At 45.5% G+C, this 72,089-nt stretch overlaps 1 long non-coding RNA gene across 1 annotated transcript; it reads right to left on the bottom strand.

Moving 5' to 3' along the window:
* Positions 1–50,202: 50,202 nt before the first annotated feature.
* LOC127462282 (uncharacterized) lies at positions 50,203–58,576 on the bottom strand. The gene is made up of 3 exons (XR_007900393.1): positions 58,459–58,576; positions 57,702–57,831; positions 50,203–50,420 (listed from the first exon to the last, which is right to left on the bottom strand). It is a non-coding gene; the product is annotated as an uncharacterized LOC127462282 (long non-coding RNA).
* Positions 58,577–72,089: the final 13,513 nt, after the last annotated feature.

Raw genomic sequence — 72,089 nt, 5'->3', positions numbered from 1 at the left:
GTAGTGCAATACGGTTATTGTTTTCTTTACCCTTGTAAGAGTGGCATCCTAAGTTATCCCAGCCTTCCCACAAATTGTCTTACTCGTAGTATACCAAAATAACTTTGAGAAAAACAGAGTTGACTATCTCACATTAAGACCTGCATAGACAAAATATTTTAGTGCTGACAATTAAAGGTTTTTCTTTGATAAACTAAAAGCTATAGTGGGTTAAATTCATCCTCAGCTGAAATTGATGTTACACCCACCTGTGGGACCTCTGGGGCAGAAGTGTCACAGGAAGAGGAAGGTGAGAGCTCAAAACAACCACATCTGTTGGACCTCAGAGCAAGGAGCAGAGGGAACAGGGGGTGCCCACAGCGCTGTTACAACACCAGTGGGAATTTGTGGCTAATTTTTGAGCCCAGGGAAAAGAGTGAACACCTACATCATTTGTCCTTCCAGTAATCTTGGATGTAAACTAAGGGGCAGTTGATACTTGCACTGCCCTGGATCCCACTTAGCTCATCTGACCCAGTGTCAGCATCCAATACTCTCTAATTAGGTGTTCTTAGGTATTTCACACTTGGAGAGGTTAACATTTAATACCAGGTTTATGTACTTCTTTTCATATCCATGTCTTCCTTGGATTTTTGATTTTTTTTTTACTCATTGATATATGATACTATTGACTGGCTGCAGAGCCAGAGAGCTCTGTGAAGCAGATCCTTACCTTCTTGGAGGTAAGACAGAACAGAATAGGGCAGTTGGAAATGTGTTTCTCTTAACTGTGTGTGTATCATCATCATCATGGCTGGGCTTCGTGAACCCACATTTGCTACAAGCACACTGGTGGCTAAAAAGGCCAATGCAAGATAGACAGGTCCAGTTGCAAAAGGCACAGCAGAAAGACTCCTTGGATGGTATCAGTAAGACACGGTTCTTTCTGTGTTGTCTTTTCTCCTCGAGAGTGACCCTGCGTGTGTTCTCAAAAGAAGCAGCAGCGTTATAGATGGTGTGTCTCCAGATCTCCTGATTGGAGGCCAGAGTAGACCAGTGATGAAGATCAATGTGGCCAAGGCTGAGATGTTGTTTCAGGGAGCCCTTGTATCTCCTCTTCGGGGCTCCTCTCATGCGGCAGCCGGTGGCAAGTTCACCATGAAGCAGGATCTTAGAGAGGCAGTGGTTGGTCCTTCATCCTTGAGACATGCCCTGCCCATCGCAGCTGTGTTCTCAGCAACATGGCCTCAATACTTGTGACTGCTGCTTGCTCTAGAACAGATGTATTGATCACATAATCTGCCCAGTGGATGTTTAGGATTGTGTGGAGACAGCGTTGATGGAAGGGTTCTGGGAGACGCAGGTGGTGGCGGTAGATGACCCATGATTTGGATCCATATAAGAGAGTAGACAGCACAATGGCTCTGTAAACACTGATCTTGGTACTTTTCTTCAGGTCTTTATTTTGCTAGACTCTTTCATGAAGTTTTCCAAAAGCACTATATGCCTTTGCTAACCTGTTGTCTATCTCTCTGTCAATCTTACCATCCCAGGAGATGAGGCTCCCTAGGTAATTAAACTGCTGGACTGATTTGAGCTCTGATTGGCCAATGGTGATATGGGGATGATGAAAGACTTCCTGAGGTGCAGGTTGATAGAAGACTTCTGTGTTCTTTAGGCTGACTTCCAGCCCAAAGAGCTCAGCAGTGTCTGCAAAGCAGGATGTTAAACACTGCAGAGCAGCTTCTGTGTGGGCAATGAGGGCGTCATTGTCAGTGTAAAGCAGCTTCCGGACAAGATGGTTTAAGGTCTTGGTGTGGGCCTTCAGTCACCTTAGCTTGAACAGACTTCCATCAGTACAGTATCGAATGTAGATACCGTCCTGATCCTCGAGGTCTGCTGTGGCCCTTTGGAGCATCCTGCTGGAAAAGATTGTGAATAGGGTTGGTGCAAGAACGCAGCTTTGTTTCACACCACTGGATATTAGAAAGGGCTCAGAAAGTGTGTTGCCATATCTGACTTGGCTGTGCTGACTCTCATGAAGTGAGATGATCATTTTAAGGAACTTGGGGGGACATCCTAGACGTTCCCAAAATCCCAATTCTCTCAGTCTTTCCTCACAGCAGAGCTGCTCCATCCCTCTGATCATCTTGATGAGGCCCTGGCACAGGTTGCCCAGAGAAGCTGTGGCTGCCCCATCCCTGGAAGGGTTCCAGGCCAGGTTGGATGGGGCTCTGAGCAACCTGGGCTAGTGGAAGGTGTCCCTGCCCACAGTAGGGAGTTGGAACTGGATGGTCTTTAAGGTTCCTTCCAAACTAAACCATTCCATGATTCTATGACCCTATTGAGTTCGGTAAACAACTGACCGTCTGTACCCTAAAGGGCTCCTGAGACAGACCTGAGATGACAGTGGGGATGCAGCAGGAGTCTTGAGTGGCCTGGGCTGAGCTCCCTGCATGGGCAGATTTTGCCAATCCAGTATTTTTCAGCAGGAGCAGGAGGCTGGCATGGCTTTTGCCAGAGGTCATGCTGTATTTTCCCCCACCGAAGGCCCTCGGAGAGGATCGTGCACAATGAATTCAATAAATGGTTTTGTCCAACACAGCTTCTCTGTTCTTCATCTGGTGAAGCCCAACATCAAACTCTTTCAATGTTTTCTTAAGATACAGGAATAGAAAGAAAAAAATATCACATAACAAAATTCCTCTCACAGTGAACAGAAGTTTCATGGAGAAAAGCGCTCTGCACAGCTGGAGGACCACACAGATCACCCTCATTTGCCAGAGTATAGCAATGATCTCATTTCAGTGCATGATGTAGTTAGAACAGGGAGGTCTAATTAAAGCTTGCTTTGGATGGAGGAACAGTATCAAGAGCAGGGAGAAGGGGAAGGATTGTTTTACTCCATGGCTGTCATGTTAACAGAGCTAGGAGGCAGACTTCTCAGATTGTAGGTTAGTTCCTTTGGAAGCATTACTTTCTGTTTCCTCCCAAATGGAAAGGTAAGAGCTGGGAGCACCCACTTGAAGTGGTTAGAAAAGGGCACAACAAGCACAAAGTGAGTGTTGGAGGCAGAGGGAACCAAGCTTATTTTTATATCTGGTGACAGGACATCTGACTCTTGCATGCAAGCACAAGCAGGTTCCCTGTGGGAGTCCATGGATCCCACATGGAGCAAACATAGACTTTCCCATCGCTGCCACCGGCTGACGTAAGGTCTTTCATGAGGGTTGGACCTGTGCTTATGGCAGGAGCTGCTGAGTGTGCCACTGACAGAATGGAAAACTATGTTAAAGAAAACATCTGAAACAAAATTGCTGCTGCTGGACTTGGTGGTAATAGGTCCCTGAAATGAGTGTGTTGTTTTTCTCTGTAACAAGGTAAAAAGGTGCTGCCACCCATATACCAGGTGGGGTGTAGTATTTCTGTCATCTCTGTCTAGCCACATTTTAAGGCTCCTTGCAAGGGTCTGGACTTGGAATTGATTGCTCTTGTCGAGTGGAGATGGAATTTTCCTCAATGGCTTTGGATTTCCTTGCGAACAGAAAGGTAGGGAGCAGAGTTAGTAGCCAAGGCAGGTAAAAGAGATTATGTCTAATAACTTGTGAGAACTGAAAAACTAAGAGATTGTCATAATCTGTGTTTGTGGGTTTTTTAGCAGTTCTTGGTGCTGCTTTCCATGATTTATCTGATCGCCTGAATTCTTCCCCACCTACTTGCCTAGTTTTTTTTCTTCCAACAAATCTCAAAAATTTTTAGAATCCAGTATGGGTACAATTCTGTGTCCACAGAAGCCAGCAAGAGGAATTTTAATGTTTACTAATGTCAGTGATTCAAGACTGACTTACTACACATAAACTGGGGAGGGGTGGAAGGGTGGCTGTTCCCCATGTTCAGCCAGACTGTCTTCAGGACATATCTCCAGAGACAGATGATGGTCTCCAGGTGAAGCTTCAGGGACTCAAATTTTCAATCAAGGTATAAATCAGCTGGTAGACTGTTACCATGAGTGCTGGGAGATTTATCTGTGTGCCTCAGATTGCAGCAGCAAATGTGAATTTGGAGGTCCCAGCTGAGCTCCAGCCCTCACAGTGGTGCTTTAAACACATCTATCTGATCCACTGTCCTCAATCAGTCAGAAGACTCCTTTGTAAAATAAATGATTTCCAGGTTTCACTTTCCCACTGAGGATATTATTTCGGATTATATTTCCCCAAGTCTGTTAGCATGTATTTTCCAGGCTGAATCCTGTTTTATTTTCGGCCCACATTTCAGATGCCTGTGTGTTATTTCTCTGTCATCTTTCATTTGCAGTTCTTCGTCTCTTATGTATATTTTCTTAAACTTTAGCTTGTATATAAATGAATTTAAAACATTACTGCACACCTTTCCAAGTTTAGTATGTTCTTGGCTAACACTCCTGTTTGTAGGCACAAAATCAAAGATAAATTTACAGGAGACCCAAAGAGGTCTCCTGGTCTATTCCCCTGTTATAGCATCAGCACTAACTAAATTGTTCCTACCAAACAAGTCTTTGCTTAAAAGTCTCCAAAATTAAAAATTCCATTATTTCTCTAGACAATGTATTCTGAAAAAGTGGTGCAGTGTTTAGTTTAGCTTTCCCCTGATAGAGTTGCAATGGCTGAATAATCACTCTGATCCTTCCTCTTAACCAGTTTTCATTCCAGTATCTTCCTTGAGGTTGCCCTGAAATCTCTGTTCCCTTAAAGACATGTCTAGTTATCAGTTAGGGTCAAAGCAAGGAATATTACCCATTCCTTAACAGTTTCATTACTACTTTTTTGTTGTTTTGTTTTCCAGGTTTACCTTGAGAGTTGTCCATAACAGAAGAGTTCCCAAGGGCACACTTTGACTTGCCATTTAAAATGTTTAACAGCACAGCCACTGCAATAGCCCCACAAACACATCTTGGGAAACATTTTACACAAGACTCCCAGTGAGAGCAGATTCTAAGAAATCCCAGTTATATTTGGCAGTGTAGTGATTGTAGGTCAATTCTTGGATTTTTTTATTTTAAAGCAGCAGTTCAGTGCTGGTAAAGGGAGTCATCCTGACCAGCACAGTGACTCCAGCCTGCAGCTCCCTGGACTTTTTGGGAAACAGAGTGGGATTTACATCCATCTCACTGTTCCTCCAGATCCCTCAGGGATGTGGACTGATAAATTCATTATTATTGCCTTCATGCCCTTTCCTTCCCAGTCTTCTGACTCCAGACCACTATGAAGAATGAAAAATATTTTGTGTCTACAGCCACTGGTCACCGAGCACGTTACTGCAACCATCTCTTTGCTTAATGTGACTCTCTGAATAGTCATTGGTTGGTAGCAACTTCTGGTAACTATGGGCCTCAATTGGATCTCATCCAGTCCCTCACAGACCAATTCAACACTCAGAGAGAGACACAGAAATCTTTCCATAGACTTGAAAACGCATTACCTTGGGCCATCTCCCCAGACTTCACCTTCTATCACAATTATTCTGAGACACTCAGCTGTTACTTGTAACCTTTTGGGGTCTCACTTAGCCACAAGTAAAGCTAAAGGCTTCCTCCCCCAAATGCCTGAAAATTGTATTTTGATTCTATTTTAATCCACGAATATTTCACACTGGTGTGTTGTTGAGGACAGCCAGGCCCCAGACAGGCCAGAAGGTTTTAGCAGGATCACATTGGCACAGGTCAAAGATGACCCCTGGAGGACTAATAACTGCTGGCAGAAGGGTGTGCTGGGGATATGGTTGTGCTGGGTCTTTAAGGAGAGATTCCACTGCCTTTAACCAATTGTCTGACAGGTTCAGATCACTGAGTGCTTTTTAGTTCACCAGCTGGGAACCAGAACTGGCAGAGAGCCGGTGAAGGGCGGGATGATGTTAGCAAGGGTTCTCTTGCTGGGATCAGGGGAAAGCTTTGCTCAACCTGTTCACCTCTTCCTCTGACCCACTTCCAAATCTCTCTCTGGACAGTGGAAAACTGCAGGCATCAGCTCATCTTGGAATGACCATGATCTGCCTGTGCTCCATATCTCTTCTGTCATTTTTTTTTTTACTCCCTTTTCCTCACTTTTTTTTTTCATTTCAGGCCATTCTTTCCCCGTCTTTTCTGCTCCTTCACATTCTTTCACTCATATCTCTCCTCACACCCATCTGTGCTTGATTGGTTGGTTTTTGTGCAGTTTAAATGTATAGCAAGAGACAGTCATCACCCTGAAGAGTTTATACTATGAGCAGCAAGAAAATAGAAGCAAAATGAGTTTCCCAAGGTCCTACAGCAGGTCAGTGGCAGAGCAGGAATTAGTGCTGAAGCATCTCAGCTTGGTCTCAGCCTAGTCTCTGTCTATGTGTTACCTTTCTTCCTCTTTCTGTATGTTAAAGTACATATTTTGTTCCTGGCAGATCATCTGTCCCTGCAGGACCAACCTGGAGAGTGTCAGACAGTTTTTGTGCCATTATTTTCTGGTGGTGTCTTCCCACACCTTTTCCCAGAGCTTTGCCCCCAGAGTTGAGGCACCTCCTGGGATCTGCAAATAAAAATTCTATGCTGTGTCTGCTCCAAAGCTTTATAAGCTTTTAACACTCTTTCTGCTCCTCAAGGTGTGTCATAGCTCCTTGGTACAAGGCATGGGACACAGGGATAAGCAGAAACAACACAACCAATGCTATTTGCACCCCCTGGGTTTAGCTTGCTTAACCACAGAGTGGACCCAGCTCTTGTTACAACTAGTTTTGTGGATAGAAACCCACTGAGCCTGCCCTGCTGAATCCCACTTCTCACCTACGATACAGCTTTAACACCAGCCACTCCTTTACTTTTTACAGCAACTGGGAAAACTTGGGAATTAACACATTTCTAGAACAAATTTTCTAGATGAAATTATCTTGTTAACCTCTTTCACCTTGCCTTTGCCACATTTGCCACCTCTGCCACCTCAGCTTTTGGTGGAAACTCTGCAGACGTACTTCTAAGAGCTCATATGTGGAATAGCCAGGGAAGTCCATGCAAAAAAGTACCTCTAGAAGGCTAATCCTGAGAGATTTTCCCCTCTCCCCCTTCTTTCTTCCTTAATATCCTCCCCACTTGCTCCAAACATGGGGTATTATCACTTCAACAGTCACCAGGTAAAAAAAAGCCTGTACTTTCAGTCACTTGAACCAGTGCTTGTTTAAGTGTTTTGGGTTTTTTTTCCCCAGTCCTGTGGAAAGAAAGCTGAATTTCTAATCACTAACTTTGTCAAAGTCAGTCTGGGCCATATTAGCATCTAAGAAAGCAAAACAAAGACAGACTTGAACCCAGTACACGAGCTTAGTTGAGAGGCAAACAGGAGGCATAAAATTAAGAACCTCTGTGGACGGTTTCCTCTCCACAGAAAATCCTGAGCCTGGAGACATTTTGACAAGCCAAATGCTGGAGCTGTATGATTAGAGGTGCTGCTGTCAGTAGATTTATTTTGTGGGTCTCTCCCGAGATTATCCCCAGTTCTGTGGTTTTGCATCCCGGTGCAGGGCGTTTTGTGCTTTGACTGCGTATGTGTCGGAGATATTCATTAGGCTTCCAGGAGGATATTCCATAGCTGTAAGCCTTTTAAATGGCATACAATGTGTTTCTTATTTCCCTATGGCATTCTGCTTGCATCTGCTTGGTATGTGGGACGCCCAGGCCAGCCGCGTTTCAGTGGAGCGTTTGTCTCCCAGTGATGGAGCACGTGGCTGATAATGCAGGGACATGTAAAGCATTCATGGTGCTTTTCTTCTGAAAGCACGTGCCTGGTGTTTAATACAGTCAATACTTTTGGGGGCAAAAACAAGACAGGATTGTTCCCTGCACCCGAGAACGGCGGCAAAAAGTAGCAGAGCGTTTGCACTCGTGGAAACTTTGCATTTCAGGTTCGTAGAAAATAGTCTTGAAATTCCTCCTCCTCCTAAGGCAAAGATTCATACAGAATGTTGATTATGTTTGCTGGTTTATTTGCTAGCAAAAGCCCTGGATCTGTCTAAGAGGCTACAGAATCAGTGCATTCCTGCTTCACAATGAAATAGTTTACTGAGGGCTGCAGCAGACAAGTAGGGTGAAGCCTGAGGAATGCTGCAAGAATATCTTAGAGACAAATCCTCCTGTTCCTCCTTTTTTTTTTTTTCCGTTCTTTTCTGCACTCATCAAAGAGGAGAAAGGAGAAAAGCCTAAGACAGAGGCTGGGATTCCTTAAATTCCTCAAACACCATGCAGCTGCCTAAGTGCCCTTGCCTCTCCCAAGTGTTTTCCCACAGGTCACTAAGCATCTGAACATCTGCTGCTGGATAGATGTACTTCACTCCTCTCCCTGACCAGGGGGAGTGCACTGAACCCTGGTTAAGCTCCATTAGTCTCCACAGGAGCTCTCCGTGTAGTTCAGCTGCACAGTTGAGTCTAATCAATGTTTTCAGAGCACACTTCCTAGGTGAGGCTCCACACACAGGAGGAGTTTCTTTCCTTGCCTCATGCTGGGCACTTGGATAAAGCAGTAAACATCCAGAGTCAAATCTCTCCTCAGCCCAAGCGCGTGTGTATTTGTATCGCCAAAGTAGATGGTGAATACTTAGAACAACAACTTCAGAAGAAAAGACTTCCTGGGTGCCTTCCTCAATAAAGGACTTTGAATTCCATTGAATGATTTGGGTGCCTAAAAGCTAAGAAGCCTGTCATGGATCCAGCAAGGAAAGCTTCCTCACAGGGATTGGGTAGACGTGCTAGAAGAAATCCATAGTTATTGGGACAGCTGTTTTCCCTGCCTTCCCTTTTCAGCCGTTCCAAGTTTTATGTAAAAGGGACACTGGGTGTATATTCTGCTGGTTCCAACATGAAGACATTTAGGGCAGCAGAGACTTAGCTCCATTAGACCATAATACTTCATAAAAAATTGCGAATATCATTTCATATTCACTAAGGAACTGCCATGGGTTTTAGTCCTTTAACTCACTCAGAGGTCTGAAAATCTCCATATCACGCTTTTTAAGGGGGAGAACTGCAGCATTTCAGTAACTCGGAATCTTAACAAGACATAACTGTACACATTTTGTTTCCCCACTTAAAATTTTGCATGGCATGACAGAGCAGAAGGCGCCATCAAATGGGCTCAGTATCCCCTTTCACAAATAAAGCGTGTACAAAGTGTGTCAGCATTTCAACTGGGGCCCTTCTCCTGAAGGCCTCTAATTAGTGCAGAACGCAGACTTCAGTTCTTTTGCCAGGGTAGATGAAAATGATTTTGGAAGACAGCCCAGACAGAGGAATTTGTCATAGGTTAGAACTGTTCCAGCTCTAAGAACCAAGTGTATAGCTTATGCAAATCACTTTGCTAAACACAGATTCTGTGTTAATTTTTTTAAGGCTTTTTCTTTGACTGGCAACAAGAGCTCACTTGCCAGATCTTGTCTGAAATCAAAAAGAAGGGATTCCTTCTCTACGCCCAGAAAAGAAAAATGTTTCTAGTCTAAAACATGTCGAGAAAGAGCCGGCATGTAAGAATAAGGCAAATGTTCCTAGGAAGTAGAAATGGAAAAGTCCGATGACATCACTGCTCCATCTGCCCAGGGCCGTGGATTCCTCAGGACAATGTGCTCCACAGTGATTGAGGATGAGGCTGGAAGAAGCCCTGAGCAGTGTCTCGGGCTGCACTGAAGAAATGGCCCCACAAAGTGAATGTCAGACAGTTTTCCTGATAACTGGCAGGTGCTGCAGCTTTTCTTTCCCTGCAAAAGCCCTGCTCATGGTGCACAGTGCAGGTGGGTCTGGCACCTGTTTCAAATTATTAATGCTGGGTTTTGCCAACCGCTATCAAGTTCTTTGGTGCTTTAAATTTTGCCAGGCCAACATTTGAAAGATTGACAAAATCTGCAAGCAAGCAAAGCTTGAGTGAGAACTGCCCAGTCTCCCATTTTAAGTTTTCCAAATGTAGGTGCATACTTATATCGGAGATGAAATCCAGCTCAAAAACAACACTTCATATACCTTGTTCTGCCACACCACCGTTATGTCTCCATTTAGAAGTTCCTGAAAATGCCTCAAAATGGCAATACTCTGCAGGGACTGGCCACCACCAGTGTTCAGGTTAGTACAGGGCATCAGAAAGACTTGAAACATGATCATCTGCTGTAGAAAGTCTCTGCTCATTTTGTTTATGTGATGTGTTGAATCAGAGCTGAATGACTTTGTCATCCCAAAGTACAAAACCTCATTAGATTAATTTTGGTTTGCTGTTTTCATTGTATCACCTTAAAAATTCTTTTTGAACTGTACAGGAGTGTAATTTCATTTTGAGGCTATTAAAAAAAAAAAATTCCCCTGTCCTTGATAAATCTGGAGATTCAAATGAGAAATTCTTAAAATATAACAGGTGTTTCTATTTAAGGTTTAGGGTCTGAGCCACCCATCATAAGGATTTATGTATCTCTTAATTTATTACAAGGCATAAAATACAGAAAAAACATTGCTAGTAAAATACTTTAAAATTATTAAAGTATCTATATTATGATCTTTGGGAGTCAAAGCTTTGACAATTTCATATGATTATATTATGCACATATATATCCCCATATTATACATTACACATATTATTGTATGCATTCTTTTAAAATAAATAGTATATGCATGGATATATAATACATCCATACTATACATATACTTGTATTCATTTTATTTAAATAAATATTTAAAAATTATGACACAAACATAGATGGTGATTAACAGATACTTCTAGTTTTATGTTCTCTACAACCTTGTGAATCTAATTTCTATAATAATTCCCAGATCTAATGACTACAGTAATTTCCAGTTACAAAGTCATATTTAAGATTGAAAATCTTTTAAAAAAGACCTTTAATTGTCACTTTGATTCCCTGTTCCTGTGGTTCTCAGCTTATTGTAATCTTGCTCTGAGACCTACAGGGAAAGAGTTTGATTATATTGTCACAGACTGATACTCGCTTCCTGCTCTGAATCTCACACAAACTTAAGGAATTGCTTCCATCTTTCATTGCTACAATTTTTCATCCCAGTCTTCTCTGGGCAGGACCCAGGACTGTGGGCAATTGCTAAGGCCTGGCAAATGCAGTTTAAAGTCAACCCAGGCATATCTGGGAAAACAAACAAACAAACAAACAAACAAACAAACAAACAAAAAACCAAGTAGCCTTATGGGTCAAAATGGGAATATTTGGTACATTTATAGGTGCAAGAACTGAAATCCTAACATAGGAGGAAAGGTTGAGAGAGTTGGGATTGTTCAGCCTGGAGAAGAGAAGGCTTTGGGGTGACCTAATTGTGGCCTTCCAGGACCTGAAGGGAGCCCACAAAACAGATGGAGAGAGATCATTTCCAAGGGCCTGGAGTGACAGGACAAGGGGCAATGGCTTCAAACTGACAGAGAGAAGTTTAGATTGGATATTAGGAAGGAATTCTTCCCTGGGAGGGTGGGGAGGCCCCGGCACAGGTTGGCCAGAGAAGCTGTGGCTGCCCCATCACTGGAAGTGTTCCAGATCAGGTTGGATGGGGCTCTGAGCAACCTGGGCTAGTGGAAGGTGTCCCTGCCCATGGCAGGGGGTTAAAACAAGATGATCTTTAAAGCTCTTTCTGACCCAGGCCATTCTATGATTCTGCATTTAGTGGTTGCAGTGACAAAAGTCCCAGCAGATGGTGCCAGCACTTCCCTCAATGAAAAAAACTAAACAAAATTCCAAACCGAGGCACTGAGTGCTCATCAAAGAGAAACTGGATAAAGGCTTTAGGCTTTGCATCCTGTCTGGTTCAGTAGAGGCCATGCAGTGATGACACTGGTGTATATAATGGCAGGGTAAGTGCAAGAAAGATCCATTCTTTTTAAGAATTCAGATAGTTTCAGAAATGTGTTTGGTTTTAGTTGGTTTTAAAGCAGCTTTTTTATTTTATTTTTTTTAATACACAGAATTTTTTTCACGGGACTGCAGAGTTCAGTGAAAGGAGATGACAGACCTGGCTTGGAAGCAGAGGTACTGCTACTGAAAGTAGGATTGTCACCACAAGCAGTGTGCCATAAACTTCAAGGCTTAGGCAAAAAAAAAAAAAATCACTGGTTGAGGTTAAACCCTAGACTTCACCATGGCCAGTACCCCCACAGTTTTAAAGTGGATACTTTCACATTAGAGGTTTGTCAGCATTTAAAGCTCCATTAAGTACCAGTGCTTAACTGTTTTGTTCGTTTGTTTGTTTTTATCAAGTCCAAAACAGCAAAACTTCAGAAATACCACTTTTGTACTCCAGTGGGAGGATAAGAACTTTATTCAGATTTAACCACAACTCTACAGTGGGCCTTTAGAGGTGTGCTGCATTAGTTTCTCTGCTTCCCATGGTGTTTTCTACCAGAAGGTTTAACTATTTCCCTTTTTCCCGCTTCATCCTTCACAGAGCAGCAGAGATCTGAAACAGAACCTCCAGTCACAACAGTGAGACCTCAGTTTGTCTCAAGGTCCTCTTGGAGTGACATGTGAACTCGCCTCGTCCTACATTTAATCCACTTCAGCTGATTGAACTTACAGGCATGTCAGTGGAAGAAAACATAGGTACTGCCTGCTGCTGGAGACTGAAAAACATCCCAAAATACGTCAGTCTCTGCCTTTTGCAAAGGAAACATGTTGGTCAGAGAATAAGCTGCATTCCCAGTAGGATCTTTGAAGCTGACACAAAGCATTTCTAGGAATTATGCATGTTTCTTTCGATGGCAATTCAATGCATTTCTCCCTCTCTCTCCCCCACCTGCCCAAATCTTTAGCTCCAGTCCAACAGAGTGGCTGAGAACGGCCACTGACATCCTTCCCCAGACATATAAACGTAAAAAAAAAACCCTGGGGCCCGATTGTATCTGTCATTTGTACCCACACTCGTGGGCTGCGAAGGCTGGAAACAATCCTCCCCCCTCCTGTGCCAGGACTGCACAGTTATTGTTGTTCCCGCTGTTTTGTCCCGCGGCGGTGACCCCGGGATCCCCTGCATGGAGCACAGACACACAGGGAGCAAAACCCAGCGCTCAAAAACCGCTCCCAAAGTGCCTGAGGAGATAAACAAGAGGGGGGGGTGACATTTGCTGTCTCCATTTTGCAGCCAGGGGCAGTGAGACCAATGGCACACAGAAAGCCTCTGGCAGAGGCAGGGACTGAGCCTTTGGAGCTTGTAGGATCTGTTGGTCGAAGTTATTGTCGGTCTGTCCCAAAACAGCTCCTGCCTCTCCAGTGTGTGGCTGTTACTCTCTGTTGGCACTTCCCAGGGCCCCAGGCCTGGTGGATAGGCAGGTCTGAGGGAGCTCAGCTGTGGTACAAGGCTCTCCTGGCAACCACCAGCTCCCTGAGGTTCCCTCTGTGATCTCAGTTCCCAACCAGGTCAAGTCAGCTGCGTTTGCCGCCAGTGTGCAAAGTGTGAGCAGGTGGCTCCACTCCCACCTCTCCAGCCCCAGCTTGGCAGAGGTCTCTGCAAACTGCTGTTCACAGCAAACACTCCTCCTTTTCCCCTTCCCAGCTCCAGCACCTTCCTCAACATTATCCCACCTCTCTGCATCCCCAGTCCTCCTGTTCTCTTGCCCTTTCATGTAGCACACCCTGGCATTTCGGGCACTGTGGTGGTTCCTTTGCATGTACTGTGGAGAAAGTGCAGAATCATAGAGTCATGGAATCATAGAGTCATGGAATCATAGAGTCATGGAATCAGAGTCATGGAATCACAGAATGGTTTGGGTTGGAAGGACTGTAAAGATCATTTCATTCTAATCCCCCTGTGGTGGGCAGGGACACCTTCCACTAGCCCAGGTTGCTCAGAGCCACATCCAGCCTGGCCTTCAGCACTTCCAGGGATGAGGCAGCCACAGCTTCTCTAGGAAACCTGTGCCAGGGCCTCACCAGCCTCACAGGAAAGAATTTCTTCCTAATATCCAATCTAACCCTACTCTCTGTCAGTTTGAAGCCATTACCCCTTGTCCTGTCACTCCAGGCCCTTGGAAATAGTCTCTCCCCATCTTTCTTGTGGTCTCCCTTCAGATCCTGGAAGGCCACAATTAGGTCCCCCCAAAGCCTTCTCTTCTCCAGGCTGAACAATCCCAATTCTCTCAGCATTCCCTCATAAGGAGAGGTGCTCCATCCCTCTGATCACCTCTGGGCTTGCTCCCAAATCCCTCCCTTGCACTCCTTGCCTTGTCCATGACTGCAGCTCACCATGGCTGGGGTGGGAGCATTTCTGCACTGCACCACTACAACTCACATCTGTGCCTCCATCTCTACTCGGGTCTCACTTTTCAACATATAAGCTATACGTTCCCCCTTTATTTCATTTTCTTCTCTGCTCTTTTCAACTTTCTGCCTCGTGCATATCTGATACTTGAATTAGTCTCTTGTATTTTCTGTTTATGATCTTTGTGCAGTTTAATTCCTATTATGTCTATTTGGTTCCTATGTTAAGCAAAGTTTATTGCTGGGGCTGATCCAAATCTGGAAGGCAAGTGTCATCGCTTTTTTTCCTTCCCATCAAAACTTGAGGTTTCACGTTCAGCTCTCTGTGTGGGTGCGAGTTTTGCTATTTTTGGAAACATTTTAGTCAAAATCTCCAACTCTGTTGTCCAACAAAATCTGAAATTCTGCTGAAAGTTTTCACTGCAGCTCTGAGTTCCAGCCAGCTCTGCACTACTGCTGCAGTTCTAAAATAATGTCATTTTGTGGCCATTTCTTAATAAATAGCTGCCAGCTTGGGGGGGGAGGGAACAGTCCTTTCTCTTTAAAAGGATTGGTTGCCATTCAGAGTCCATCTCACACAATAAAAATAAGATGCCTAAAAGAAACCAGAAAGATGTCCCATCTTCAAGAGAACTAAATTTTGAAGGGAATTTCAAGATTGTTAAATTTTGTCAACAGACAGAGCAAGGCTCTTTGCAAGCAATGTGTATTCTGTTTCCTGCCATGGCCAGCTATGCACATTTAGCACAGGAAAAACACTCTGAAATGTCAACTCAAAAGATGAAGCAGAACTCAGAAGATGCCAACAGAAAAGCATCACAAGTTTGGAGGGGGTTTACAGCTTACATCATGGGTAAAACCTGTATTTTCTGCTGTATTTGTAACCTTGGATTCATTACAGGGTGGTTGAGGTGCCCAGAAAGTGGGCTGGGAAGACAGCTCCCTGCACATGGTAGGATCACTTGATGGTGTTCCACAGCAGGCTCAGGAGGGTTTTGTTACGTCATGGCTTTGAACTTCACCCCCACACCTCCTTGGACAGTGTCACAGCTCCTCACTTCCATTGTTCAGAACTGGACATCCCACAGGATTTTATTACAGGTAGACACAAACACAGAGACATTGCACAGCTGACTATTTTAAGAAGTGTGTATTGCTCTGCACCCTGTTTCCAAGAGGTACAGAAAACTTGAGGACCATAACTCTTCCAGGTACTAAGGTAACGAACAACAGGCCTGTAAAGATGCTTTCACTACTTTTTCTGATTGTGGAAAAAAATACGTGGGTGACACTGCTCACCTGCATAATGCTGAGAAGATCTGGCCATGACAGCAATGAAAGACACAACCTGACACTTAAGCACACACCGAATTTCATGGAGGTGCTTAATGACCAGTTTTCTGTGGGCTGGATTATTTTTTTAAACCTCTAGAGTGCTCTGCCAAACTGAGGGACTCAAACCACACCACTGAGGTGTCCAAAAGATAGAGAGCAATGTAACCTAGCAGGAGTCCTAGTGAACCCACTATTCCTGCATATAGGAAAATGACTGGAAGGGATATAAACCCAGTCTCAAGCTCTCGCTGGGCACAGCGACGTCTCAGCTCTGCATTCTCCATGCAGCTCTTGTGGCAGCTGCTCACAACAATGGGGGCTCTATTCCTCCTTGTCCAGGCAGGAAAACACGAGCATGGTGAAAACACAAGCTACTCAGACAAGATTAAATGCAACTCATGTAGTGAGGTTTCCATTCTCAGGGCTGTGCCCCACTACCTAGAGTAGGTGCCACTCTGGGACTCCTGAGCTCACCTTTACCAGTATGTCCATTTGTGTGTTCCTTGTTCCCAGCATGGACATGAAAGTGTGCAGGAGTCCTATGTGAGCTCAGCTAGGAGTTTCTGAGTAAATCTGTGAGCAGACCTGCAGCTGAATGCAAGGACAACAGCAATTCTACCACTGCTATCATAAAAGAAGTGCCTAGGACAGACCCCAGTGTGGATCACAGAGCTCTACCAGTTCATGCTAGCCCTTGATCCAACTGACTGTGCCTTCCTCTAAATTAGAAAACAAAGACATTTGCACTAAAAAGCAGAAGGGTCAGGAGGAAAAGCTTCCATTAGTAGAAATTTTCAGACTATTCCAGATGACAGCTTTTATGCAGAAAAAATTAACAAGAAAATACACGTTATACTGTTATACTTTGGAAAATTCTGTCCCAAATCAGCACAGCACTGTGATTAACTGAATGAATGGGTTGCACTGCATAGTCTGTCTTGTAACAGTTGGGAGAACAGTCTTTTCCCTTGATAACCCCTGAGTGTCAGGTTCAGGGAGCCTGTGCAGATTTGGTGGCCGTGCCTTCTCCCCTGACTGAGATTAGCAACCATCTGGTAATGCTCCAGAGAAGAACCTTTCCCCATTGTCACTTCCTTTGTCTGATGGTCTGTAACATCTGACCTCTGCTTGGCAGGTCGTGGCCTTCACCTCCTTTCTTTCCAACAGGAATAATGACAGCAGGGTTAAGTTTATGTGATACCTCTGGTAAGTGCTACTTGTGAGCTCTGGGCTCTCCCAGCACTGCTCCTCTCTTTGATGCTAAAGTTTCTGTTTTGACCTCCGTGCAGTATTAAATCAGTCTGCCCTTTCTGCCACCAATCTGGCTCCTTGGTTTGCAGGGATCTGCACTCCTATTTCTCTCCCCTGGCTCATGGTCCGTGAAAAACCTGAGCTTAAGGTGTGCACCAGTCGTTGTTGCACAACAATCTTTTCCCATAATCAGAGCCTTAAATTCTCTCTCTCATTCAATTATATAGCTCTTATTCCTTGTTCCATGTGTAACTGATGGACTAAAGGTCTACCAACCATCAAAGCAAGAGGCAGTCCTGGCCCCAAAGCACTTCCTCTCTGATGTCAAACAGGGGACATTTTACATTTTTGTTTATTAAAAGGCTGAATTCCATGGCAAGACTCCCATGAACTACTGTGAGAACAAGATTTCATGTTAAGTGACTTCCTTAAATTCATGGCAGAATGTTCTGGCAAGACAAGTGTGGAGCTCTAAATTCCTGGATGTCTATCCTGCCTTGGAACAGCATGAGTGCATCCCTCTTTATGTGGATCCTTTGTCAGCACCACTGACAAGAAGAACATTTTCACTGGAGAGCTTCAGTGGTCGAAGAGCACACCGTGGTCTTCCAGTGTCACTCTTCCTACTGTGTGCAGTGTCTTCCCATTCTCATTCCCTGGACTGAGAGGTTCAAGTTGACAAAGAAGTCTTTTGCAGCGAATTTAGATTCTATATAAATGACAACCTTGACAGCCTTGGAAAAAAACACTTAAGCCACATATAAGAGGTTTAGATATGGAAACAGAAATACATATGTTATTTCTTGGGGTGGAAGTTTCCCTGGATATCCAGGCACGTGTTTTTGGAGATTTCAGACAAACGCTGGTTCTCTGCTCCCCTGGAAATCAGTTCAGGTCAGACATTTAATCACTTTTAGGTCCCTTAACTGCCCTGAGAGTGTCAAGAAGAGATGCTGAGTGCACGGGCAAGTTAGTGATGTACCTGCTAGAATCCTGGGAACCAGGACCTGCCTCAGTCCATGATGGAGCAGAAAGCCTCAGATATCCCTTCTGTACCTCTGTGTCTGATTTCATCCCTGGCTCTCCAAGGTGTGGTTTGCTGTCACGCTGCTTTCAGTCACACGCAGATTTTGGTGCACAGTTCCTGGCTGGGGAAGGTTTGAAACTCCTGAGGTACAGTTCACCACAAAGATGCATTTCAGAAGCACTCCCAGACAGTGCCATCACTGTCATCAGGGGCTGCTTTGGGTGTAATTTCATTTCCAGGTGCTTTTCAGCCTGGATTCTCTGACACAGCCACACAGGCCATTTGGAAAGGTGTTCTCACCACTCCTATTCCCAAGGGCCTGGAGTGACAGGACAAGGGGCAATGGCTTCAAACTGACAGAGAGGAGGTTTAGATTGGATATTAGGAAGAACTTCTTCCTTGGGAGGGTGGGGAGACCCTGCACAGGTTGCCCAGAGAAGCTGTGGCCGTCCCATCCCTGGAAGTGTTCCAGGCCAGGTTGGATGGGGCTCTGAGCAACCTGGGCTAGTGGAAGGTGTCCCTGCCCATGGCAGGGGTTGTAACGGGGTGATCATTAAGGTCCCTTCCAACCCAGGCCATGCCGTGATTCCATGACTTTCCCGGGGTGCCGCCGGTGCCGGCAGGGGACGCGCGCGGCCCGCGGGAGCTGGATCCCATTCCCGGCATCCCAGAGCACCGGCACCGCTGCGGCAACGAAAAGTAACAGCCCGTGGCTGAGGCTTTTTAAATGGCAAGGTTTGTTTTTTTTTCTTTCCCATCTGGTTTTTCTCTTTCTCTGCTTTCGCTTACCTGCAGAAACCCGAGCTTGCCAGGATGGATTCTCCTCTGCAACCAGCCTCCCTGCAGCAGATGCCAGGATAAAATGCCTGTCTTTCCTGAAGGGCTCCTCTCTGCTGCCAGCGGGACCAGCGGCATCCCAGCTGAGAATGAAAGCCACTGTTTTATGGCTGCTCTAGCCTGATATCTCGGAGTATTGGCCAACACAGACACACAGAACTGCTGGAATTGCATACGAGCAACACAAGGAATGCAAAGATTTTCTTGGCATCACTGCTAGGGAATGCCCACTTAAGAATACTTATGTACTTTGTACACAAGATCCCTTTTTCTTTGACAGAATGGATAATGAGACATTTTCTCTGCACACCCAAGAAGGCACATGGTGTGATTCCTGCACGGGGCCAGGAGTTGGACTCGATTATCCTGATGGGTCCCTTACAACTCAGTACATTCTATGATTTTATCATTCTAAGAACCTAGAAAACCTGGGAAGATATCCCAGGGCATCTCTCTTGGGATTTAGCATTTACTGTAGCATTCAGAAGTCTAAACACACAGCCAATAAAAGAATGTGCAGTAATTAATTTTTAATGATCCTTTCCTGGGTGTGGCCAGTGGTTTTGTCACTTTAAATTCTTATGCAAATAAAATCAGGCTAATCTTCTTAAATAGGTAGCTGTAGCTGTGTCAGCCTATTCCAAGCTGTCAGGAGAGCTGCATAATACTTGGAATTCTCTAAATTGTTCATGTCAGTGGGATATCAACTATCAGCACAATAATAATGATAATAGGCATGTGTTCGCTTGCAAAGAAGTTATTGCATAATTAAAGGCCTCATTAAGGGTTTTCAGTACCTCACAAGAATGCCCCTAACTTTCTCATTGTTTTCATCCTATTAATACTAACATCACACAAGCCACTCCCCAAGTGACTTCTTGTTTTAATCACTTAGTTGAGAAAGTCAGATGCAACAACATATCTGAAATGAATTAACAGCTCGATTATGCCTGAGGTACTTTCATTAACAGGGAAGAGTGCCTGCTTATGAGACTGCCCTCTCTCCAAAGTAATGCTCTCTCATTTGGGCTTTCCTAGATCACGCAGCACTGCACCTAATGTGATTCCAGTCATCCCACATAAGTGGTAGGGGAACAGAAAGGGTTAAATTTAAACCTTCTAGTATGTTGTACCAGATTCCACTAAAAAAAAGCTAACAGTACCAACACAGCCCCTCCCCAGCAACTCAGGAAACCAAGTGACAGCGCTGGTGCACTCAGGCAAGATCACCCACATCCACAAGTCCAGGGCATCACAGGCCACAAAGCCTCCTGCAGTCTATCAGGTTCCAGGGAATATCCATGCCCTGTCCTCATCACAAGATGCTCCATCATCCAAAACAATCTGAAAACCTTCTCCACTATAGGGAAAGAACCAGAGAGAGGAGCAGATTTCCGAATCACACACACTTAGAGGGATTTTATCAGGTGCACAGATGACAGGGCAATCTGAATGATGCTGACAGCCCTGAGGAGCCTTGTGCTGGAGTCTCTGCACAGGGACACAAAGAGGCTTCGGGCATATGGGGCAGGCCTGAGACCTGCAGAGTTGGATCTACTATTCCACCTGTGGACCTAAAGCCTGGGTCATTAGCATTTCTTAAGATGGCAGTAGATAATCTAGGAAGGCAACCACAACCCACACTGTAAAGCAAGGGAAACAAAAACAACACAATAGTCCCTGCCAATGTGACCTAGGGCAAAATTCCTTCCTGACCCTAGATCTGGAGATTGGTTTAACCCAAGTATGCGAGCCACACCTGCCCACAGGTACTTGAGAAATTTTCCAATACCACTGCAAGCATAAGCATGCTTGTCCAACCTCCTTTTTTTCAGCCAGGGCAAAGCTGGTACTTCAAAAGTGAAATTAAACTTTGCAGTGTAGGTAATAAATCGTAGGAGTTGTGAAGACTCTTTCTTCCTAGTCCTCAGGCAGCCAGCATGAAGTCTGTGACTGGCACAAGATAAATACAGTAGAAAAAGTGGCATCCGAGTCACCTTCAAACTCCTTTTCCCCCATCCTCATTACAGCTTTGAGAACAACAACACATCAGCCCCCTCACCCCCCAGCCATGCCCTGATGTGCTTCCTACACACACAGGCAAAGCAAAGGGATGAAACAGAACTCCCTGACAGGGAAAGTAAAGCAGCAGCCTGGGAAGAGTTGAATGAAGTAGAGTCACCATCCCTGGAGGATTTTAAGGAAAGAGAGCATGGGTCACTCAATGCCATGGTCTGGTTGACAAGCTGGTGTTTGGTCACAGGCTGGACTTAATGATCTCAGAGGTCTTTTCCAACCTGATTGATTCTGTGATTAGGCACACCTTTTCTGTCCATTGATATGCAGTCTGAATAGCAGCACTGTGCTCACTCCAGCTTCATATCCCAGCACAAGTGTGTGAAAAAGTGGCATAACCACATGCAGATGAAGTTTGTCCCACCCAGTCAGTTCCTCACTCGTGTAAGCAGGAGCCAACAGGCAGCTCCCACCACAGAGGGCACAGAGCTGTGCTTTCTCTTCTTCCAAGTCCTTCTGCTCCACCACCATCTTTGAACTGATTGCAGACAGGGCCAGAATCTCTTCCCTTTGAAGTGAAGACCAAAACTGCTTTTGTCCTTTGGTTCTGAACAGGCTCAATCCCTGTGAAGTCTCTGGGATGTAGGCTCCTAAAAGCCAAGTCACATGTGAAATTGGTACTTCAGCTCCAAGGTCAGGTGGCTGAATTTGAAAATTTCTGTCCTCTGCTCCTCACTTAAGGCTCTGTGACTGCAGGCAGCTCACGGGGCAGACAAGGTGTATCTCATTTACACCTTTGTTCCTTGTCCTTCTCCTCACCCTGAACTTGTCAGGGACTCATGTAACACCTGTCACAACCATCACCATGTAGTAATTATTACAGGTGTTGTACCACCAGCTGTGAACTTGCAATTCAGCCATTACTATCAATGATAACAACAAGAAGCATGTTAATGTTCTATCATTCTCTCAGCTCTGGTTGCCTCTGTCTGAAATCTACACATAAATATCAGCCTACTTGTGCTGTCACCACTCCTGCTCTAGAATGAAAGGCAACCCCTTTTTCCCTCTGAAATTGAAATGGATGGATGGATTTTAGCATAAAACAAGGCAAAGTAGGTAGACAATCACAGCAGTTTGTGAAAATTGGAAGGTCTGTGTTCTGTATTTTAAGCCTATTGAGCTGCATTTAAAAAAAAAAAGATGAAAAAGAAAGGAAACCGGCTGCATATTTGTTTTTAAACTTCTATTCTGACAGCCAAGGATAAGGTCAGGGCTGGGAGTAGGAGCAAGGCTGGGGAAAGAATTATGGCTAAGGATAAACACATGCAGGACTTAAGAAGTGAGGCAAAATGAGGATGTGCAGTGCTCCTTAGGTTATCTTGAATCCTAGTAATTCTGAATAGGCAAAAGAGATCAGGTGGCCAGTAAATAGCAACTGGATCACACTATTAATAAGGGCATAATTTTAATATTATCTTACAAACCAGGTTGTGTGTTATAGCAACAGGCAGGAAAATCATAACCTCCTGATCAGTGCAAGGTGGGTTGGGAAGCAGCCTCCCCCTGAGCAGGGTGGTAGGTGTATGGACTCAATTCCACCTTGGAGATGGACTTGCTACAGGAACTCCACCAAGTCCCTCATCCAGGCTTCTGCTTCAGTCTGGTGTTATTCAGTCTGAAAGCCTGGAAACAGGCACTTTCTTTCAACATGTACCTTCTTCAGTGCCTGGCATGAGAGTCTGATTTCACAAGATTTTACATCCTACAGAAAACACAGACAAAAAATGCACTAAAAGAACATGGTTTACACCATGTGCATTATTACTGTGTCCAGCTGTAAATAAAACTGGGCAAAGTCATCTGCTAGGCAGAAAAGGGGATGGACTCTGCCTCATTTAGGAACAGATTAACTCCCCTACCCTTCCCATTATCCCCATTTCCACTGCTTGGACAATCAGGATGAGTCACTTCCCCACTTTAGGCACATGGCTGTGCCACTTCACTAAGCCTGTTTTTTTACCTGTTTCCCTGGGATTTGTTTAGAGGTAAAACCCTACAAGAGCTGCTGCATCAGAATCCTACCAATCAACCACATCAGGGCAGAGTTTTACACCCAGAATACCCAGGACTGCCTCACGCATCCCTAGGGCTTTGTCTTCAGGATCACCTGTGTTCAGCCTCAGCAGAAATCCTGGAAGCTCAGGAATAGTTTCTTCATGCTGTGTCAGTTGGCCTGGGATTAAAAATCAAGGCCAGCTGCCTCTGGAGCTACCACCAGATATTCCCAAAGGAACACCTCCATGAAGTGGGAGCTCAAGGGTCCATATTCATTGGTATCATGGAGATTCTGGTGTTTTCCTGACAATCACAAGGAAAGAGCAAAAATATTTTAAAAGCCATTTCTTTGCTAGCTAAGCCTATCTGAAGTTTCTGAGTAGCCAACAGGGTTTCACATGTCAAAACTTCCCTTGAGTAGATTTGAAAGGTCCACCATGACAAGGAAAACACAGATGCAGATCATCATTGCTTCCTCCTGGAACCTCAGCAATAACACCAGCAATGCTGAGCTCTAAGACATACCCAGCAAGGGCAACAGACCCGATTTGGAGCTGATAGCATCACTGTGTCGAAAGTAGTGGAGTTATTTCTGTGGAATTGAGAGCAGAAACCAGCCAGTATTTTGTCATGTAGAGCTGAGGCACCACCAACACCACTGCTGTCTCCTGCTTTCCCTGCAGAACCAAGGGTGGCATTGCAGCAGCAACAGCAGCCACGCTGAGACTGAACCCAAATACTTAGATTTGTCAGCAGAAAAAGCCAGCATATCTAAGAAGTCTTCAGCACCTCAGCCTTTCAGGCACTGCACCAGTTACAAGCTCTCTAGGCAGTGCCTTACACACAGAGATGTTTCTGAGATAGCGTCTTCTTAGAAAGAGATCAAACGTGGATCTGTTTTGCACTGATGTGTTTTGCACCACTGCCTCCAGAATTGTGCAGCTCTCTCTACTTTGTTTTGTTCCAGATTGTACAACGAGTGTCTCTCATCAGGTGCTTCTTAGAAGCCCTTTCAATAGGAGCAGGATATTTGAGGCATCAAATTGCATCCCGTGGGAGTTGCAGGATTAGGCTGTGGAGCAGTTCATGTTATATGTTCTAAAGGACAAATAGCACTTTATGTTTTGTCTGTTCACTTAGCTCTGAAATGGTGAATTTTGGCTTGAATTAGCTATCATTTGCCTTGATCTTGTTCTCCTAGACTGTCACACACCAAGTGGTTTGTGCTTGGGTGCTGTGCAATACTTATCATCTCCTGATGCAACAAATAGAACCACAGAATCACAAAATGGTGTGTGTTGGAAAGGACCTTAAAGATCATCTCATTTCAACCCCCTGCCATGGGCAGGAACAACTTCCACTAAACCAGGTTGCTCAGACTCCCATCCACCGTGACCTCGAATGTTGCCAGGTTACATGGGAGCAAGAACTTGGCATGAGAAACTAAACATCAAGGATTCAGTATCTGGCCTTTTCAAACAGTAGGCCTGACTAGTCAGTGGGCTGGCTTTGAACTTCACTCTTTCCTTTGCACACAGTTCAGTGCAGGAAAACCACGATCTCTTTAGACCACTATTGGACTGCCCTGGAGAACTTCTCTTTTCCTCTTATGGAGTATGTTAAGCTTCTGGCTTTTGCCCTGCCAGACCAGAGGCTGGAGGATAGTTATGGTAATTTTTGTGGCTGATGAATTATTCTGCGGAAGAATTCTTGTACTCTTACTATTATTTATTATTTGCTAAGTGCTGACAACACACTTCCATCCCAAAAGAGGGACTTTATGTGAGGAAACTTCTTTATTTACATGTGCACATGTATATGTACATGAATATGTCCTCACTTCTGCCTCAAATCCCAGTGGATCATCATTTCTCTGTGAGCTTCTGCATGAAGTGTCCCTACAGGAGCAGAGCCCAGGTGGATAGACAGCCTTAGATGGTTTGTACGGACTAGATCAAGAACATCAGGGTCTGTCTTCTGGAACAAGAGCTCTCCTGTCGGAGAAGTTCATCAGATCTGCCTCCTACAGCTGTGCAGAGAGCACCAAACAGGAGCCACATTCTGGGCAGTCACTGGGTACCAGATTTAGCCACTCTGCCCATTCCAGGCTCATGCCAGGAACAACAGCCTTCCCATCTCCCTCAAAGGAGAGACCAATATGAGGAATGGTGGGAAGTGGAACAGCTCTTAGCAACACAGGCTTCAGATTTCACCTGCTGCAATTTGGGAGTGCTGTGCTGTAAACCATTTGTGCCCCGTGGACACGATCAGATGTTATTCACCACAGAGCTCCCTTGATCCTTCTGGACTTGGGAACGACAGCCTAAAAGCTCTGGGGCAGCTCCCTTTAAACTCAAACTGGAATCCAGTATGAACATGAATAATACAAGTTGCACATTAGCCTCTATTGTTTATTTTGATATTGAGGAACATTTATCTTAGCCTTTCCCTAAACATCCTCAGCAGTCTTCTGCTGAAGTGGGAAGAGCAGCACAAGGAATACCACAAATACCAAGGTAATGTCATCTATTTTTTCTAAAGCGAACTTGGCAGATTTTGAAAGGATACCCACTGTGGCAAATTCAAGGTTCAGTAAAACCTTTTGATAGTGAAAATAAGGAATGTCAGATATCAATAATGGAGGCCTTTTCAGACTGGGGCAGGATAGGGTCCAAGCAGCCTTGCAGCAATGGAGAGAAGCTCAGGGATGTGCTCTCCCAAACATCTCCTGAAGCAAGAGCCTCACCAGGGAAGCACAGAGATGTGTTGGGAATGTGTAATTTCAGATGGTGAAGCAGCTCATGAAGGACTGGTACAAACTGGCTGGGAAGGTATCAATGAGTGTTCAAGGCCAGGCTGGATGGAGCTCTGAGCAACCTGCTCTAGTGGAAAGTGTCCCTGTCCATGGCAGGGGGGTTGGAACTGGATGTTCTTTAAGGTCCCTTCCAACCCAAACCAGTCTATGATTCTGTGAGTATTATTTTCTCTTTGCATCTCTCTGCACTGCAGCCAACCCGATAATTTCCAACCGGACCATGCCTGGCCATTGAACTGAATGGAAAATCTGGCCACTGAACTGCTAATTAAACATTTCAGAAAACTTTCAGCTTTGTTCATTCTGCCATTTACTGTCATGATAGGGATGCTTGTGAATACTTGCTCCATCCTTTTCAGGCAAACAGATGCATATGCAGGACGTTATCTAAGTGGAGACAATTTAGGCCAGAAGACTGGGGGAAAACCTGATGATGATGAGGCATATTTGTCTGCTGAGCAGCATCAGTGTGTGAAGACACTGCATTTGAATCAGCGAGGACTTCAACATGTAAAGCCCCAGAGCCCACGCTGGGACAAAACAGCCCTGCCCCAACTGGAAGGGGATGGTTGCGCAAATTCTTCTCTCCCAGGATGTGCCATGTAGGCAGCTCTGAGGAAGAAACTTCTGTCTCTGTTCCCTTTTGCAGGAGGGCTGTTGTATGCATGCTGGAAGCAGGCTGTGTTTGTGTTGGCCAAGATAAACCAGTCACTTTGCCTCCATTGGGGTGTTTTCAACCTCTACCTGTCCACGGATACCACAGCGAGTGTTTCTAAACAGCAGATTATAAGAAAGCACGAGGTGAGGTTGCAGCCAGACTGTGGTTTCTTCTCTCTCTCTCTCTCTCTCTCTTTGAGGCAGAGAGCATTTGTAACCACTTTCCTGTCTTCACAGAGCTGCTGATGATCGCATCTTCTTGGAATTTGCTGCTTGTGCTGGCGCACAGCGGCAGAACCACGGCAGCCGCCGGGGCGCACTGATTGTCTCTCTTCTCCCGTGGCTAGGCCGGGGTCACTCCAGTCTCTGCTTCCAGGGAAGGGGACTCCAGCGGTGTGTGTGATCTAGCTCCAACTAAACTCACTGTGGACAGCAGAGCCCGAGGAGGGGTGGAAGGAAATGGGAGTGAAGAGGGATTAACTCCTCTTGAAGCCCCGCGAGGTGCTGAAACACAACAGCGGCAGCTGATGGGCAACAGGGAGGGTGTGGGACATTTGGTCGTTACCTCTCCACATCAAAGCTCTTGAGAGAAAGAAAACAACCAGCATCCTGTGAATAAGGGAGGATAGTTCAAGAGTGTCACAGTGCCTCTCCCACGGAGAGCTAGCGCTGCTAACAAAAGCGCAGGGGCGGCTGAATGCAGCTTAGGGGAGATGTCTTGGGGTTGAACTTCCGATGAGATCATTGTGTGGCCTCAAAGGTGCATGGCTCCACTGACCTCTCCCTGAGCAGGGGGTGGTCATGGACTCATACAGGAGCAGAAGCAGCAGAAAACACGTGGGAAGTTTGTCTGTTGTCATCAGCACACCGGGTCAGGTCTCAGCTGGGATGAGCCCTTAGTCCCACTGGCAGGAGGGCTTTCCTGTTTCACTCCAGGTGAGGATTTGGCTCACCTCCTGCACTATCCGTTCAGTAAAGCCACATACCCTCTGTTTGGAAAAGCATGTCCAGAAGAGTTTCCCCTTTTTGGATAAAATCTCTGTCTGCCCCTAATCTCTCTATCTGTCTCACTGATCTTGCCTGCCGGGATACAGCTCCCTCTATCACTCCATCTAAAGCTGGAAGCTGGTCATCCTTTTTTTTTTTTTTCCTTTTTTTTTCTCAAAGTAGTTATATCCTGTTAGGAACTCTACTGCTGCTCCCTGGTGGGAAGCTTCTGGGGGGTGCAGAATGTTGATACCCAGAGCAGAAATGAGGAGGTTGGACCCTGTGGACCACCTTTTGCAGCTCCTTCTGACCAGGCTGTCCTGTGTGCCCTCCTTGTGGGCTCTGCCACGACTTGTGCAGCCCATAACCTTTGAAGAGCAGCAGCTTGTGGGAGGTAAATGATTGCTCAGTTTTGCCCAGGCCTGCTCAGTTTAAAGTATGTTTTGCTTGTTCACAGTGTCTTTGAGCACATGCAGCCAACCTCCATCAGCTGCTTTGGCATGATGTTTTCAGGGAGGGAGAATTTGAAATGATGTGCATCTCTCTGGCTGAGGACATCCCCTCCCCTGTGCCATCATCCTTGCTTGAAGAGCTGTGTGGGAGCTAGATCTGGGACCCAGTCCATCGACAGATAAACCTGAGATAGTAAACAATTTGTTTTCAGCCGTATTTGTTCCCCTCTTCAGCTGATCCTGTGAGATCTCACAGAGCTAGAGCATTGGCAGTGGAACAACCAAAGAATGCCAAGGGAAAGAAGGAGAGGACCACCACTTTTAATGGCTTCTCAGGTAAAAAACATTTTATCTCAGCTGGAAAAACCATGTCCTTCCTATTGCCTTCATTCTTAATACCCTGAGTTTTGAAAACTGATTCCATTTTCCATGCAGTCCTATCCATCCTGCACATCCAGCTGTGACAGATTGATCACTTTCCCCCAGGTTTGGATCTTCTGCTTCCTCACTTCAGACCCTGGTTTCTGATGTGCAGTCCTTCTCAACCTTTTTCCAGTGAATTGCTCCCTGATGGTTGAATATCACCATGGCTGACATAAAGAATTGAAGCTGCACAGGCCAAATCTTCTGTTCTCTACCAAAAACATTCCCATGCTTTTAGAACAGGAGAATACTTGACCCTACTGTACCAAGCTAGAGGACAGCATGAGCAATTAATGCCAAGAAATGATAGAGGAGGATAAGATTTAAAAAATAAAACCAAACCCCAGGATATTGGGCTGAACACAGGTCTGCTGCAAAAAGATAGTGTCTGTGTTTCCATCAATATGCAGTGATTACATATGTTGTTGATAAGGGCAGTGGGGAAACCAAAATGTGTCCCTAAACAGCACACGGGAATTCCCTTCTGGAGGAGAAAGGGAGGCAGAGCTGGCAGGGGAAAAATGATTCTCATGCTTCAAGAATTTTTTCTGGATTCCTTGGGGTGTGTCAGGCTCATAGCATGCCAGCAGCTGAAAAAGTGCACACTCTGAGTGCTGTCCTTTGCCATAACCTCCCATTGCTAATCGGATGAATAAAGGACATTCCCTTCCTCTGTCTTACTCCATAATGCTACTGGTGCAAGCCTGGAATATCCCTCTTGAATTGAAAAGTCATTACCCAAAGTGCTCTCAGCCTGGGAAAAAAGGGTGTTGTCCACTAGGTAAACACACTGGGATCTCTTTTAGAGAAGTACCTTTAGGTCTTGAGAACAGGAATGAGTGAAGGAGGCAAAACATCTGCTGGACTTCCTCTTCTTCAGCCTTAATGCAGAATGATGGAAATACGTCTGCCTGTTTTAGGGGCAGAGCCCAAGCCTGGATCATCAAAGACAATCCTCAAATTAGCTGCCTGCTGGCAGTAGAAAACTCTTGAGATTTTTGTTAGCACACATGATTTCCACTAACACAAGCAGCAAGAGCAAGGTAAGAAAAAACCCCACACCCCCGTTTTTAAGCATTCGAGAACAAAACAGCAAAGAAAAGAGCAGGTTAAATGTAAAAAATGTGCAAGATGGAAATGTCAGACAGATACAAGTCCTTTGCACATCAAAGGCTGCAATACCCTGAAAGGCAACAGGCACCAAAATTCTATTTAACCTCTGGTAGGTAAGGAGAGGAATTCAGGTGTGACTCATGCAGGTGAGTTAAACCACAAGCCAAGAGTTGTTCCACACTTGGAGTCAAGTGATCAGTAAAGGCAAAAGTGCTGGAGGAGGGGCACACAGTCTCCACTGGGTTTTCAGAGGTGGGTGCTGGTTCTCTGTGAAGTCCAGGATCATTTGGAGCAGTGGCAAGAGGTTGGGAGCACTGTTTTGGTCACTGCAATATGAGAAAGACATTTAACTGTTAGAGAGCATCCAAAGGAGGGCAACAAAGATGGTGAAAGGCCTTGATTTGAAGCCGTGTGAGGAGCAGCTGAGGGCACTTGGTGTGTTCAGCTGGAGGAGACTGAGGGGAGACCTCACTGCAGCTACAACTTCCTCAAGAGGGGAACAGGAGAGGCAGGCACTGATCTCTGCTCTCTGGTAACCAGTGACAGGACCTGAGGGCACAGCTGAAGCTGTGTCAGGGCAGGGTTGGGTTGCATCTCAGGAAAAGCTTCTTCCCCCAGAGGGTGGTTGGGCACTGAACAGGCTCAGGGCAGTGTTCACAGCACCAAGGCTGGCAGAGCTCAAGGAGAGTTTGCATGATACTCTCAGGCCCATGGTGTGACTCTTGGGAATGGTCCTATGCAGGACCAGGAGTTGGACTGGATAATCCTTGTGAGTCCTTTCCAACTCAGCATATTCTGTGATTTCCTTGAACAGCTTCCTAATTGTATTTCCGGCTCCTCCTAGAAGGATTTGCCCCCTCAGGATTGCTCTAATCTACAGCCAGGGCACAGGAGGTGTAGCTTAAGGATGCTATAAAGGATGCTATAAAGGATGCTCAGGACAGATAGAGGGAGGAATTTCAGTGCAGGAATTTGTAAACAGATAGCTGAGAACCAGAGTTAAGGTGAAGCCTCCTCGGGTCACACTGAACTCCTCTGCAACTGCATGTGTGTGAGCAGGAGGCTCACCTGCTTACCAGCCTCTTTAGGGGGTGCTTGGCACCCTCTGTGATTGTTCTTGCTTCTGTCCCTCCACACACACCTTCCAGTTTGAGGAGAGACCACATGACTGTGCTAACACAGGCTAAATCCCACCAGACCATGCCACTCCTACCAATACCAGCAGCAACACAGCGAGCAGGACCAACCTGCCAGAGAGAAATGGCCAAGCCACAGAGAGGGGCACTGCTGGTGTGTGCAGTGAGCTGTACACACGTAGCCAGCTCTGTGTGTGTGAGTGAGCATGAGACACGTCTCAGCCTTCATCATTTTGAAGGACTTTTTTTCTGCTTTTGCCAGCATGGGAAGGCTGCCTCCCACTGCTCACCACAGCCTCTCCCCCACTTCTCCCTGCAAACCTTTCAGCTGCATCTCGAGCCCCGATGCGAATATTTAGAGCTGTTAAATTGATGGGCTGAGTAAATAGGATTAGCTCCGTGTGCCCAAGGGGGGAGGCCACCGCTTGCACAGACTGATAGAAAGACAAGGGGGAAGGCTGAGGAGGAGAGGGTTGCTTTCAAGCCGACAAGAATATGCTATATGGGAGGTACACAGATAGCTTCCAATCTGCCAGTGATTGGATTAGACATGCTCTTAAATGTGAAGTGCCTATACAAGTCTGGGGCTTAGCTGGTGCCGGGCTGCTGAGAACCTGCCGAGGTGCTCCCCAAGGATTGCTGCCACCCCAGCAGGCCCTGGAGACGTCTGACTGTCAGGGGGCAGAAAGCCCCTGCTGCTGGGCCCTGTCTCGCCCACCGTCCCAGGCGTCGGATCTTTAACCCGCTCCCGTGAAAGCTGAGATCCTTTGCCTCCATCTGTTCACATGGGATGGCTTTACAATTCCCCTCTAACCTACCAAAGGGAAGCGTGAAGTGATCTCTCGCTGCCTGGTGGAAGGAAATCTCTCCCTCCCTCCCTCCATCTTCCCCCAACCCCCCCCCCCCTCCCCTTTTTTCCCTCTTCCAGATGAAGAGTTTGAATGTCTTCATGGTCTGTTTAATATATAAAGTGAGTTCTTGATGCATTTTTTGAAGCTGTGCTTGTCTGGGCATTGATTATTGTTGCTAACAGTGACGTGAGCCAAACGCTTTCCTCTTTCCAGAAGCTTTGATAATATTTCCAAGAACTTTGGCTGCTCTTTTTACCAATCCAGTTTCAGAACCAAAACACTAAAAAAAAGGTTACGCCTGGCCTGTTTTGTAGGATAGTAGTGAATGGCAATGGCTTAGTAAATATTTCTTAGGTTTATACAAAAAGAGCTCCAAATATTTTTAATTGGAGCAGAAAAAAAATCTGAGCAAAAATATTGTAGTTGGTGAACAAAGGAAAACCATACAACTGTGATAACTGGGGTTTATTCCATGGATATTATCCTTTACTTATTTTCTAGTCACAGAGAAAATATTGGTGAGGAAAATCTTTGTTTAACACCTATTTTGACACAGTCAGGCAGCATTCTGATGTCCACTATTAATTAAACACTGTCCCTGTTTTTGAAACAGATGCTTGCCCTGATATTCTACAGAGGTAAAAGATATACATCTTTATTTTCTTTTTTTCCTTATTTTTGTTTATTCTGGCTGGAAATAACAATAACTCACCTGTGAGGCCTAAGCTGCAGCAATAATATTGATGAATAGAAATAGCTGAAAAAAATACAGGAAGGACCATGAGCTCTGTAGCACGTTGAAAACAATTATCGCTGCTTTAAGGGAATAACTCCTGCTTTTAGGGGAGATAAAAAGGAACAAAAAAGTGATTTCACCTCAAAAAGTGAATTATGGAGCCAGAAGCCAGGTCCTGGTGTTGGTACTGACTCCTAACTTGCAGGTCTTGTTATTAATCCTGGGTTATAGGCAGGTAAAAGCACGAGGCAGGAGTAGAGCAGTGCCTTATGGGCACAACCAAAATTGAAATGCGGTAAAGGCTTCCTCATCGTCACCCAAAAGGTGACTGAGAATTACATCTAGGCTTTTGGGAGACATTTGTGTCAAAATAATACCTAGCTATGTACACAGGTGTGATACATTACATAGATACTATCAGTAAATGGTATCATAAATAGAATGCAAGAACTTTCAAACATGATTAAGTTTCTGTGCCACATCATGGTGCTAAAATAAGGTACAGAGGGGGGAAAAAAGCTGCCAGAGAGCAGAAGGGTGAGGACTTCCAATCCATGAATCAATCCAAGAGGACTTGCTTCCCACCAGGGATCAGCTTCAGAGCAATAGAGACGAGTTCAGCTCATCCTTGTTCCTGCTTCGTGGTTGTATATCTAAAAGCTGAATCACCCTACCATTTTTTTTAATTTTTCAGATGTTGGCATCTCCTGATGCAATACTTGAGGCTCTTTGCTCACTGTAATAGCAGGTTGAATGCAGGTGCCTCGTGGTCACTGGTAAACTGATTGTAACACTGCTTGGAAGAGTTGGCTCCCCAGTGCCTTCTCCACTGGTCAGGTCTCTGCTTCTGAGAACAGGAATTATCTCCCCATTAATTTAGGAGCTGTGGTGACATTTTGGTTGTGCTGTTTTCCCATTAGGCCTGAGGGTCTCTTGAGTGGGCCTGATTGTATTATCTTGTGTTGGAAATTCAATTGCTGTGCCCAGTGCCCTTGGACCACTGTGTACATCAGGCTTTTTCAAAAATTTCTGTCTAGAAGGCAATGACATCCTCCACCTTCCTCTGAAGAAAAACTGGATATTAACATACACTCTTTGTATGAGATTAAATTCCCCTTTTCCCTCATCTTTCTATCAAGTTTAATTTTAACTGATAAGCTAACAGAACTGAATACAGAAAATGGATCCTTTCTGTGCAAAATGTGTGTTTCTAAGCACTCCCTGGTCAGCATCAGTCTTTGGCAGACCTCTGTGTGGATGTGTGGACCTGGCCCTTCTTCTGTGGCCATCCATCCCTCCTTCTCTGTCTCACTCCACTCAATCCCACCCCACTGCAACAGACACATCAGTCTGCAGCAGGCAGAGTTCATGCCTGCACAGCAGACCTGCTTCCCCACATTCCTCTTTGTGCTTCCTAACACCGTCTAACCTGAAAACTACCTACATCTTTCTGGAGACTAAAACTACTGAATGCTCTACCAGTTCCAAATCAACCTTCTGACTCTACACAGCTTCTTCTGTCTTAGCAATGTTTCCATTTCTTTTCATGAACAACACCAAAAGGACCTTGAAGGTCCCCTGAATTGACTCAACTTTTCTTCCTTTTCTGGCCTCGTTAAAGCTGTTCTTGATTTTATCAATTCTTCCTGCACTTGTGCACTTGAATGTTTTGCAATTATATCAGATAACCTACTCAAACAGAGGAAGAGGAAATTACAGATGGAAAGGCTTCTTTAGATGGATGAGACAAACCCCACTCCCCTGGGAAGAAGGCAGGAAAGGAACATACACACCTCACTCATCCAGGTAGTGTGGTGCTCATTTCTCCCTTGAGAACCAGCTCCAGACCTCACTACTAGGAAGCATTCCCTGATCCTTTCCCTAACAGTTCCATTGCTTAATTCCTTGGCCCACACCTAGTCTTGCTCTTCACCATTCAAAACAGTTTCTAAAGGTTCATTTACCCTCTAAAAATACTTGTTCACATCTACACTCATCATTATCCAGCTGAGCTTTACATTCACCAACAATTAAATTATCCCACTGGCTTCCATGGCCTTTTTCTTGGTTTCTTATCCTCTCCTCACAAACAGAGGGTTGTTATCATATCTTTCCAATTCACCTCCCTCTCAAAGGTATGCATGCAATTTACTCCAAAGAGATTCAGATTCCTGAATCCACCTCAACTATTTATATCTACAAGATTCTCCATGAAGTGAAAGGTCTTTGGTTCTTCCTGATATGGAGAAATACTTGGGAAACCCCAGGAACTCATCTCCAAAACGTTCATCTTCGTGGATGCCTGTGAAACTACCTACTTCAACAGCAGATGATCTTTCTGGAAGGGAAACCAAGGTTGGTGGGGAAAGGGTTGGTCAGTGGAGTCATTCTCTTAATTTCCCCCCTGGCTGGGGCAGACCAGGGAGTGACTTGTATTAAACCCGTGTGTACATCTGGCAGCAATCCTATGGATTTGCAGGATTCCCTCTAGATTTCTGCTTGCTGTTCAAACACCCTCCAGGGCACGTCACCGTGGGACTCTTTGGCTCTTTGAGACTGTTTAGAGTGACGGGAATTGGTGGCAAAACTGCTCCATCTTTGGAAATTAAGACAACTTACGGATCTACTGAAGTCAGAGAGCAGAGACAGGAGACATCTAGGATAGCCTTTACTTCACAGACACTGCCTTTGATGAGAAGCTCTTCTGGCCATTGGCTTCAAAGAACAGCAGTTCTTCAGCATTAAATGAATTTAGCATATTGGAGAGCTGAGAACAAAGAATTTTGTGTTAATACAAACTTTTACATTGACTCCTGTCATCTTGCCCCTCGTTACATTTTTTTTTTTTGCCTACATTTACTTATCTATGTAATAACGTGATATTTATCTATCTTATCCCATCATTGGCCACTGTCTGCACAGTGTTATGTGGTTGCTAAGTATTGTACAAGGAATGTGGGAGGTGATAAAATGCCACCAAGATCAAAGGGAAGAACAAGTGACTGGGCACAGCAGAAGTCAACTGGCATCAAGTTGAAAATCTGACTTCAATGAAGAAAAGGTGAAGAGTACCAGAGAAGAAATAAGGGAAAGTAGGACTCCTTCAGGAGGAAGAGATGGACAAATTCAGGTGATTTAAATGTGAAAAAATGAGAATAAACGACATGTTAACTTACCAGCAAAAAGAAATAAGCGTATGGAGAGGAAGAAGAAAACCCTCAAGCTTCAGAAAACTAGCAGGAGGTAGCATGAAGAGCTTAGAAACGGGAGACACATGAGAAATGAGGAAATGGTGAAAAGCGATGAGCTACAAAAGACAGTTCAGGTTGCTGGTGCTTCAGAGCAGGGATTATGTTGTATTGTCTTTGTACAGTGCCTTATAGAGCAGGGTCATGTTCTGAGGTGCCTCTCCAACACTGCCACAATGCATCTGAAATAATAATCAGCTACAGACATTCAGTAGCTGCACCACCTGATTATAACACCCCTCAGAATAACACTTCAGGTAATTTATCTGATTTATACGTGGTATTTTCAGCCCCTAATGGCTGACTAGTTGTCAGAGATGCTGAAAATCACATTGAATGACTGTCTCAATTTCTGTTAAACATTTGTTAAGGAGACACACTAAATTAGAGAGAAAGAGCTGAAATTCCTTCAGAATGTGCACATGACCCAGTTAACGGAAACCAAACTGCCTCCCAGATTCAAAGCACATTTATTGCCATTATCCCTTCAAATCTCTGCACTTCTTGCAGTGACAGAGGTAACACTACATAGTGAGTTTTTACAATATTTACTGGGAGGAGAGGGAAGTCATGCATTTTGGGAAGCTGTATCACTCTGGAGGTGCTTGCTTTCAGTGAGCATTCCAGAGACCATATTTCATTTCTCCAGTGTTACCCAGTTTCAAGGACATGACTCTGTGTTAACCAATTTCAAAGGCACAACTCTCTTTTCAAAGACAAGACTCCGGAGTTATGGAAGGGCACACATAGTAAGAATGCACAAGTTTTTGCCCAATTTCATAAAGCCTCTTAGGAGCCTAAATTCCATGGATGCCACCAGTGCTATTCTAATGCAGCTCCCACTTGACCTTGTGCTAACGCCGGAAGAAAGAAGAGCAGAGTTAAGGCAATATTGAGCATTTTTTGAAGATCCAGAAGAAGAATGTGACTTGCTGAGATACCTACACCTACCCACCCACAGATATTTCAGGTATTAAGAAAAGCCACGGGGGCAAATTTGCAAAGGTACTTAACCCAATTAGTTTCAATAGAAATAAATCACTGCTGCTGCTAAAAGTCTGTAATATTCAGATTTATTCAGTTGTTCAGATTTTACTCAGGTAGTTGTTCTTTAACAGCAATTCAAATCCATCAGCAGAACAAGTTGTTTTCTCTTTTTCTTAGGCTTTGACCTACCAAGCAATTATTCATGGTTTACCACTAAGAAGGAATATATTCACCTCACTTACAAGAGCTACAGTCACAGAACATGTTTTTATGGCATCTTCCTTCTAAAGAGCTGTTTCATTATGTGGCAACAGCACCTGAAGAATGAACATTTTTCTCGTTTTGTAGTTAAGAAAACTAACACCTTTAAGTGCTAAATGACTGCTGTAGGACCCGCAGTACTTAAGACAGACAGGGATCTGTTGGACACATTAATTTGCTCATTGAAATCCCAGCAAATACGTGCTAAAATTCCTTCCTAAAGCTCATCAAGCACCACCTTAACTAAACATGTTAGCTAGACCTTCCTGCCCCCGTGCCTCTAGAGTGGCTGAGCCCCGAACTGCAGTTTATATGCATTTATATAGGGCTTGCCTTATACATAAAACTAAACTGAACTGCGTTTCAGATTTCCTGCCACGTATCTGTGGAGGTTTAGCCCTGAAGCAGTAGTGCCTCTGCTTTGCTCGGCTTCCCGGAGGTGACCTCAGGACATGGCACTGCTCTCCACCAGCTGGTGGGAAGGCAGGAGGCACCGCACAGCCTCTCTGAGTCCTCCCCTGACGCGGCTGAGTCACCCCTGGATCCCTGTATGGGCCGTTCCCAGAGGCCACCTGAGCTGCTCCGTGCTCTCCTAGCCCTGCTACCTCCTGCACCTCAGCCTTTGCATTCCACACTGCCGGCAAGCACGTGAATAATGCATGGCATTCCTCGGGCTGTTCCCACCCGGCCGCCCCGCTTTACGGGAAATCAAAGCTTTTGCCGTAGGAGGAAATCCTTTGAGATCCAAGGAGAGGTTCCCTTGGCTGGCTGCTGTTAAGAATAAAAGATCTGAGAGCTATTTCCATTCCATTCCAGGGCCCCCGAGTTGCACAACACAAAGCAAGTCGCTTAACCTTTCCATGCCTTATTTTCCCTTTGGATGAAGGGAGATGTAGCATCTCACGTTTGTTTTGGGATTGCTGTGGTGTAATACCAGGGCAGGGCTTCAGATACCTCTGGAGGCTGCCACTGATACATACATAGGCTGGTTACCATCGTATGGGCTGTGAAGGACGTGCATTTTTCATGAATAAAGCACCCCCTTCCCAGGTATAATTTCCCAGGACTTCTGGGAAATGAGTTTTGGTGCAAAAACTGAAAAAAAAAAAAAAAATGAGGTGAGAACTTGGCCCATATAGTTTCCTCTTCATTCTCCTGAGTTCATGTTAAACAGAGCGTTCTGTCTTCCTGTCACTGCTGGAGTCCTAGTGGTATTTATATTAAAGAACAGATACACCCCTATCTCCCATCAGCAATGAAACTCCCATGGAAAAGGTATTCCAGTTACCTACACATTCCTAAATGTCTTCAAAATCCTCTGCTTTTCATATGTGCCCCAAGTCCCCTTGAAGTGTTCAAGTTCATGACACACTTGACTCTCTGGCTAAATAAGGAACCTGTGGCTGCTCTCAAGCCCTGCCACAATGCAGGACTGCAGTGCCTTCCACAGGTCTGCTCATGTCCTCCTCCTCCATCTCCTCCTTCTCTTCCTCCTCCTCACCTCCTCATGTGTCTTCTGTAAAGCCCCACATTGCATTTATTTCCTTCCTATCACAGTAGAAGTTCATACATCCAAAGCAGAGCAGGCAGCAGGGGAGGAGGGATTCTGCCCCTCTGCTCTGGGGAGACCCCCCTGCAGTGCTGCCTCCAGCTCTGGGGGCCCAGCACAGCAAGGACATGGAGCTGTTGGAGTGAGTCCAGAGAAGAGACACCAAGGTGATCAGAGGGATGGAGCAGCTCTGCTGTGAGGAAAGGCTGAGAGAGTTGGGATTGTTCAGCCTGGAGAAGAGCAGCTTTGGGAAGACCTAATTGTGGCCTTCCAGGACCTGAAGGGAACCCACAAGAAAGATGAGAAGAGATTATTTCCAAGGGCCTGGAGTGACAGGACAAGGGGTAATGGCTTCAAACTGACAGAGAGCAGGTTTAGATTGGATATTAGGAAGAAATTCTTCCCTGTGAGGCTGGTGAGGCCCTGGTACAGGTTGCCCAGAGAAGCTGTGGCTGCTCCATCCCTGGAAGTGTTCCAGGTCAGGTTGGATGGGGCTCTGAGCAACCTGGGCTAGTGGAAGGTGTCCCTGCCCATGGCAGGGGGGCTTGGAAAAAGAAGATCATTAAGGTCCCTTCCAACCCAAACCATTCCATGATTCTATGACTCCATATCTATTTTGCCCTTATCACTCTGGAGTCCCTCAGCATTGATTGCTTTCCAAGTTCCACCCTCCTACTGAGTAGTTAGATTTCTGAGTGTTTTCTCCCAGATGTTTGAGAAACTTTTTTTGCCTAACAGTATTTCCAGTTCCCTCTGTACTGTCTGTCCATCCCCACCACTGTGCAGTTGTATAATCTGCCAACATTTTGATCTTCTTACTCATTTCAGCCAGCAATTACTTGCAGAAGTTTCAGCAGCTCAAGCTGTCCCTCTATATCCATCCTGTACTGTAAGAGCCTGTTGTACTCTTTATCCCCACACACACCTCTTTACAGATACAGATAAAACCAATTTTAACAGCAGTCCTACTCTGGCACCACCAGACTCCCCTACAGTCAAAGTACCAGCCTTTGCACAGCAACTTTCAGTTCTCCCTATGTATCTGAATACTCAACTAGGCTGAATTTGGTTTTCACATTTCATTTCAAGGCTCTGCCACTCCTGCATCTTTGTTCATTAATTAGTTGAACAGGCTTGGACAGGCTGAGGCTTTGAAAATTGACTTTCGATTTGGAGTTTTGAATGACTTGAAAACTCTCAGTTGGGTGAGACTTTCTTTGGGATTTGTCAAAGGAGAAATAAGCCAATAGAGAATTTCCCATAGTGCAGAGGAGCTGGTTTTATGGGTAGATATTCTCACTGATTGCGGAAGGAACCCAGCAAGGACTACCAAGAGTGAACTTCTGCATGCCAAGCACCTTGACACCTATCCTCATCCCCTTCATGGTCACTCTGCAGGCACCAAGGCAAAGCCCTCGCAGTCCTGCTTTCACAAGGCCTGCTGTTTAATAAGAGTACCCTTTCTTGAACACCTCCGGGGATGGTGACTCCACCACTTTCCTGGGCACCCCCTCCCAATGCCTGACAACCCTTTATGTGAAGAAATTCTTCCTAATGTCCAACCTGAACATCCACTGGCACAGCTTGAGGCCATTTCCTCTTATCCTATCACTTCTTACCTGGGAACAGAGCCCGACCCCCACCTGGCCACAGCCTCCTGTCAGGCAGCTGTAGAGAGGAATAAGATCCCTTCTGAGCCTCCTTTTCCCCAGACTAAACACCCCCAGCTCCCTCAGCTGCTCCTCATCACACTTGTGCTCCAGACCCTTCCCCAGCTCTGTTACCTTTCTCTGGACATGCTCCAGCCCCTCAATGTCCTTCCAGCAGTGAGGGGCCCAGAACTGGACACAGGATTTGAGGTGTGGCCTCACCAGTGCCCAGCACAGGGGGACAATCCCTGCCCTGGTCCTGCTGCCACACTATTGCTGATCCAAGCCAGGTGCCATTGGCCTCTTGCCCCCCTGGGCACACCTGGGCTCATGTCCAGCTGCTGTCACCAGCACCCCCAGGTCCATTTCATCTGAGACGGACTTCTAAGATATGAATACCACGGGCTGGAGAAGTTTGCAGCACTTTCCCAGCAAATACATGCTTTCTTCAGTCAGTGAGGAAGCAGCAAAGCTGTGTTGCCGTTCCAGAGGGTACTCTGGGAGAACTGCAGGACACAGATGTGATGGAAGTTCAAGCTCAGCCCTCTCAGTGAGTGTTTCCATCCCTGCAGAAGCCTTGACTTCCCTGCTCTGTCCCTGGACTAGAGGCACACAGAGCAGTGTCCAGATGCGACAGAGCCCAGCGAGCAGTGAAGGTGTCTGTTCTTGCCGTCCCTGCGGGTTGCTGGAATAGGCGGGTGCCCGGGCGGGACGCCCTTTCGGGCGGCAGCTCCCAGCAGAGGGCAGCGGTGCCCGCACTAACGCACCCCCGTGGCCCTTCACGCCCCCTAAACCCTCCCAAAAAGAAACACCCTGCACTGCCTCTAGTCTGGCAAGCAGCCTATACGTGTAAACCTGCTCTCCTTCCCTGAGCAACTGTGAGGGCGACCACCCAAGCACCGGCATCTGCCAGCGCTGGCCGAGCACGAACTGGGGTCATGGCTCGTGGTTGTACAGTCACAGAATGGGAGGGACCTCAAAGATCATGTCATTCCACCCCCCTGCCATGGGCAGGGACATCTTCCTCTAGACCAGTTTGCTCAGAGCCCCGTCCAACCTGGTCTTAGTCTTCCTGCCACTTGGATAGCCGTGGGTAAGAAAGGTTCGAGATGGAGGAAAATGTGGTGGGAGTGCTTCTAAATGCCATTCCCATTCTGGGAAAATTGGTTTTCTCAAGGAAAAAAATAAAATGGTGACCCAGTGGTTAATGTACACGCAGAGGAGTCAGAAGCCAATTTTTATGTGGTTTGAACTGGTTCATTCGTATCTAATTAAAACCGAAAGGGGAGGGTGGCTCATTTTCTGCTCAGTTAATCAAAAGACTGCAGAAGCTACTTCTTTTCCTCTGGGGATATTGTTAACTGCTAGAGTCAGCCCTACGGAACAAGATTGGTTATACTGTTTTTCTTAAAAATCTCTGAATCTTAAATCCATTTGAAATCTGATTCCAACCCTGAAATACATCTCATTCCAGACCTCAAGCCCATCTCTAATAGTTTAGCCCATTATAGATGACTGGTCCTTTGCCTACCGGTGTATTATAGAATCACACAATGACCTGGCTTGGAAGGGACCTTAAAGATCATCCAGTTCCAACCCCCTGCCATGGGCAGGGACACCTTCCACTAGCCCAGGTTGCTCAGAGCCCCATCCAACCTGGCCTTGGACACTTCCAGGGATGGGGCAGCCACAGCTTCTCTGGGCAACCTGTGCCAGGGCCTCCCCACCCTCCCAGGGAAGAATTCCTTCCTAATATCCAATCTAAACCTACTCTCTGTCAGTTTGAAAGACACTCATCAATACTTATCAATACTGACATATTCAGAAAAATCATTGCATATCGATATTAGAATATTCAGAAGGTGGCTAGAGAAGATCTGTAAAAAACTAATTTTAGAACTGAAATTAGCTGTGCTCTTAGTGGGGCTTTGGACTTCACACATGTCCATCAACCTAAATTATTCTGTCGCTTCCTGAATTTATGGCCCAGATCCTACTGTTCATGTGTATGCTGGACATACCATGCAGAAAGGAGGCAGTGAGAAGGAGCTTCAGCCCTTCCAACCCTCTCTGCCCAGTCTCCTCACGCTCACAGTGTAGCCAAGTAAGCATTGAAGACCATTCCTCTGCTGAGCAGCTCTGCTAATACAACATTTAAGGAGATCCTTCAGTGATAAAGCTTAGGATCTTATAAAGACAATCCATCCTTTCTTATAAACTATAACATAGAACAATAAATGCTTAATTACCAGGAAAAATTTTTCTTCAGAAAGATTAGAAAAAAAATCTCTGGGCGCCCAACTTGTCTGTTTCTTCTAATGACACCATCTGGGTTTATAAAGCATATTTTCTTTCCTTGACCTCACTTATAAGGACAATCACATGCAGAGCAGCAGAAGTGATCAGTAGACCAAAGTAAACTGATTAACTGAACTGATGAAAAATGGGCTCTAAATTCCACTATATTTTCTTAAAAGCTGCTTCTCCCAGGCATATGTGAACAGCTTAGTAGAAATAGTTATAGAATCACAGGACCTCATTCTGATTTCCCATCAGAGTAATTCTGAAGTAATTCCATTAAAGTGAGTAGAGTTACACTGATGTGAGATCACAATCAGTCAGAAATGGAAAATTCCTAATAGCTTATCCAGTTCATAACCCTAGGGCTAGTGTACAGTTATTCCTTGCACTAAAACCACACTTAATTCTTTCAAATATGAATAGTGGAAAATGGTGCTTGGGAGGTGTTTTGGTCATTTGGTGGGATTTCTTTAATTCCTCATCCAATTTCTCCTCTTGGGAAAATCCTTGCTGTTGACTGAAAGCCAAAACCTCAGCTACATTGCCCAATAAATGAAATATGAGATAGATATGCCACATTATGAGAGTGTAATTCTGGGTGCCTCATGTGCCCACTCTCCACCCTGTGCTGGTTGTGGATCAATATCAGGCTTTAGAGAACTTATTGTAAAGACAAAGCAACAAGGCAATGCCAGACAGGTTGGGGTGTCACCTCCAGGGCTCTATGGCAGAATTTCTTGTGTGTTTTGTTGGGATAACACATGGCAGCATGTATCCCTCCATCAGAGACATTTCTTCTTTACAGTGAAATGTCTAAACATTCTGTAGCATGGAGACCTTCCCCAGTGAATCCACTCTTCTGTTAGATCTGCTCTGTCCAAAATACTCTTTCCTGTTGAAGGACAATTTCAATAGAAATGTTTTTATCAGGCCTCATGGTAGAGAGAGTTTAAACAAAAGAGAAACTGTCTTTTTTATCTTAGTAATAGTTAAAGATGGCTATTTGTTTATTTTCGGGCCAAAGGGTTTTGCTGATGGTTTTGACACAAGAGCTTTGTGGTAGTGGAGCATCACTTCACTCTCTCCTTGCTTGCTTTGCACCAGAGATGTTTGCTAAGATCCATTTCTGGGGAGGGGCCTGAGGCATCCCGTTGTCTTCCTGCATCCAAAGGGGTCTGTACCAGCTGCTTCAGAAGGAGCTACCAATCCTAGTCCCTGAGAACAGCAGTTTTACTGCAGAAATTAACCCTGACTGCTCAGGGCTGATAGACAGACAAGTACCAAGCCACCAGCATTACTTGATGCTGTTTGAAAAATACTTTACCTGACTGTCTGACTCTTCCTGTGACAGCAGAAGGATTCCAGCCCTTTCATGCATGGAGAACCCACATACCCCCAACACCAGTTCTAGTGTTTTAGAAGAAATACACAATCATCAAACCCAGGAGATTCTGGCACAGCCTTCTGAACAGAGTCACAAGGATAAAAACTCTGCCTACCTTTCAGATGAGCTTGATGCTGTTATAAAGAGTTATATTGTTTTATAGACCTTGTTATTGTTACAAATAATGCAGTTGCCTCTGACACAAGGGGAGTGAAATCGTTTATCCATTCATCCCTTATCCTCTATGCCCATAAACTCCAAAGCTACGAAGCCATATGATTTCTAGGAAAAAATCTCTTCACCAGAAAGACTGACATGGATTGAAAAATAAAAATGTTCCCACAGAGCAAACTGCTTAGCAGTTCTTACAAATCAGGACACCTGCTTAGGTGAGAAAGAAGGTTTCACAAATAAGTTTTTTATGGATGAACCATTTGTCTTCCACCTTTAAAAGCTGGGGTCTAAAATCAATCTGCTTGTGAAAGTGTGTGAGATAAATGCGACAGTAAATCACATAAGCCACTAAGCAGAATCTGAAACCATTTCCCTGTGAACAAAAAGCAGTAGGAAATCTCACAGGTGCCGTTCCTGCCCTTCAGCAACTTTTAATTTTTATTGATTGACACACCACCTACGCGCCACATCATCCACAAGAGGCATCGAGTCTGTTTCAGGAAAAGCAAATTATGTGGTATTGTCAACAGCTGGCAGAGGCCACCAGGAACTGCTTCAGCCTTCATTTGTTTTTCTCAGACACCTATAAAGAGCTGTCAGCACACATCAAACAGAGCAAGTATTGGGCAGCATGTGTGTTTCTGTGCTGGCATAGAGCCTCTGTTACAGGGAGGCACGTCCTGAGGCTTGTCAGCCACGACAAGTGAGCAAAGCGGGTACAAAGTGAGTCCTGGGGGCAGTTTTGGGCACCACAATATAAGAAGGATCTAAAGCTCTTAAAGAGCATCCAAAGGAGGCTACCAAGATGGTGAAGGGCCTTCAGGGGAAGTCATATGAGAAGCAGCTGAGGGCACTTGGGTTTTTCAGGCTGGAGAAGAGGAGGCTGAGGGGAGACCTCATCAGGGTCTGCATCTTCCTCATGAGGGGCGAAGGAGGGGCAGGCACTGATCTCTGCTCTGTGGGGACCAGGGACAGGACCCAAAGGAAGGGCATGAAGCTGTGTAAGGGGAGGATTAGGTAGAATATTAGGAAAAGGTTCTTCCCCCAGAGGGTGGTTGGGCACTGAACAGGCTCCCCAGGGCAGTGGTCACAGCACCAAGGCTGACAGAGCTCAAAGAGTATTTGAGCAACACTCTCAGGAACATGGTGGGATTTTTGGGGCTGTCTTTGGCAGGGGCAGGAGTTAGATTTGATGATCCTTGTGAGTCCCTTCCAACTCAGGATATTCTATGATTATAGGTGAGCTCAAGCACAGAATTTTCAGAGGTGGTTGTCTTCAAAAATCACTTTTGCTGTGGATAATAATGGCAACAGGACACAGAGAGGAATTTGGACTTATTCAGACCAGACACACTGCCTCAGGAGAAGCCATGTGTAGTGAAGGCTGTTGCCTCCCTGACACTAATACTTGCACTTCACCATGAATTTATGTGGCAAAAGGATTTTGCGTGACGAAATCAAGAGCTTTCCCTTGATATTATTGTCCCTGGGATAAACTGGGCTTTGAGGAGTGTGATGTTCTTTTTACCTGTGCAGATTTCTGGTTAACATTTGTGGAAGCACTGTGCATGTATGAGCAGGATGACTAGGCTATCCCTCAATATGTATGAAAAATGGCATATAAAAAAAGAGTTTTGTAATGTGTGTGCAAGCCATTTTGGCCAATATTAAAGCCAAAAGACAACATGAAATACTGTATACATATTTATATGAGATACTAATGCATCATGCTGCGTTAATGAAGAATAAACTGTTTCACTGAAGCAACAGAGGGAACTGGAAGTGAGTGAAATGCTTTTTCCATGGTGGAATGTGATCAAGATACTGGGTAAATGCCACTGCTGCTGAGGAAGGACCACAGACGTTTCAAAAGCCATAAGTGGTGGGGAGTTTGGTTTCTCAGTTGTGTCCAAAACTCAGCAGCTTTAGCAGAACAGGCCCCTCAGCACCACATATGGGTGCTTGAGTCAGTCCTGACTCAGAGGGAAGAATGCTGCCCACTGAGTCACCAGCCCCACTTCCTCCAGCCCTGCTGGTGATCCACTCAAGCCCAAACACGTGGAGGAGACAAGAGCTGACAGGACTACAGCCCTGGAAAGGGTGGGTGGCACAGAAAGCCTTGTCAGAGCCAACAGGTAACCCACACAAGAGTGATGTTTATGAGGTCTCTGCTGTGTGATTTATGGGATGAACACCACACTCACCTCAAGGAGACACAGCACACTGTAGATGTTCACCTCCACAAACATGGCCTGCGTGAGGCTCGTGTTGGAGATTGCTCAGCCCAAGCTCATGCCATGCAGAGGGAAGACTGAATTGCCTGAGGAATGCAGCTGTCTCTCACCCACCTCCTCTGGAAATGTCTGAGCCTCCCAGAAAAGACGAGGAAAAGCACAAACCCCATGCTGTGTTTGATCTGAACTGTGCTTAGCCTGTCTCTGTCCCCTGAAACTATACTGAAGTCATTTGGGGTGGTAAAAAGAGAGCTTGCACTAGAAATAGAAGATCTATAATTAACACATGGCCCTAACACAAAATAGAGTATCAGTGGCCCCTCAAAGTTAGGAAACTTTGCTTGGAAACGCATTCCAAGTTTTATCAGATTTCTCTCATCTGCAGAAACAACTTCCTAGATATGGTGTACTTGCACGCCCAACAGACTGGACCCAGATACATTCTTTCGTTTTATGATTAAAAAAATCCCCCACTGACACACATCATGCACATGTAAGTAATTTGAAGCCTTGAAGTACTAACCCTTCCCAGCCTGAAGCAGGGGCAAGTTCCTGCTCTCTTCTCACAGGCCTGTTATCATTGTGCAAGCTTTCATTTTGAAACCCAAACTCATGTGAAAAACACCAAGGTTAGCGAAAAGGAAACTCAGTCTAAGCAACCCAGATGAAAATGCTGTGTGTCTGTTAACCCCATTCTTTATTTCTCCTCTCAGGGAGAGATCATTTGTTCTCCCAGCAGGCCAGCTCATCCTGCCAATGTGAAGTTTTCTGCAGGTATGATGTCCTGCACACTTGAACCTGTATCCTTCCATGCCTCCAAGGAGGGATGTGTCTAAAATTCAACAAAGGCAAATGCAGGGTTTGCACCTGGGGAGGAATAACCCCAGGCACCAGCACAGGCTGGGGATGACCTTCTGGGAAGCAGCTCTGCGGGGAAGGACCTGGGGGTCCTGGTGGACAACAATCTGTCCATGAGCCAGCAGTGTGTCCTGGGGGCAGGAAGGCCAATGGGATCCTGGGGGCATTGGAAAGAGCACTGCCAGCAGGACAAGGGGGTGATCCTGCCCCTCTTCTCAGCCCTGGTGAGGCACATCTGGAGTGCTGTGTCCAGTCCTGGGCTCCTCAGGACAGGAGGGACATGGAGCTCCTGGAGTGGGTCCAGCAGAGGCTGCAGAGATGATTCAGAGACTGGAGCATCTCCCTGGGGAGGAAAGGCTGAGGGAGCTGGGGCTGTTCAGCCTCCAGAGGAGACACTGAGAGGGGACCTCATCCATGTGTGTCAGTGTCTGCAGGGAGGGGACAGAGGATGGACCAGGCTCTGCTCGGGGGTGCCCAGCAATGGCACAAGAGGCCACGGGCAGGAACTGATGCCCAGGAAGTTCCAGCTGGACATGAGGAAGAACTTCTTTGCTGTGCAGTGACCGAGCACTGAACAGATTGCCCAGAGAGGGTGTGGAGTCTCCCTTACTGGGGATATTCCAGAGCTGTCTGGACACAATCCTGTGCCATGTGCTCTGGGATGACCCTGCTGGAGCAGGGAGGTGGGACCAGATGCCCCACTGTGGTCCCTTCCAACATTATCCATTCTGGGATTCTGGGATTCTGTGGAATGAAGATTCCCAGATCTTCACTGTTTTTTCTGTACTTCTCATAGTATGGTCACAAGGAATGACCTCAGATGCTTTCATGCCCAGCCTTCCTCAGGAAAGCTGCTTCTGCTGCTGTTGCCTGGTGATCCAGATATGAGAAAGTTTATAGGGCAAGTTTTAAGTGATGGAAGATGAAGAATAAAGTAGAGTTGAAGCTTGCAGAAGTCCAGTGTCTAAGTGCTTCCAGGAAGATTTGAAATACAGTGTCACAGCAGTAGAAGGACCATGGCAGAAGAAAGAGTAAGAGTCCAGCAGACTGACCACAGGATGGGATGGATGAAGGAGACATCAGATTTAATGGAGAATTGCTTCTTGACTTTGGCCAAAGTAATCAATATTCCTACCTGTAGTTTTTCCACACATAAAATGGACACGATAATATTTACTTTTTGTGCTTTTGTAGTGTTATGATTAAAAATTACTTAACCTTTTAAAATCCCTATGGAATATGTGTTATCCAAAGATACAGATGGGAAAGACTGGCAATAGGCATTAATATCTAGGGGGAAGACAAGGAAATGAAAGCAAGGGTATTAAAGGTGCCAGAAAGAATAAAAGATGAAACCAGGAAGGAACAAAGATTATTAGAGGCATATAACTGCTGGACAAAAAAAGGAGCGGAGGAATATGGTAAGGAAAAGGTAAAGGAAAGATAACTATTCATAAAGGTAAATGGAAGAAAAAGAAGAGTAAAAAAATATGAACAAAGAGAAAAAACAGTGAGGGAAGAACTGAGGAAGATGTGCTAGTTTCACTTAGTAGGACTTGTTACTGTGGAAGTACCACCAAATGGGCTGTACATGAGAAGGAGAGGGCAGAAAATAGAAAAAGCAGGAAAGCAGATTAGCAGGGGGAAAAAAAAGTGTAAGCTGAGCCTAACATTTTAATGATTTTTTTTTTTAAATTATTTTGTCAGTAGCTGTGGTTTTCTTTGGAAAACCAATGTTTTTTGTTAAAAATAGTTTTCAACAAAAATCTTCAGTGTTGGTCAAAAAGAAGAACATAAAATCTAAGCTTGGTAACCAAAAACCTTTCTGCATTATGCTTAAAACTCCCATTTTTTCGGAGTTTTTTATGAAAACCTGATGTTTCTGTGGGAAAATCATCACTTCCCAGACACGTCTATTTTTAGGCCTGTGTTCTCAATTAGCCTGGTACTCATTTGCAGAGGGGCTCTTTGCAGCACTGCAGCAATGTGGTGTGTCAAAGGGTTACAAAGGGGCCTGCCTGGTACTAAAGTCACACCGGTGACTTTATGGCAGCTGCAGCCAACCTTTCTCCTTCTCTCTGCATCTGGAAAGAGAGGCAAGAGGTGTCAGATGTTCTGGTGAGAACTTCTTGTAGCAGAGGATCATGATGTGAAAGAAAGTGAGTGGTAAAAGCACAATGTACAAGAATCACAGAATCACAGAATCACAGAATGGTTTGAGTTGGAAGGGACCTTAAATATCATCTTGTTCCAATCTCCTGCCATGGGGGGGACACCTTCCACTAGCCCAGGTTGCTCAGAGCCCCATCCAACCTGGCCTTCAACACTTCCAGGGATGGGGCAGCCACAGCTTCTCTGGGCAATCCCTGCCAGGGCCTCCCCACCCTCCCAGGGAAGAATTTCTTCCCAATATCCAATCTAAACCTACTTGCTGTCAGTTTGAAGCCATTGCCCCTTGTCCTGTCACTCCAGGCCCCTGGAAATAGTTTCTCCTCATCTTCTTCATAGGCTCCCTTCAGGTCCTGGAAGGCCACAATTAGGTCCCCCCAAAGCCTTCTCTTCTCCAGGCTGGACAATCCCAATTCTCTCAGCCTTTCCTCTATCCCTCTGATCATCTTGGTGTCCCTCCTCTGGATGTGCTACTTAGCAAAGCTGAATCCTGAATTGTGCTTTCGATATGTGATTGATCCCGGCATCAGCCACGAGTAATCCTTTTGCTTCTGCTGTTACACGTCTGAATCATCAGCTAAACTCTGCACTCTGGGAGAGAACCTGTGGTGGCTCTGTCAGAACACACAACCACAGTACTAAATGCAAATAAGTCACTCGAGTGTATCTGTTGCTTTCTGCCCACAGAAATTTGTCTTAGTGGCTCTGTTCCCACTTACAAGCTTTGTGCTTGAGGGGATGAGAAAAACTGTCAAGATGATCATGGGAAAGTTTATACATCCAGCGACTCAGTCAGCAAAGCTCGGGGCGTAACACGCTGCGAGTGCATTAGCTGCCCACGGATGGGCGTTCAGCCTTGGAGCAGGTTAGCTCTCTGCAGCCATGGATCTGCTCCAGCACCTGCCTCACATTGACAACCAGAGCAAAGCAGCAGTCTGAGGGGCAGGAGGGCATCATGCAAAAAATTAGCTGCCAGAGGACTCTGAAATATTTCGATGGACAAATGTGCACTTCCCTCTGCTGCGAAGTTGAATATTAAGATTTCTGATGGGTCTGGCATCTCTCTTACCTCACTCACTGCACCGAAGCTCTTCACTGGGCAGCCTCCAAGCTTTCTGGCACCACTGCCAGAAAGATCACATCCCCAGTAGCAGCAGTTCCTTGCTGCAATGGAAACCTAGAGACCTGCCCCTGTGGGCTTCACCGCCCTGGCACAAGCGAGCTCTTGTATTTGTCATCAGCGGTGTTGCTATGGCCACGGCACACAGGTATAAACCTTGCCCAGGGGACATTGTTACAGGAGAGCAGGGTGCAGCCCAGGAACAGGTACTGCTTTACTCACATGATTTATTTTCATGGCTGTCGGGGTCTCTGGAGTTTATCCATTCAGTTGCTTTTGCAGGAAATCTCCTTACAACAGAGCACCGGTGCATTTAGTAATAATATTTTACATCTGTATCGGGCTCTGTGCATTCCAAGTGCAATACACATTCATTCATCTTATCTTTTTATCTCATGACAGTTGCCTGCAGCGCTGAGTTGGTTTGATCCCAGCCTCACAGACTTTTCAACAGTGGAATTGTTACCTGACTAATTATCCATCTAAGTCACGACGACGGACTGGTGGCTGGGCCCCACTCTCAGTTTCAACCAGCAGCTCCTGTCACTCCAGTGAGGGGGCTCTGGGATTTTCTGCTGCTGAAGACAGGGAAAAGAAAGGGTTAGGGTTAGGGTTAGGATTAGGGTTAGATCTTGGAGGCAATTTTCATTTAGTTTGTTTTCACCATGAGGGTGTTCGCTAGGGGCAAAGTTGTTTCTGGAAATACAGATGCACTTGCTGTTGATTCACAGGAAATGCAGTCAAGCCTCTCTGTATTAATTTTACCCACAAGTAATGGGGAGATGAGGAGACTTATATCCCTTCTCCATTTGCTGGCTCCAAAATGATGCACTAATTCAGTGTGAAGTCTGTAGCCGTGCTTTTAGAGAATATTTATATTAAACTGGTAGGTCACTGGTTGCAAATAGTAATATTTTCCATATTAGAGGTCCTCTTGCATGCTGCAGGCAGCTCAGGTCACTAAAGCCCAATACTGATGAACTCAGACTGGAGGAGCTGCAACAAGGATTTCAGTGAAGGTGTATGTGAAGTTGCTGCAAAGGATGGGGGAAAATTGTCAAAATTATCAAAAACTATGAGGTCCTAAGAGTTGGAACCATTATAAGGTGACAACTTTCAAAAAGCTGAACTGATTGAGCTCTATCAAAGGAAATTAAGACAAATGGAACAAATGATCTCACATTAAAAACACAACAGAAGTGGCTTATTTAGCTCTTTTTTAGCCTAGGGAAAAAGAATCTCAGCAGGTATATGACTTTTCTTTCTGAAAATATGTGAAAGAGAATAGCTATTTAGATTAAAGACAATGTTTGCACATATAAGCTACACTTAGAGAACTATAAGCAAGAAATCAGAAGAATGTTTCAAACCATCAGAGGAAGGAGGTTTTGGAGGAGCTTCCGAGAGCAGCAGGAGGAGAAAACTTTTTACCCAATTTAAAAATAAAAAATTGGAAGAACCTACACCCTGTGTTTTCACGTGGTGTCAGGGAACAGGACTCAGCTACTTCAGATGCCATTTCCAGGCCCATTTCCCATGTCCCTCCTCTTTCCCTGCCATCCCAGATATTTTTTCAGGTTAAATGTGTGGTTTGGAACTCTGGTGTTTAATATTAATGCTGAACCACTATGACAGGTATAAGAGGGGAAAAAAATGCTCCAAGCTTAAGTTTTCAAAACTTAGTTTATTCTTAGGAATTAGAAAACACCTGGGAAGGCACCCTCACTACCCATCACCTCTCCCATCACCTTGGCTGCCTTCGGGACCCTCCCTCGTAGCAGCAAAATGAAACAAATCAGCACCATAGTTACTGTTTTTCAAGCGACTTCCAAGAATTTTCTTATCAGGGTTGAAATGAAGCAAACCATGTTACATAACGCTGTGTAGCCTGGATCCAGCAGCCCTTGGGGTTGCCAGGAACATCAGCTGTGTGACACAGACGGCGTTCTGGGCAAGACTGATGCACTTTTAGAAAATGTGTTAGAAGTCTTTTTTTTTTTTCCTGAGAGGTTTTTTGCAACCTGCTACCCCCAGTTTTTGCTACCTCAAGCTTCACTGGAAGTAAACCTGGAACATTGTTCAACAGGAATTTTATGTTCAACTAATGTTTTAAAAATTCCTTAAAACTTACCAAGCTACTTTCAACATAGAATCACAGAATGATTTGGGTGGGAAGGGACCTTGAAGATCCTCCAGTACCATCCCCCATCCATGGGCAGGGACACCTTCCACTATCCCAGGTTGCTCAGAGCCCCATCCAACCTGGCCTTGGACACTTCCAGGGATGGGGCAGCCACAGCTTCTCTGGGCAACCTGTACCAGGGCCTCACCACCCTCACAGGGAAGAATTATAATATTATAATAATATCCAATCTAAACCTACTCTTTCAGTTTGAAGCCATTCCCCCTTGTCTTGTCACTACAGTTCCTGATGAACAGTTCCTCCCAGGCTTCCCTGTAGCCCCTTCAGATACTGGAAGGTGCTCTGAGGTCTCCACACAACACGTCTTCTCCAGGTTGAACATTCCCAATTTTCTCAGCCTGACTTCGTAGGGGAGGTGCTCCAGTCCTCTTATCAACTTCATGGGCTCCTCTGGACTTGCTCCAACAGTTCCATGCCCTTCTTATATAGGTTCACCCAGCACATCACCATTATTCTGTAGTGAAAAAATAAGTTTGCCATGGAATTTGGTATTTAAGACAGTATTGGATCTTGTGTCATCTCCTGGTGAAGTCCTTGTGACCCAAGACAAACATATTTTTATGCCACTCTTTCCAGTTCAATATTCACTGCTATGTATGTTGTGTCTTCTGCATCTCCTTTGTGGCTCTTTTCTGCTTTCTTCCTCTAACTGAAAAACTGATCTGTAGAGAGGAACTCCAGCACTGACACTGCACTCCCAGCTCCAAATATTTGGTTGGCTTACCTACTAAAAAAAAATTGTCTTTCTGACCTTCACTTAGTAATTTCATGATAGAGAGCATGATCAGAAGCCACATTTGTTGACTGTATTGTGTAAGACAATTTGTCAGGTACACCAAGCCCTAGTGCATTCGAGACACAAATGGACAAATTTAGGGAGCTGAAAAAAAATCATTTTATGAAGCCAACAAAAGCTGCCATGATTGACTCAGTATCTCTGTTTGTTTTTTTCTTGAGAGGGGTATTATCTTTTTTGCTCAAGTTATTGATTCAAAGCAAGGCTGAGTGCAATTCTCCACTAGGATCAGCTAGAACTCTTCTGGCTTCAACATGGTGCTTGAGGAAGATTGAAGTTTAAAACTCTAGCGGTCTCCTCTTAAAGGATGATCCACTGCCCCTAAAAACTCTTCCCACGTCCCACCCTTCTATCAGCATTTGAGATGACTCTTTTAACACCTGTGAAGAAGGTTGATCTCACTGCCATTTGATTTTGGCCTGAGTAGGGGCTGGTCTGTGGGACTCTCAGCCGAGAAAGCCTGTGCTTTCCCAGCCTGGCAGAGCCAGGTCGGTGACAGCTGAGCTTCCTCTGCTGGTCTGAGGGGTGGCTTCTGCCTGGGAGCCTTCACCACCTAGTTACCAGCAAGGTTTCCCCAGCTGGGGAGGCACTTGCCCTGGTGCCTGTGATGGAGGAGGAGGAGGAGGAGGAGGCTGGTACTACAGCTGGGCACCATCTGCTGCAGCCTCCCTTCAGCTGCCAACCGTGTTTGGGTGCCCGCGGGGATGTGAAACTGCTGTTTGCTCACAAGGTGTAACTGTTTGACAGCCCAGCCTTCCACGTCCTTGTTGCTCCATCTAGTACAGTTATTGCTGTCCCAGCCTTTGATAAGGAGAGGGCCTGAGATAGCTACTGTACTTTCAAGTCTGCCTCCACATCAGCGGCTACCTTTCATCTTTGTTTTATTGCCAAGGACAGAGACAGACAGGCCAGACCCACTGGCTGGCTAATAAGTAATAGGGAGCTTTGCTGAGCCCCACAGTCCTCCTCATCAGGTGGTATATTTTTTATACATATAGATGTATACTTTTTTTTGTATCTATAGCTCCCATAGCACGAGGAGCACCATGGTGCATATGTACATCAGTGGAAATGCATGTCTGCAAAGGGACTCAGCTGCAACTGAGTAACTCGACAGGTAGAAGAAACTCTGTCGGCCCTTTGTTCTTTCCAGTCCTCAAATATGACAGTTTAATAATTTTCTAGACACAAAATGCCACAGAGATAAAGCAAAGTTTATAAAGGACAGCTGGTCACATCACAGAAAAATCTGGTAGTATATAAAAGCAAAGAAACTCAAAGTTCAGGAAACATTTGTTTTCCTCTGAACTTCCCTATTTCCTCTCTCCGAGCACTCACAAAGCTGGAATTTGAGCCTGAAGGTTCCTTAAACAAATGTAGCTCTGTCCTGACATCACCATACAGTTCACCATCAATGCCACATTCGGTAAATTGTGAAAGTCAAAACCCAGTTGTTTTGTTCCAGCTCTTCAAATGTACAGAGGCACTGAAATTTTGCTGAAATAACCAAAAGAGGAGTTTCCTGTAATAATTAGCTTATGGCTTTGTACAGCTTATAGTGTCATCAAACACATTCAAATTTAGACCTGATTTATTCCCCACTAAAGCGAGAACATCTCAGCACTTTCAAAGCCCAATTTTAGCTGAGAGAAGCACTGCCTCACCAGGAAGGATGGGGTCCTAGCATTTCACCTCCCATCACTTACAACTCTGTGGAGGCTCATCAGCCTCTTTGCTTGGATTTCCACCCCACTAATCCAGGCTGTATCACTAAATTTCATCTGGGAAGACAGGGTCAGGTCTTGCCTTTGTGTGTGTAACACAGTTGAAATCCCCCACATGAAATGCCACCACACAAAAATCGGCATTGGCAGGGGGCAATTCTGATCTGCCACATTTTGGTCTGCGCTATTTGGGTTTTTTTGTTGCCTGGGCAGCTGTTGTGCCAGGTGCTGTGCAGAGAATACATGACCAAGAGAAGGAGCCCAAGAGGGGGGAGTTTCAGGCAGTTCATAGCCTTCTCTCAATAACAGCACGTTATTTACCTTGAGGACAAGGGTTGGTTTTTGTAAAGTGTATAATTACGTGTGTCGACTGCACAGAACTGTCCCTGACCTCCAGCATAATTAGTCATGTGGTTTCTTGTAAGTGCTTCTTGGGTGCCTGGATGAATCACCCAATTCTGAGGTTTGTCATCAGTAATTTTTGGTAACACATCTTAGCCAGCAGCATGATTATCCATATTTGTTTGCTTTTTACTTTACATTCCTTTACCAGAAGACCTTTGGGGAGATTGGTGGCCTTGTGCAGCTCACAGTCTGAGTGCTAAGACGGGGCACACCAACCATGTTTGTTTGTGATGTCTCAGCGACCATACAAAAGCCCTGGGGCCTTCACAGACGTGTTGGAGGATGCACTCTGAACTACATGGAACTTTCATTCTCAATCAAGCGCCACAAGGTGTGGAAAAGTCCATAAGTAAAGCTATGAGAACAAGGGTAAATTTAACCCCATTAGCTTTCCAGAAGGATGTAGATATCGTAGAATCACAGAATGGCCTGGGTTGGAAGGGACCTTAAAGCTCATCTTGTTCCAACCCCCTGCCATGGGCAGGGACACTTTCCACTATCCCAGGTTGCTCAAAGCCCCATCCAACCTGGCCTTGAACACTTCTAGGGATGGGGCAGCCACAGCTTCTCTGGGCAACCTGTGCTAGGACCTCCCCACCTTCCCAGGGAAGAATTTCTTCCTGATATCCAATCTAAACCTGCTGTTCGTCAGTTTGAAGCCATTGCCCCTTGTCCTGTCACTCCAGGCCCTTGGAAATAGTCTCTCTCCATCTTTCTTGTGGGCTCCCTTCAGGCACTGGAAAGGCACAATTAGATCCCCCCAAAGCTTCTCTTCTCCAGGCTGAACAATCCCAACTCTCTCAGCCTTTCCTCACAGCAGAGCTGCTCCATCCCTCTGATCACCATGGTGGCCTCCTTTGGACTTGCTCTAATAGATCTGTCCCTCAGAGTTACAGAATCACAAAATACGCTGAGTTGGAAAGGTCCCACAAGCCCAGTCCAGCTCCTGGCTCTGCACAGGACCATACCCAGGAATCCCACCATGTGCCTGAGAGCGTTGTCCAAATGCTTCTGGAGCTCTGTCAGCCTTGGTGCTGTGTCCACTGCCCTGGGGAGCCTGTTCAGTGCCCAACCACCCTCTGAGGGAAGAACATTTTCCTGAGATCCAACCTAACCCTCCCCTGACACAACTTCAGGCCATTCCCTGGGGTCCTGTCCCTGATCCCCACAGAGAAGAGATCAGTGCCTGCCCCTCCTTTGCCCCTCTCAAGGAAGTTGTAACTGCAGTGAGGTCTCCCCGTTACCTCAAAGATGTGAATGACACCACGGCTCTCAAGCAGCAGCCTTGCCTCTTCTCCTGTCTTGGAGAAGATATTTGGGATGGGGCAAGGGGGAGTGAAGGGTGCATAGTAGGAAAAAGGAAGGGACAACCAAGCTGTCCCAAGCAGGTCCTCGCAAAGTCCTTGCCTGTAACAAGGCTTTTAAGCCATGTCATTGGAGGCCCGTGACTCCACAAGGGCTCACCCCCCAGCAGGCTCAGGAAAGGTGTTGGAACTGGGACTGACAGATGGGAAATGGCAGGAGGGCTCCGTGTGTGGAGATCTGAGGCTATGCAGGCCTGAGATATGGAAGTACTTTGCTTAGCACGTATTCATGCTGGGAAACCTGCTACAGTATGTCTGTGACCTCAGTGATTATGAAAGGACGGATCCCACCACCTCATGCATAACCAGACTCTTTCTGTAACATTCTGGTTTAGTTCAGACAGACCTCAGTATTGGCTTAACAGAGCAGATTACTTGGTGACACAGAAGAATGAAATTTTTTCCCCTGGGAAAGGAGAAGAAAACTCCGCCTGCAGAGTCAAGTTGTGAAAATCCAGATTTTTACTCCAAACCTGCGCCTAGATTGGGTGGTCCAGACTGTCCTTGAAACAAGTCCAAGTGCAGATTGGAGAGTAAGTATCCTCATATCAAGCACTGTAAGGCCAATAAAGTGCAGACAATGCTTAAAAACTGTTCTTTCTGGTGCTTTGAGAAGAGAAATGGAGAAGCTACACAGCTAATTACAGCAGGAGCTATAATTGCTCCTGCTGTGGTCCTTGTCCTTGTCCATTTAAACTGGTCCATTTGAACTGGTCCATTTAAAATGGACCAAATCAGGACAAGCAGTAAGATGTCACTAGAGGTTGAAACACTGTACTTTTGGATTTGAAATTTCTATAAAAATTAAATACCTTTGTTTTGGGGAAGTTCAGATCACAAAGTAAGTACTTCAGCCACAGAGGCAGTCCCCTCCTTTAAAATCCCAATTTGAAGCAATGAAACTTGCTGTCCACTCAGTTTATTCTGAAGAGAGCCTTGGCAGGATGCAGGACTTGGCCATCCAGCCACTGGCTTTCAGCTCTGGATGCATTCTTGGTCTCTTATAATTCAGTGCTGACCGTATTATTTTGCCTTTCTTTTTTCTTTTAAGTATATGTGGGTGCATATGAGCTGTTAAAAAGTAATTTACATACCTTACCTACACTCAGCCACGAAGCAGCCACAGAACCCAACCCAATAAATCACAACAAGGGGGAAAAAAGAGGAGGCAATGGGAAGGTGCAGAGTGAGGGCAGCAGGGCGCTCACTGCCTTGGCCAGAGCTGCCAGCCACCCTCAGGCTCCAGGAGGATGTGTCCACCAGCAAGGGTAGCTCCCACAGCCCTGTTTGAGCATGGCAAAGGGTTTCAGCCCAAAGGAGGGGGAGGTGGGTGTTTCCAGCAGTTTCCAACACACAATACTCACTTATTCAAACTCTGCCCAGTTCTGCTCCAGTGTAGTCTCGCTATCTGGCCAGCTCCCATCAGTAATTGCTTCTGGACCCGTGAAAGTCAGGGACATAAAAGAAAATACCTTCCTGACATAGGAGCAGGATCTTTGCAGAAAAACAGATAAGAGGAAGAAAGAAATTGCTTTTTTGGAGCATGTTTGCCAACAAGTCCTCTCGTCCATTGTCCATTTCAGTGAACACATGTTGGTTCTTGGTCTCCCTTATCATGGATCCAGTGATAAAATCATAGAATGGTTTGGGTTGGAAAGGACCTTAAAGATTATCTCATCCCAACACCTCTGCTATGAGTAGGGACACCTGTAAGTATCCCAGGTTGCTCAGAGCCTCATCCAACCTGGCCTTGGACACTTCCAGGGATGGGGCAGCCACAGCTTCTCTGGGCAACCTGTGCCAGGGCCTCACCACACTCACAGGAAAGAATTTATTCAGTATATCTGACCTAAATTTCCCCTCTTTCAGTTTAAACCCAACTGAAAGCACCACTGAAAAAAAGGTGTACCAAAGGCTGGAGGAGAAGAACTAGGGTGAGCCTGGCCACAAGTTCACACATTTGCCACCATATGGGGAAGCATGCCTTTCCATGGGAAAAGCCACACAAAACTTTTTATCCAGTGTCTACCCTAGGATATAAGAAAAGGTGATTGGAAAGCTTTCCTGTTTCACCAGTGGTATCAGGATGTCTAGCAAAAGAGACCATCATCTCATACTCACCTCTTTAGTATCCTTCTTCTTCCTGCACACCAGGACAGCGGTCTGGGTGAGACATTCCAGGTGCCATCCACCTTCCTGAAGAGTTCTTCTGTGGTTGGTCTGTTCCAGTCAATCTGCCAGAAAGCAAAGGGCAAGACAGTCAACACAACAAGATGCAACATTCTTGGCTTCTGTGTTAGAAAATAAAAGGCACAGAACATGTACTCATGCCTTAAAAGAAAAAAAAAATAAAAATTTAAGATCTATGGAGACCCAAAAAGAAGTGTACTATATAGTGGTCTTTATGTAGATTTTGCTGATCTCATGACTTTGATGGTGACCAAAGCCTTGAACTTTGGCCTTGATTTTAAAAACATTCTGGTGCTCAGGCTGTTTTTCAGTGATGCAACAAATCAGCTCTGGGGCTCCTGGCGTTGGATCAAAAACTCCAAAAGAAATGAGGCATGAAGCTGTGACCTTATACAAAATTCAGTCTGCCAATGCATTTTTGGCAAGAAAACCTGATAGTTAAGCATTCCAGGAACAGGCTTTGTGCTTGACCAGGGCAGGCCTGGGGAGCAATGACGTTGGCACATCAGATACTCTGTCTCCTTTGGTAGAAAAGGCACTAGACATCCATGCCTAATTTCCATCTCTCAAGGAGGGCTAGTGAGCAGGGGATGCACACACCTAGTATTAATAGTGGTGGAAAGATGGTCTTGTTGTGATGGGCAGGTAAAGATGGCCTTGTTGTGATGGGCAAGTGATTAGAGGCAGAGCTGTGGTCCCTGTGGTCTGCTGTTGCATGAATGTTTTCCAGTTAGAAAAACCAGCATGAGGCAGTTTGACCCTAACCTTTTCTCACCCAGTCCATTCAACCCTTATGCTGCAGGTCACCCCACCAATTCTGCCAGTACAAGATTGAAATGATGTACCCAGAGAAGGGCACCTCTAAGAGAAGTGATCATTTATTCATGTATTCATAGAAAACTAAACCAACTTAATTCAAAAATGCTGTTAACATACTTACTTTTAGTTAAAAAATCTCAGACCTACAGCACCTCAAGGCACTATATAGGGGAAGGTAGTTGCTGTCACATCTCATTCCTCCCCCTCTCCCCACATTGACCAACCTCTTGTGCTCCAGCACTTCCCTCTTCCACCTCTGTGAGCCATGGTGACTAACTCAACAAAAAGCCACCCAGCTGGGCCCCAGAACATCCCAGCAACTCAGAGAGCCAGAGAGATGGGCAGTCCCTGCTCAGTATCCCAGAGACCTCTGCCTTTAGCATACAGACACCTCATTTAGCCGAGACAGATTGAGAGTAAGCTGCTGTACATTCTCCCTAGCCCATCTACTCCCATTTCTCCCACTCGTGTTTAATGTAAAAAGTCTATGTAAAAAGTCATTTTGGTTCCCTGGTGGGAAGGAACTCTCTTATTTGCTGTTGCCTGATGGGTTTCCAGTCAGATAAATCACTTGCCGTGACTCACACAGCAGCCACTCGACAGCTACTTTCAGTGCAAGCTGAGCAGAGGCAGCACCTGACTGTGCAGCTCCCCTTAAAAGTCACATCCCATCCTGTCCCTGAACCTAATTTAAGAGCTTCTCTGGGCCCTGGCTCATTCCTGCCCTTAGCTATGCATTTTTGTTCTTTTCTTTACACCAGCACTGATGCTGATCCCACACCTAACCATTCCAACTTACTAAGCTGACAGAAAACTATTCCATTACTTTTTAGAAGACATTTGCAGACTTAGCAGGACAGACTAGCTTGCCTTGTGGATTACAGGGAGAGAGTGAGAAGGGGCAAAGCAGCCCTGGTTTGGATCAGCTGCAGCCACTGTGGAAGCTCAGCTACAACCTGAGCCCATGGCACGTTCAAAACAATGACACTCAGGACTCACCCCCTTCCTACTGAGGGGGATGTTAGCTCTGGAACTGCACGGTGGTGATACAGATAAGCTCTCTGGCTGCTGGTACTTTTATTAGAAACATCCATCTAATAGGATAATCCTGAACTCAAACAGCTCTCCCCAGGGTCAGAACCCACAACTATGCTCAGCCCATACAGAAGAACCACAGGTTTTCTCCACAAGAGCTTCCTGTAAATGCCACACATTTGTCAATACAAAAATCTGCTGGATATTGGAAACAGAGAATGTGGAGACAGTATGAAATTGAACGTAATTTAAAACAAATGACACAGGGACTACCACCAAGTGTACTATTGACTTTTAAACACAACTGAGTGAAAACCACTGGACATCTCCTATTTAAAAGAAGCTGCCACACAATTTTGAGTTTGTTGCCCTGTTGCCACATATTTTAGTAATGTGGGAAGAGTCTTTGGCTCTATCTTGTCACAGATCACGTGCAATCTCACTGAAACCCCAAATACAAACAAAGAATTGGACCAAATAATATACAAAGGGGAAATGGCAAATAACTTAGGCCCAAATACATCTTAAGAGCAACCAGAGATAAGAAAATGGAAAATGAGGGACAGATACCCAATTAATAAAATATCTTCTTGAAATGCCGTGAGGTTTGTGATAAAACTCTTTCACAGGAGCATTAGAAACAAAGCAGAAACCAGCTGGAGGCAGCAAGTGATGTTGTCAAGCAAAAGCGCAAAGAGTAAACAAAAAGTTCAAGGAGAGGATGCAAAGGTTAGTTCAAAATACTTTTAGTTTTGACATTTCAGCCACACAATGGCCGGAAGCTTTAAGTCTCTCTGTGTCTCTCTGAGTGGTGCAAAATTGCACATCTATTTGCATCGGTGCTTTGTGGGTTATTCTGACAGTTAGCTCAGTATGTGCTCGCCTTTCTGACAAGCCAGGGCAGCCAGAGGATGCACTCCCTGGTAACATTAGAAGAGCAGAAAACCACTTCAGAAACACGTGGCAGGAATGAGTAAGCAAGCCTTCCTAGTTGTTGGGCTGTGATATACTCAGCAATTCCAGCAGAGGAAATATTTATCTTAGAAGGGTGCACAGCTTCCGTTAGGTTTTCACTCCGGCGCTAAAACCTGGTGCTGAAAGCTTTCACGATCAGATGGTTTTCTTTCTTTCTTTCTCTGAGTCACAGCAGTGACTTTTGCTGTATGTTTTACCTGCTTAAGCAAACAGCCAGTGCTATTAGGTGGTGCACTTCAGGGGCCAAGCAGGAAGTCTGTCCCAACGTGCAGTGACAGAGCAAAATGTTTGCCTCCCCTGGAAGCTGGCAACATGGATAAATAGCAGAGCAGATTGGCTGGGTCACAGGTAGGCAACCTCCCCTCCTCCAATAAAATCTGCCTTCCTAGGCTGGGTCTCTGGAATCCTAACAGTGCTGTTAGGCCAAGAGCAGAGATCCTCATGCCTGTGGTATTTGCTCAGAGGGCATGACCACTTTGGGCAAGTCTTTCATGTGAGTCAGCTTTAGCTGATCCATGGGAAAATTCTTTTGTGTTGTCAGGCAGGGTTTGCTCACAGTTTCAAAGGATAATCCGACTGAAAGGAAAATGCATCTAGATTTTAGCATATTTTGGTCAGCTCTTTGATTTAAACCTGGTGCAAAGCAAAGGATGCTCAGTTTGCTTTGCAGGTCACTTCTAATCAGAAGAGCCCTCAGTAAGGAACATGCACTCCCTGAAATACACCCCCTTCTCCCTGGATCCTACATCATCTCTGACCACACCAAACACCATCTGTGCAAATACCGATGAAATAGATTCAGATGGAAAGTGTAAATTCCAATAATGATACCTGGAGAAAGTAAAGAGCTAACCCTGCAAATGTTTATTGATTTGGTTACCCTGTGTCCTGCCAGGTTCTTTAGTCACTCAGAAAGGGGCAGCATGGTCAGGGCAAAAGTAAGGCAGAGTACCTTCCACTTCCATTTGGTGTTCCTGTGTTAGGAGTATCCAGGAGCCTCCATTGCCCCATGGTTGCAGAAGAGCTGTTCATTCAGAACTGGTCAAGGGCATTGGAAATCCTTGTGTCATTTTATTGCCTAATCCATGGCTGTGACAGTCAAGCCTCTCTCAGTTGAATCCACTGGTGACAATGAGGATGGCAAAATGCAGACCTGCCTTCTTCCAATGCCTTCCAGTACCTGAAGGGAACCCACAAGAAAGATGGGGAGAGACTATTTCCAAGGGCCTGGAGTGACAGGACAAGGGGCAGTGGCTTCACACTGACAGGGAGCAGGTTTAGATTGGATATCAGGAAGAAATTCTTCTCTGTGAGGGTGGGGAGGCCCTGGCACAGGTTGCCCAGAGAAGCTGTGGCTGCCCCATCTCTGAAAGTATCAAAGACCAAGTTTGGTGGGGCTCTGAGCAACCTGATCAAGTAGAAGGTGTCCTTGTCTATGGCAAGAACGAGTTGATCTTTAAGGTCCCTTCCAACCCAAGCCATGATTCTGTGAATACACACCTTGTGCATCCTTGGGATCCTACTGCCATGTAAGCATGATGGTCATTCTACAATGGTGAACACATCGTGGGCTTTCAGAGCCAATCTGGCTGAATTTTCCTCTAGTTCAGTTATTGCTTCCCTAAAAAAACCACATCCCTTTTCCATGGTACCTCATCTAAAGGCAAGGTCAGGAACTAGAAGGGCTTCATATACAGGTCAGAGAGAAATCCTGATCTTCTGGGACAAAGAACTTGGGGACAAATGCAGGGAAGGAAGATCTTGCAAACTGGGTGCATGGACACAGTAGTTTAGTCTGGACTCTTGGCTCATATGAACTGTCATAGTCTATTGACTTCAGTGGATCAAACTGTGTTGTTCTACACCAGCTGAGAAGGGCAATATTGTAATTGTAATTGTATTGCAATCACTCAGCCATCAGTCACGTCAAGAAAGAAGTTGCTAATCACACATTTGGTTTTTTTTTTTTTTCCAGTGTAAGTTGCCAGTCCTTTTTTAATGAAGATAACCTTCAAAATGCCTTCAACCTCACTACTGCTGAAAGTCTGTCAAGGTGAGCTCTCTCACAGAAATCAGGTCAGTCACAGCTTCTCTTACCCTTTCTCACAGCAGGCTGTGAATCTTCAGGAAGTCAAAACACAAGATCCACAGCCTGAATCACAGTCCAGCCCCAGCATCCTCATGAAGTAAAGGAGCTGGGGGCTGCCGTGAAGATGTACTGCTCTGTTACCAGACCTCAAACAATGGCACTGGACAGGTCATTGCAGGCTGACACGTGGTCAACAGGTTACTGGAGATCCACAAAGCTCTAAGGAAGAGCATGTTTTCCTAAATCTTCTCCATGCGAACTTAATTCACCTCATGCTTGCGGGGAGCTCTTCCTCCTAAAGACTTTGACAGTGTGTCTCAGAGCATTCTCCTGGAGAAACTGGCTGCCCATGGCTTGGGTGGGTGCACTCTTTGTTAGGTAAAACACTGGCTGGATGGTCAGGCCCAGAGAGTTGGTGGTGGATGGAGTTACATCCATCTGGTGACCAGTCAGTGGTGTTCTCCAGGGCTCAGTATTGAGGCCAGTCCTGTTTAATATCTTTATTCATGATCTGGATGAGGGCATCATGTGCACCCACAGTCAGTTTGCAGGTGATACCAGTTGATCTGCTGGAGGGCAGGAAGGCTCTGCAGAGGGATCTGGACAGGCTGGATCCATGGGCCAAGGCCAGTGGGATGAGGTTCAACAAGGCCAAGTGGTGCTCCTACACTTGGGTCACAACAACCCCCTGCAGCTCCAGGCTGGGGCAGAGGGGCTGGAAAGTGCCCAGTGGGAAAGGCCCTGGGGGTGCTGGTGACAGCAGCTGGACATGAGCCCAGGTGTGCCCAGGGGGGCAAGAGGCCAATGGCACCTGGCTTGGATCAGCAATAGTGTGGCAGCAGGAGCAGGGCAGGGATTGTCCCCCTGTGCTGGGCACTGGTGAGGCCACACCTCAAATCCCGTGTCCAGTTCTGGGCCCCTCACTGCAGGAAGGACATTTAGGGGCTGGAGCATGTCCAGAGAAAGGTAACAGAGCTGGGGAAGGGTCTGGAGCACAGGTGTGATGAGGAGCAGCTGAGGGAGCAGGGGGTGTTTAGCCTGGGGAAAAGGAGACTCAGAAGGGATCTTATTCCTCTCTACAGCTGCCTGACAGGAGGCTGTGGCCAGGTGGGGGTCAGGCTCTGCTCCCAGGTAACAAGAGAAAATGGCCTCATGTTGCACCAGGGGATGTTAAGATTGGATATTAGGAAATTTTCTTCACATAAAGGGTTGTCAGGGATTGGAACACACTACCCAGAGAAATAGTGGAGTCATCATCCCTGGAAGAGCTCAAAAAACATGTAGATGTGGCCCTTGGAGATGTGGTTTAGTGGCAAACATGGAGGTGGCTGGGTTAATGGTTGGACTCAGTGATGTTAGAGGTCTTTCCAACCTCAACAATTCTATGACTCTGTGATTCTAAGTGTTTAGTCACAGGTAAGGTGAACCCCATGGGAAGATTTCTGATGGCCTGCAAATGCAGAGAGAGTAGAAATCCCACTAGATGTCCCTCTGCCCCTTTATGCCATGGCATGGTCTTGACATTATGAACTGTCACAGCTGTGTTCAGGTGCTGGACCTGTAAAATGGGATCAACAGAGCCCTGGTACATGGAGATTAAGGAAGAAGCAATACACGAACAGCTAGGAGATGCTTGGATACTGCAGTAATGGAATTCATAAATGTGCCCGATGCCTGATGGCTGCCCCTGCAAATAACTACATATTACTCAGTTCTGCCACACTTGTTTCTCATAAGAGTCTTTCAAAGAAGAAGTAAGAGCCTCTGGTTCTCTCGAGCTGTGGAGGATATCCTGATGAGCACTGGAATTCTCCATATGATCCAGCCCTTCTGGGGATACATGCTGACTATGAAGTCTTCAGTGCCTGCTGATATTTTCACCATTTAACAAAGGTTTTATGAAAATCCATTTCAGCCTCTTGGCTGTTTATGAAGATTTCTTGTGGCTACTGTTTGCATGTTTGGTGTTCCCACAGATGTTTGCAAACATTTTGTGTGTGTTTGTGTGTGTATGTTACTTACAATATGAAGAACATGAAAAGTAAATACAGTGGGAAATTGAGGACATAACATTCCTCAATACAAGTCACTGGAAAATCATTTGGAGGTGGTGTATCCTATATGCAGAGGTTTCCACAGGTGTTCTCCATAAACTATATTGAAAGCCTTTGTTTTACAAAGGCTCCTACAGAACCAGTCTACAGCCCTGCACACTCAGACCCTCACAGTTGCATGAGGCTCCTCTGAGCCCCATCAGACAATTATTTCAGTACTATGGCCTGTCCACTCAAATTTTAGATGACTGAGTCACTCCTGAAGTGCACAGGCATCCAAACCCCCTTGAAATTATTGACAGTAATTAGACATTTAAGCATACTAAAGAATTGGGGGTTTGGGTAGTGCATCAGGTAGAAGAGGGTACAACATTCACATTTACAAACAGTAAATGACAAAGTGACAGCTGACTTCGGTTTTATCCTAGAATCAGCATCCAGGTGCTGTGCTCAGGGGATATCCCCTGAGGTGCTGCCTCAAGCCCTGGGAGCAAGTCCAGAGGAGGGACACCAAGATGATCAGAGGGATGGAGGGAAAGGCTGAGAGCATTGGGATTCTTCATCCTGGAGAAGAGAAGGCTTTGGAGGGATCTAATTGTGACCCTTCAACACCTGAAGGGAGCCTACAAGGTAGATGGAGAGAGACTATTTCCAAGGTCCTGGAGTGAAAGGGCAGGGGGGGATGGATATTAGGGAGAAATTCTTCCCTGGGAGGGTGGTATGGTCCTGGAGCAGGTTGCCCAGAAGCCCAGCTGTGACTGCCCCATCCCTGGAAATGTCTAAGGCCGGGTTGGATGGGGCTCTGAGCAACCTGGGATAGTGGACGGTGTCCCTGCCTATGGCAGGGAGTTGGAGTGAGATGATCTTTAAGATCCCTTCCAAGCCGGGCTGTTCCATGATTCTGTGATTCTGTGACTAGAGTCTCATGTGCAAGAGTCATGGGACAGTGTTGTGTGGGAATCTTTTCCACAGCATTTTTCTGAGATGCTGTTGGAGTAGGAGGGCTCTCTGGAAGATATAAAGAAGTCCCAACACCACTCATCAAAAAATGAAAAATCAAAGAGCTCAGCCAGAGAACACTAGCCTTGCCTCCAAACCCAAGCTCAGCTCTTCTGAGGTCGCATCCCCCACACCAACCATGTTGCAGGGTTCACCTGCAGTATTTCAAAATGCTGTGCTCTGGAATCTAATGCTGATCTGTACAGATCTGAACTTTTGGTCTTCCACACTCTATGTCCTCCTTTGGCACTCATCCTTGGCCACCTAATAAGGCCAGATTCCTGAATTTCATGCAGCAGCCCCCCCAAGCCCTGAGGGGAGCTGCCTGCAGCAAGCTTCCCTCCCTCCACCACTGGAGTCCAGCACCCAACTATTTGGCATCTTTGGCTCTTCTGGAAATGAATATAGGCTTTTGCTAAAGATAGGAATTAGAGAACAGACAAATATCTAATCATCTAATTGTGTTATGTTCTGAACGAGTCAATTGTTTTATGGAAAGATAACATGGTCAGACAGCTATGAGCTGTATCGAAATCACACTGGAGTAAGAAAAGAGCAGAATTAGGCTTGTGTCCATGGCCTTGACTGAGACATGTCCCATCTTTCCAATGTGAGACATTCACTAGATAAGTTGTTTTCTGTGATTACTTAATTCCTTACTGAAGGGACCCATCTCTTCCTGGGCAATTTCGTGTCACCTGTTGTACTTTTGATGTCTGTTGAAAAATATTTGGAAGTGACCTTTGTCATTATGAAAACACAATAACTCGCCTACTAATACTGCAAAGTATTTTATGCATTTAATACCGGGCTGTATTAAATGTACTCTTCACCTGGAGTAGAGGAGACTGAGGGGAGACCTCATGGCCATCTGCAGCTTCCTCGTGAGGGGAAGAGGAGGGGTAGATCTCTGCTCTGTGGGGACCAGGGACAGGACCCCAGGGAATGGCTGGAGCTGTGTCAGGAGAGGGTTAAGTTGGATCTCAGGAAAAGGTTCTTCCCTCAGAGGGTGGTTGGGCACTGAACAGGCTCCCCGGGGCAGTGGGCACAGCACCAAGGCTGTCAGAGCTCAAGGAGTGTTTGGACAACACTCTCAGGGACATGGTGGGATTGTTGGGGTGTCCTGTGCAGGGCCAAGAGTTGGACTCAATGATTCTCGTGGTAGAAAATCCTTCCAACTCAGGATATTCTATGATTCTATGGTTCTGTGATTCTGTGTTTCATGTCTGATACATGTAATAATTTTTGAGTGATATTTTCAGCCTTAGAAACTATTAGTAGCACACTTTCCCCAGTCAGTAATTCAGGTAACTCAACCTACCCCCAGAAGCACATCAAGTGTAATTAAAGCTAAAGAGTGTTTAGATATATGTACTTACTGGTATTTTTGATACCAGGGCTAAGAATAATTTGCATATGAGATAGAATCCAGTACTCAAGTTTGTGCCTGTAGAGCACAAGACTTTTGCCTTTAGTTTTGAAAGCAGGGATTGCTTTCTGGGGTGCTGGGATTACATTCACAGAGGGTTTCTGGAAACTAGAAAAGCCACCTGTGTGCCAAGGCACAGGTTCTTTTCCACACTTTATTTGCACACAGTGCTTTCCAAAAGCCTGGCTATAAGGCAGAGCCTTCACTACTGGACCCAGTAGTGAAAATGAGGCCTGGGAGGCAGGGAAAAGGCACCATCCCAGCACCTTGCAGGAGGCAGAGGAGAAAGAAGGAATGGGATCCGGAGTCTCCCTTGTGGGAATCTGCTGCTAAAGAGCTGTAGTCAGTCCTGAGCTTGTCACTCAGCTCTTGGCACAGCCTTCTATTCCTCAAAAACTCCACAGAACATCTGTATCAAGCCATCAAAGTACTTGATTGCAGGTCACTGATCCTTCTGCAGGGTACCCAGCTCCACAAAGGTAGTTGCAGACAGAGGCCATTTCACCTGAGTAGAAGAACAGAGAGCAGAGGACAAGCTTCTGGTACTAATAAAGAGCTTTCCGGAAATCTGGAGCATTTTTCTTTCCCCCTTGCTTTTTACTTAGGTCACAGCTTGGGCTTTTCTAGCAATGGCTGGGAGCCAAATTCCCTAAAACTGCTAGAAAGGCAGTTCTCATACTATTTACAGCATAACTGGAAGCCAGAATTAGCAGATATCTCATGAGTAAGCCCATTCTCATGAAATTTCAGGTCCAGCTTTGCTCAGTGGGGGAGATAGAAGTGTTATGGCAGGACCATGTTAAGCTCCATACAAATATTACACGCCCAGACTGGTGTATTGCTTTAAAGTGAAGGATTTTAATAAAAGGTGTGCCAGCACCCAAGAAACAGAAGGGAGGGAGTTCCCTAATGACTGGGTTATCTCATATTCTGGCTGGGAAAGATTGTCAACGCTCCTTTTTTCAGGAGATAGGGAATATGGTTTTGATTTCTCCACTTTTTCCCAAACAGACCTTTTCCTTTCTCTAGATGAATAGTTAATTATTTGGCTGTGAAGAAAAAGAAGACACATCCCAGAAAGGTCAGCCCATTGGGCTTCTCCTGTATGGCAACTTTTCTGAGGATCCTTCAGGTTTGGACTCAAGCAGTGAGACCAGTTGGGGTGAGAAACTCCAGGGTGTGGGATTTGCTGCATGGCCCCCACTGTAAAAACTTCAATGCCAAGGGAACTTCAACCAAGCAATGCACCTGGAGAGTTAAAGTGTGCTAGGAATGAGTATTTCAGAGCCTCAGGGTGGCCAGCGTTGGACTTGAGGACCAAATAAACATATTTTAATAGCTTTGTACCAATGTGTTCTTCCCTGTTCTAGTTTTTGGATTTGCAGATTGGTGTCTACATTTAGTTTTCTTCTACTGTCAAGTAACAAAAGTGAATACCACACAATTGTTCTAGATGAACTCCCAATCTAAATTTTCTCTTTCTTTAATCTGAAAACACAAGATAAACCTGAATTCATAAGAGTATCTTTTTGCTAGATAGCTATTTATTTCATAATTCAACAGCACTTGAGGTTCTCATGTCAAACTTTAAAGCAATTTGAAATGGTGATTTATGAACTAAAATGGCATGGAAAACTTGTCAAGAGACAGAGGACTTCATGAGCCTCCCTCCACAGCACCAGCAGGACTTTCATGTATTTCAATGTGTTTAGACCTAACTTTTAAATTGTGCTCAATGAAGAGCCCTTTTCTGTTTCTGGTAGAAAGGAAGATCTGTTCCTATGTGCACTGGACGCAAGGCCAAAATTAATTTTTTAGTATATATTTAAGAGCAGGATCAAACCTCTATTTATTTATACACCAATTAAAAAGTTCCATCCTTCCAGCTGGGAAAATGCTGTCAGACCAGATTTGTTGCGTACTGTACATTTTATTTTTGGAGCAGGGAGCTAACAGTAAGTTGAGAGATATTTTTTTTCCCAGGAGAAAAGATATAGTGAATGTTTTTAGACATTCCTAGAATTAGATCAAGTTTTGAACTGAAGGCAAAATCAGTGGCTCATATCATGAAAAAAAAATAGAAAAAGAAAAAAGAATATCAAAACCTGTGCAATTACATCAGGTACACCACTCACAACAGCAATTATTGTTACTGTTATTTATTGATCAATACCCGTTGCAACCGACATTTGGGAATCAAGACTGATTTCCATCTGCCTAATGTAACCCATGGGGGGGGATGAACAGCTGGAGAGCAGCCCTGGGGAGAAGGATTTGGGGGTGCTGGTGGGTGAGAGGCTGGACATGACCCAGTCCAGAACCCCAAAGCAGTGTGGGCAGCAGGGGAGGGGGGGGATCCTGCCACTCTTCCCTGCTCTGGGGAGACCCCCCTGCAGTGCTGCCTCCAGCTCTGGGGGCCCAGCACAGCAAGGACATGGAGCTGTGGGAGCGAGTCCAGAGGAGGGACACCAAGGTGATCAGAGGGATGGAGCAGCTCTGCTGTGAGGAAAGGCTGAGAGAGTTGGGATTGTTCAGCCTGGAGAAGAGAAGCTTTGGGGTGACCTAATTGTGGCCTTCCAGGACCTGAAGGGAGCCCACGAGAAAGATGGGGAGAGATCATTTGCAAGGGCCTGAAGTGACAGGACAAGGGGCAATGGCTTCAAATTGACAGACAGCAGGTTTAGATTGGATATCAGGAAGAAATTTTTGCCTGTGAGGCTGGTGAGGCCCTGGCACAGGTTGCCCAGAGAAGCTGTGGCTGCCCCATCCCTGGAAGTGTTCCAGGCCAGGTTGGATGGGGCTCTGAGCAACCTGGGCTAGTGGAAGGTGTCCCTGCCCATGGCAGAGGGTTGGAACTAAATGATCTTTAAGGTCCCTTCCAACCCAGACCATTCCACGATTCTATGATTCTGTGTTTCCAGGGAAAAAGAGGTCACTTTTCAGCAAACTCTTACTGTTTTCAGCACATCAGTTTCATTTCTTCATCTCGCTCATGCTTGGTCCTCATAGCAATCAGCACAGGGAACTTTTCATGGTAAGGCTTTTCCATTGCAGGGTAAATTCTAAGCAAATTGTGCAGAACAATTCCATGAAGTGGATGGAATGCACATTTGTGATTTGCTTTAGAAACCTAACTGCAGAATTTACATTCCTCAGGGAACAGGAACATTAGCTCTAATGACATTTCTTCCAGTAAACCAGCCTGAAGTTCAAATATTTGCAGCAAAATATTTCTGATGGCCATTAGGATATGTGTATGAACCACAACAGTGCCACAAATAAATTTTAAGTAGGTCAATGAGACAATTTCTAGAGAGTCAGGAATCAAGGATTCCATTCTGCACCTAAGAAAAAATTGGCACCACTGAAAAAAGCATTTCCCAACAGAAGCTGAAATTCAGCAAAAATACGTGATCACCATCTGCAAGTCAGTTGAATGAAGGTCCATCAATTAAATTATTTCTTTTACCTCAGTTAATCTTACTGGACACAAAATTCAAATCATGGTTTTTGAATCACAGTCTGGAAAGATGTGACGAGTCCCTCTTGAGCTCAGGACATGAAGAGAACAGGGGTAGATAAAGGAAATATTCCCACAGAATATTTTCTTTAATAATACAGAATAGCACAGAAAATATTCTTTTTCTTTGAAAAAAGGCAATTATTTAATTTTCTAATTTGCTAGGGATGTGGCAGGAAGGGTATCCCATGGTGTGGGAGTACCTGGTGCATGAACAAGTGCTCAGAGGGAGGGGTGCCCAAAGTGTTTTGTAACACTTACAGTAAACCCACCTAAACTCACTCCTCTGGCTCTGACTTCATTAGATTGACACACTGGGCCACCACATAAAGAACCTGACAGGGTAAATTTCTGAGGAACTCCCGTGTTGCTCGTTGGGACATGTTAGAACTCATGAAACTTGACAAAAATAAGAACACCTTTCATTTTCCTCACTCAGCGAAGCTGAGAAGGGAAAACTTTCAGCCCAGGACAGGCAGCAGGACTCTTCAAAGGCAACGCATGCTCCATCAAAAACAAGTCCTGAAGGAAGAGTTTGGACATGCAACTAGCACATTTGTATGTATTACATCTGTGCTAGTAGCAGGTTAGTAAAAAGAAGGCATTACGCCTGAAAATGTCTGTATTGTGAAATATTTTACA

The sequence above is a fragment of the Manacus candei genome, unplaced genomic scaffold (assembly GCF_025592945.1).
Source record: "Manacus candei isolate 608988 ecotype Guabito, Panama unplaced genomic scaffold, ASM2559294v1 h1tg000124l, whole genome shotgun sequence".
NCBI classification, from domain to species: domain Eukaryota; kingdom Metazoa; phylum Chordata; class Aves; order Passeriformes; family Pipridae; genus Manacus; species Manacus candei.
This window is presented reverse-complemented; position numbering and strand designations above follow the sequence as displayed.